This window comes from Stylophora pistillata, chromosome 5 (genome assembly GCF_964205215.1).
Source record: "Stylophora pistillata chromosome 5, jaStyPist1.2, whole genome shotgun sequence".
Taxonomy (NCBI): domain Eukaryota; kingdom Metazoa; phylum Cnidaria; class Anthozoa; order Scleractinia; family Pocilloporidae; genus Stylophora; species Stylophora pistillata.
Genome location: NC_142523.1, coordinates 35,700,512 through 35,771,895, shown reverse-complemented (window position 1 = coordinate 35,771,895; position 71,384 = coordinate 35,700,512). Strand labels below are relative to the sequence as shown.

The 71,384-nt window shown below is 39.8% G+C and overlaps 4 protein-coding genes, 1 long non-coding RNA gene and 1 pseudogene across 10 annotated transcripts in view; 4 read left to right on the top strand and 2 right to left on the bottom strand.

The window, feature by feature from the left end:
- The window catches only part of LOC111345582 (uncharacterized), a 9,873-nt gene extending 9,701 nt beyond the window's left edge, over positions 1-172 (top strand). Inside the window, exon 6 of the mRNA XM_022952866.2 lies at positions 1-172. This exon is cut by the window's left edge and continues 1,422 nt beyond it. The gene's annotated coding sequence lies outside the window, so the exon portion shown is untranslated.
- A 6,521-nt stretch (positions 173-6,693) lies between these two features.
- LOC148731681 (uncharacterized) lies at positions 6,694-26,746 on the bottom strand. 5 transcript variants are annotated; one of them, XM_088760188.1, is made up of 8 exons: positions 26,596-26,733; positions 25,834-26,000; positions 25,433-25,526; positions 20,268-20,610; positions 13,379-13,550; positions 11,167-12,175; positions 10,318-10,434; positions 6,694-8,299 (listed from the first exon to the last, which is right to left on the bottom strand). In XM_088760188.1, the coding sequence occupies exons 4-8, from the start codon at positions 20,560-20,562 to the stop codon at positions 7,961-7,963; spliced, it is 1,932 nt and encodes a 643-aa protein (XP_088616314.1). In that variant the 5' UTR covers positions 20,563-20,610; positions 25,433-25,526; positions 25,834-26,000; positions 26,596-26,733; the 3' UTR covers positions 6,694-7,960. The 5 variants fall into 5 exon arrangements, with proteins under 5 accessions (XP_088616314.1, XP_088616311.1, XP_088616313.1 ...); XM_088760185.1 differs by lacking the exons at positions 25,433-25,526; positions 25,834-26,000 and having other exon boundaries at positions 26,596-26,746; XM_088760187.1 differs by lacking the exons at positions 25,433-25,526; positions 25,834-26,000; positions 26,596-26,733 and adding an exon at positions 23,231-25,410.
- Positions 26,747-26,780: 34 nt separating this feature from the next.
- On the top strand, positions 26,781-28,981 carry LOC148731680 (uncharacterized). The gene is made up of 2 exons (XM_088760191.1): positions 26,781-26,954; positions 27,094-28,981. The coding sequence occupies exons 1-2, from the start codon at positions 26,781-26,783 to the stop codon at positions 28,171-28,173; spliced, it is 1,254 nt and encodes a 417-aa protein (XP_088616317.1). The 3' UTR covers positions 28,174-28,981.
- A 2,108-nt stretch (positions 28,982-31,089) lies between these two features.
- Positions 31,090-33,505, top strand: LOC148731679 (uncharacterized). Its single transcript, XR_016001271.1, has 3 exons — positions 31,090-31,260; positions 32,065-32,132; positions 32,814-33,505. It is a non-coding gene; the product is annotated as an uncharacterized LOC148731679 (long non-coding RNA).
- A 15,362-nt stretch (positions 33,506-48,867) lies between these two features.
- Positions 48,868-50,185, bottom strand: LOC148731678 (uncharacterized; annotated as a pseudogene). Its single transcript, XR_016001618.1, has 2 exons — positions 49,878-50,185; positions 48,868-49,154 (listed from the first exon to the last, which is right to left on the bottom strand). The product of XR_016001618.1 is annotated as an uncharacterized LOC148731678 (transcript).
- A 5,891-nt stretch (positions 50,186-56,076) lies between these two features.
- On the top strand, positions 56,077-65,734 carry LOC111345585 (uncharacterized). The gene is made up of 5 exons (XM_022952869.2): positions 56,077-57,057; positions 60,714-60,885; positions 61,570-62,536; positions 63,298-63,417; positions 64,397-65,734. The coding sequence occupies exons 1-5, from the start codon at positions 56,757-56,759 to the stop codon at positions 64,718-64,720; spliced, it is 1,884 nt and encodes a 627-aa protein (XP_022808604.2). The 5' UTR covers positions 56,077-56,756; the 3' UTR covers positions 64,721-65,734.
- The last annotated feature ends 5,650 nt before the right edge of the window (positions 65,735-71,384 follow it).

Sequence of the window (71,384 nt, the reverse complement as noted above, 5' to 3'; positions counted from 1 at the left end):
GAATACTCAAATAGAATAGGATAGATGACCACCAGTTAATCAGTTTCTAGTACTGTTATGTGTCACCCTCTATACAATATACAAGTTGCTACTTACTAACAAAATGCGTTAAATTTTAATGTTAAGTCTACGAGTGGTTATTTTACTCAATAAAAAAAGTTATTCAAACTAAGGGTTTTCAGGCAAATGTAAACCAAAAGCGCAGCAAACGCAGATTCCCTTTCCAAGCCCCCCTGCTTCGGAAACTGAAAATACCCCTTGTTGTCATAGTGATCTAGCCTACTAGCTGAACTGCTTCTGAGCATGAGCCTGATCTCCAAGACAAAAATGCGCTGAGAATACCTCTACCAAGAGCTCACGAAACCACATTTAGCTTAAAAACAAACCCTCCCTGACTGACCAGAGCCAGCAGTCCAGCAAAACAGCATATGAAAAAAGTTAAGTAAGGAAAGGCCTTTTTTTAAGAGGCCCCTAAAACCTTAAAGAAAACTCTGGTTGACCCATGGTTTCAAAACCTACAGTCCCCATACCTGAACTATTGAGAAACAGCCGCCTAGCCACAAACCTTCCGACGGGCCGGTCTCTGAACTACACTCAGGTGCTAAACTTAGTATTTGGCTCCTACATATTAGGCTCCTACATTTTAGGCTGCCAAAATTGGGTTTCTACTTGTGTTTCTTTGCTCGTCATCAAAATTATCAACTTCTTCGTTAGTCAGCTGTGTAAATGAAATTAAACTGAGAAATCTAATGAACCCTAATGAAAACAGATGCAGATGAAGCTGGTATTAAGCACTTGATTTGATTTATTACATGGCAACCTGCAAAGCTATGAAGTTTTTTCTTTTCTTAATCCTTTTTGGCAGGCAACAGAAAAGCGAGCCGAAGTTGAATGTGAGGAGAAAGAGAAATTGGCTCAACTTAGACCTGTCGTGATTTTCACCTGGCTACGAGGAACCAAAGCCAAGGTAATCACTGTGGAATACCTAATCACTAATCATAGGAAAGCGGAAAACATCATAGGCAGCCGATGAGAAGTCAAAGTTATTACATGTTAAGCAGCTATTGCAATGATAAAACAGGGGACCAATTCACAATTGGTTTCAAATAGCCTATCACTACTGGGTGTTTGAAAAGTTCGTTTCGATTTAGAAGTTGGTAATTTTTTAAACAAATCAATTGTTTGTCAGAACTATTTCAATAAACTGAGGTAGAGAATTTATCAAAATAGTTTGCGATAGCAATTTTAACTGCCTAATAGATCATCGCGCCCTTTGTTTCGATTTTCGCGCCAATTGTACCCGCGTGTGTTTTCCCGCCATTTATTCGCGTCCTTTTGTATATGTTGTTCTTCTCCCGATTTTTTTGTTTTGTTTTGTTTTGTAATATATATGATCTTCTCCCCCCTCATTGGCAATTAAGTGGCACTCAATTTTTTATAGTTCCCCCTTTATAATCTGTTAGCGACTACTGATCTCTCTTCCGTTCCACCTGAAAACCATACGATCCTCCCTTAGGGAGGGATCACACTTATAAATTTTACCATGTACAACCAAAGTTCTCCAACCATCCCCCAGGCGATAAATAATGACCATTCCTTAAGCTCTGTCTCAGAAGGCAACAACTTAATACTGAACGAGTTCTTCATTTGAGATCACATCCACTGCATCAGTAACAGCCACTTTGTGAGGTTCTGCACGCAGAAGTGCTGGGGTATACGGTGACGGACGATTGATACACGGAAGTCCTCCAATCGGTGTGTGGTATGATGCAAATCGTTCCCCTAACAGGAATATCTGCATGAACTGGAGGCTGATGTCTTCTGACGATGGAGATCGTGCTGGTGGGACTAGTGGTGGTTTAAATGCGATTGGGTTATTCGTTGCACCCTGTGCAGTTTTGGTCGATAATCTGCCCTCAGTTCAGGGAGAAATATGGGTAAAGAATGTTTCTGATTATACTTTGTATGGTGGTCCGAGTGTTGCGAACCCCATACTTTTTAGAGCTCTCTTTAATTGAGTGTCGAGAGTAATCCGGAAATGCATGGGTTTCGCTGCATTTCGCTCTGTGATTGGTCCAGAAAACTCGCGCCACTCCTCAACCAATCAGATACAAAACATACACCAATGACGAATTGGTTGCGCGCGTTTTCCCTTGCTATAGGCAGTTGCGGCTTTTACTTGAGTGTTCACTGAGTTTTCAGAGTATTTTCCTTCGGTTTTACGACAAGAAAAGCGCTCTATATGGGTTAATATTTCCTTGTGATTTCTGAGATGTATCGTTTACATAACGTGGATTTTGCCCGAAATGAATTGTAGAATTACTAGCGAGGCGCAGCGATATTTGAGTTGTTTCAAGATTTAATCACTTCATACATTGTAGATAATTGCCCTTTCGTTATCCAACCCAGGATATGGTAAAGACCTAGGCACTAGAAGCTTGTTAATTTAAGGTACTTATTTAATCTTAGCTAAATGCTCACTGGCTGTCTACCCAGTATATTGACTGGGCAGAGAAGTAGGCAGTCCCTTGCGTGTTCACGAGTCATCAATTTGCCATGCGATACGCAAATATGTAACTTAAAGTGTGCGCGACTTTTTTGCATAATTGGCGCTGGACTGTTGTGCGGGAGGTCGAGGGCTCGAGCCCCGGACGGACCAACACAAGGTCTTAAAATGATTGAGAAGAATTTGCTACCTTTCTATAAAATCAAGAAATGGTTAGATATTCTAGTCTTCTCGGATAGGGACGAATAAATGGAGGTCCCGTCTCCTGCAGGGTTGGGGTAGGAGACGTAAATTTCCCACACACGAGATTACTGCGTGATGGATGTCCTCCCCTGAGGTGGGATGGTGGGTTTGTTATGAAGGCCGCAAGTTAGATAACTCATTGGGTTAATTACGTCACCTTCGTTAAATAAAGATTATTGTATTGTATTATATTGTATTGATAGGACGGAAAACGCGTGCACTGTAAGTACCTCTCGTTGTCCCATACAAAGCCTTAGAAAACTTTGCTAAGGCTTAGTGTGGGACAATAGGAGGTACTTACAGTGCACGCGTTTTTCGTCCTGTCATGCACTGACTGGATTTGGACTTTTTCATGGAGGAGTAATATTCTACAGCGTAAGAGAAAACTAAATGCCAAGTCATACTCCTTGGTTGTCTGGCGCTGTTTTTAGATGGTACTCAACTCTTATTGGTCATTCTGCATAAATAGATTTTATCTACTAACATGGCGCCAAATAGTAAGATTTCTTTCACGCGGCAATTTGACCATATTTTTCTAATGCATGACGGTGTGACACATTGTGCGAAACATTTCGAATTTGGGCGTGTGTCACCAATACTCAACGCTGATTGGTCCATTTGCACCATGTGGTTAAAACAATTAAGCTTTTTGATTAGTCACGAGCTAGGGTGACCCCTAAACTACCCAGACACATGAGTGACTTCAGGTAGTTTGGCAGTTCAGGCAGTTCATCCAACACTCCGCAGCGTGTGAAAGGCAAGTGAAAGGTTAGGGTAAACTTCACACATTGCTGAAGCCGAAAGAAAATCTGAACACAAGTCATGTTGTTTAAATGTAACATTAAAACTAGATTTAAGTTGCAAGTCTATAACCAAGTATATTTGCTTGGAATCCGTGCTTGTTGGCCTTCATCCCGCCAATTACCGCCATTTTAGACGCTTTTAACTTTGATCTGGACAGTATTTCTTATTAATCATAAGACTATACTCTCCGCAATAACATTCTTAAAAGAGTAGCTCTAAGATTCTCGTAATATTGTTGAAAAAGAAACCTTATAGTAATAACAGCTTGTGAACGATATCCAGTTCACTGCAGACCAATTCTCCCAGTACTGTTACTTCATGTGCATCTGCTTCCGCGATCGTTGATCAACAATATCAACGTCGTCGCGTTTGCTCTTTTTGCTTCAGCACCATTCAGGAGCGTGGGGAAGAATGGAGGTACTAACAAGAATAATTTAAAAAAGGGGCTACAATACACTGAATCTTCAGAAAGGACGGAGTGGTCGTTCAGCTGTACCCTCGACCACAGATGGTTTTCCAGAGAAAAAGGAACACCACAAGTATATGGTAACTGTCCTCAACTGTAGTCGTAAGTGTTGCGTTGTCAGCCCGGAGAGAGAGAGAGAGAGAGAGAGAGAGAGAGAGAGAGAGAGAGAGAGAGAGAGAGAGGGGGGGAGGTTCTGATAAAGAGGTGCCGTAGGATGGGATAGTATTTCACGACTTGACTGCTACTGAGTTTGAGTTGCATTTTCAATTGAATTACTTGAATGGGGTTGCAGATTTACAGAAATTTTTTTTTTTTAGGGGGGGGGGGAGAGAAAATTATGGTAAGTAGGGATTTGAAAATAGTTAAAATATGGTACTATAATTGGTTGTTATAGTATCACCAGAAGTGATTAAGATGTGGTCTATAATTGGCTAAATAATAGACTAAAATGGAGAAGGGGCTCTGTGAGGCCGACGGAAATACCCCGGAAAAACTGACCCAAGTAGGCTCTCATCCCCCTCCTCTGGGTTGTCAGTCAGATCAGAAGAAAGGTTTCGCAGAAGAACAGGAAGACCTCAATACAATAAGTTGACCCCTCAGAAAGATCAGTGCAGCCATACATCGCGGAGATTCACAGTAACAGGTTATTTTCCAGAGACAAATCAAGGAACACCAAAAAAAAGATGAGGGTGTGGTCACCCTTAATATCCCTGATAATTGTGATGGAGTGAAATCTGCCTAAAGGAAATGAATATTTTTACGAACACCGCCGTCTTTTCGGTTGCTGCATCAGTGGTGTGTAGAGTCATCCTAATAGGAAATATTTTTACCCAGAAAAAGCAACGTTCGGGGCGCTTGATGGGGGTAAACTAGGAACCAGGAGAAAGTTTGCTGTATCAAGTTGATAAATTTTTAGAAGTATGGAGGTATCTTCCAGTGTATGTTTCCTCAGACAAATAATTGGACATCTGTCGGTTTTACCGACATCTATTGCGCTACTTCTCAAGTAGGAGAAGTAGCAACTGACGGGCAAGTTGAGTTGAATGCATAATGATGTTAAAGAAATCTCTAGTCGTATGATGAAACTTGATACCCACAGGTATCAACGAACGCTTTTCATTTCACTAATTTATTCGTGTTTTTCTCGTTGCCATGTTCCCACCAATCACGTAGCTCCTTTTTCTGCCTTTAAAAGCACACACAACCCACAATTCCCGTATTCGCTCCGACTAAGGGCTAACGCTCGAAACGTCAGCTTTTATAATCGTAACGGTGGCCAAATTACCATTTCAACTTTGTTGATATATTCAAATTGTATGATGAAACTTGAGTTTAACATCAGCTTCAACTTTGAAAATTACTTGGAAGAGGGTAGTTTGGAGAGCAGTGCTGGGCAAGCACATATGTGACTTGACTTCAGGCAGTTTGGCAGAATGCGCAAAAATTCTACTGTAACAAGTTCCTTGATCAAATCTGCAGCAGGCGCGCTCAACTTCTTTCAGCTGGGTGAACTACAACCTTTACACGCTTAGCTAAAGCCAAAATGACAAAAGTCGTAAACATGTAGTCACGTAGCCTTAATGTGACAACACTAACTTTTGTTGAAACAGTACGATCACCTTTATTTGCTTCCGTGCTAGCTAATCTAAATGTCGCCATCCTAGACGCTTCCCTCTTCCATTCAGAGATGATTAATTAATAAATCGTAAGAATATCACGTGATAAACTTTTGAAAAGAGAGCTCCCCGATTTTGCGGTATCGTTTAAAAAAAGAAAACCTGGTAGTCGCACAAGCATGTGAACGACATTCATTTCATGACAGACAGATTTTCGCTTTGTTCTTAAACGTGACATTAAAATGCATTTGCATCCGCGCTCACTGATCAACATTATCAATGTCAGGCTTGTGATCTTTGCTTCAGCACTATTCAGCAAGACGAGACAGTCCCCGTGGCTGAAACTTCATGATTAGAAGGGAAAATGTTTATCCGGTGAACACGCCTGTGAGATCAATTATTTTCTGTGAACCTCAATAAACAAAGAAGTAAGCAAGCTGTACTCCTGGCCATTGGGTAATCGGTCAACTAAAATAATGTTCTTTGAGAAAAATGGTAGGAAAAGGTCGAGAAAAGTATCTTAGTTACAATCGGTTAGAGGCATTAAGTTTAGAAAATAAAGATCTTTAGACACGATGAACACCATTTTACAATGACAACAAGAAGCAAGAGTTTTTAAAGAATTTAAATTTTTTTTTACAAAAAGGTCGTCGATGAATCATTTGAACACGGAAAAAAACTTAAGATTTGCGGTCACCTGCACGCATATCCCGTGAAACTAAACATATGAAATGTCATATTTTTGTGAAAGAAAAAGAACTCAAGGAGTTAAGCGATAATTTCGGGCCTGATCCATGGGAGCAAAGTTCATTCCCACAAAGGACAGGGTGAGATCGATCCTATTTTTAACGACAAGTATTTGCTTGAAACCTAGGAGGGGTGTAGCTCGGGGGAGTGATTTTGTTGATAATTACAAATCAGCTGATTTGAAATTACGAGCACGCGTGATTGATCCTCAGTGCCAAGTCACAAAGTTGAAAAATGCACAGTGTGTCAAGTTCCAACAATAATTTTCGACTTAAAATTAAAATCGGTAAGTTAACAATGCAAGACTTGCGTTCTAATGCCGCTATTTATTGTTCTTTCATACAAAACACTGTGGTTAAATAGACACTCCATAACAAATACAAACTAATAACCATGGTATGATTGGAACTTTTTCAGCTATCCTAACCAAATGCGAAGGAACATTAACTGTGTTCTTGTAAGCATATATTTATTAGTTGATGAAACCAAAAACATTTACAAACTAACCTTGTTCCCAAAAAAATGATTCGTCATGTTTAACCGTGAATTACTAAGCTTGTTCACTTTTTTTAAGGACAATTTTGTTTTGTCGTTCATCGTGTCGTTTTCTTGTTTCTAACTTCACAGACCTCACCATAACGTAGATGAAGATGACAGAATGTAAGCTGAAAAAAACGGTGGGTTTTCCCTTTTTTTGCCCAAGTTTAACGATTTATCTAGTCTTCCCTACTTTTGAATCAGTTTGTAGCCGTACGAGTTAATAAATCATCTCAATACTAGGGTGAATAGCTACGAAAACAAATGGGATCTTCTTTACGGCAAACAATCTGATGAAGAGACATCAGTCACCGGTTGACAAGCACTAGTTGATGCAAGTGATTCTGTGACGTCATAAGGTCCACCTACTGCCGCCTGGCCCAGAACTTTGTCCAATCATTGTTTTGGATTTGCCGATCGCGGACACTGTAACTGCATATCCTACTGGCTGCATAAAAAGACTTCGTTCGATCTAGTGTAGAGCCGATTTAGGAAATAACAAAATAATGATCTTCCAACTACGATGCTGTACTGAAAACCAAAATAGAATCCACACATGCCCTCTCTGATCTAAGATACTTCGACTTAACGTTTAATCAAATCCAAAAAAAAGTTCCTGAAAGTTCTGTTTTTAGGCTCGTCACGCAACGCTCCTCTCCTCCTTGTGGGGAGGAACGTTGCGTGACGAGCCTAAAAACGGCTGCGAAGGAGACTAATTGACGGAGAGTCGTAAAACCAAAACAACTACGTAAGTACAAAGGCCGATCAGAAGAAAGGAAAGTTCCTTGGAGAGCCAATGAAAACTCAAAGAAAAACCAAGCAACCCTCCTAAAGCGCGGGAAAACGTGGGATGACCAAGTCATAATTGGCGTAAGCTATGAATCTGATTGGTTGAGGGAGTGGCGGAGTTTTCTGGACCAATCACAGAGAAGAGTAAAGGAAAACTAATGCATTCTGGGACTATTTTCGACACTCATTTGAAAAGTGCTCTTAAACTAAACAGCTCACAACACTCAGACCTCACTGCGAAGTGTAACATGTTCAGAAACATTCACTGATCATATTTCGCCTCAAACTGAAGGCAGACCATCGACCAAACCTGTACAAGGGGCTTCGAGTACCCCATGCGCAACTAAACCACCACCCGTGCCACCCACAGGATCTCCGCTGGTAGAATACACCGGCCTTCAGTTCAAGGATCTTTAAATCAGCTGAGACGTCCAGGCAGGCATCCCTGTCGGAAGGACGACTTGCTTCATACGACACAGTGATTGGAAGCCTTCCACTTATCAGGCGCCCGTCACCATACACCCCGGCCCTTACAATCAATACTGATACAGATCCTTGCAAAGTGGCTGTTACTGATGCAGAAGGCGTTACCTGAAATGACAGTGTGTAAACTTGTAAAAGCTTATTTTTTACTAATTTAATTATCTATTTGTATGATTTCATGAACTCTTTAAAGTCCCTATGACACCTATTTTTTTATTATTTTACATCAAAATAGAATGACTCTAGCACGTGTTTTGGCAACATTAGCGGTATTTTACCGTTTTTTGAATTTCTTATCAAGCTCTATAATCTGTAGATAAAATGTCTGGCCGAGCAAAGGGGGACTGGGCGCCGTCACGTCACAGTAGTAACCATGTGTGCTTATCATGCAAACAAGTGGGCTTTGTGATTTGTAATTTCTCTGGCTATTTCGGTGATAGTTTCGTGTCATTATGTCCGATACTTCTTGTTGTTCTGACGAAAGTTTCTTGCTTCTTTGATAAACTTGGACTTACTACCATGACGTCACGAATATGTAGGTACCAGTACTCTTTAACGCGGCCAAAGAGATACGGAAAGCTTAAGTTCGCTACAATTTCGGACTTAAATCGCCTCGTAAACTAACAAAGACGCATCAGAATCAATCGCAAATCTTACCAGACACCCTCGACATGCTTCTATTTTTATAATTTAACGCTAAAAATAGGTGTCATGGGGACTTTAACTCTTTACCGTCTCGTACATCATCGTGGTTATTGCAGACAGAGACAGCGGTTTGTTATTCAAGTAATACTGAAGCCATTTCAATTTATTAGGACAACGGAACGGGCAAATTAGGCCACAATACTATACTAATATGTCAAAAATATGAACGGAAAGCAGAGGAAAACACGGCCGCAATGAACGATATATACTTCGATTTTTTCGGTTTTTTTTTAACTTGATTTTCTGAGCATTGATCTTTAAAAGACGTGGATCTTCTTTGTTGGTCATGAAGAGCACTTTTCGTTTGTGTTGTTTTCGTCTTTTGCTCACGACTTATTCAATCGGTACAGTGCTCAGAGTGTAGGATGAATGTCGAAAACCAAAACCCAAAATACTAGAAAATGAAATAATGTGAAATGATGAATCCCTTGTTCTATGGGTTAACATATATATTAGCATAATTGCTCTGATGATTATGGAGAAGCACGCGCTCTGATTGGTCCAGGAGGGCATCATCATATCTCGCTGGAATCACCTCGTGAAAGGTGATTCTAGCAGGAGCGCTAAAATCATAATGGCTACCTTGCGTTTTGTCAATGTTACTCCGGAAATGATGAATGTGATAAAGAAAATGCAAGAGCAAAAAGAGATGCTATTAAGTTTGGAACAACGCTTTTTAAAAGAATGATATGAAGTTTTTGCTGATTGAATTAAATAAACCTATCAAATTCTAGTGGAAACTGGCCCTTTATCCCGATACGAGTAATCAGAATAGTTCAAAACTTAAACGAATATTTACAACAGAATTCGAAAGCACCTAAGAAATATACTATCACAATTATTCAGGCTAAGTGAATATTGTTGAATAATCCCCTTGACTTCGTCTCGGAGATTATTTAGCAATATTCACTTCGCCTTAGGCGAATAATAGCTAAATATGAGCGGAAATTTTGCCCATCACTTGTATTGTTCCCGCCCCATCAGGGCTCGGAAATTCACTATGCAATTCGAAAAATTTCCGGACGAATTATGTTCCAAACCTTTTCTCAAGGTTTATATCTTAGGATAAGATGTGGAGAAGCTTAGAACACAAACACTTCTGCTCTCAGCTCAGAGATATGCTAAGTTCAGGAGGTGCTTCTCCATAATGGCAAACGAAAGCCATAATTTATCGTCGGAAGCTAATCCTTATAGTAAGAACGACACTCTTTTACCACTCCGTATTTTTTTGTTTTGCCAAGTCAGTAAAAAAAAGCCAGTGTCAGAACCAATGCGTTATACATCATGGTGTTTAAACGAGAAATACGACGTTGGAATAAAAAAAAAAAATCGTAATCGATGGTTTAACATGCAACACGTCCAGATATTTCAATAATTATTTACTTTATATGTTAACCATCGATTGAGATATATCTACTCACCTTTACGTTTAACGAGGAAGTTGAGAGTGAGCCTGGGTCCACCGAGATACTAACAGGTGTCGAAAGAATAAAATCCAGATCAAGACTGACGATCCCACGTATCGGAATACTGTAACCCTGAAAAAAGGAAACAAAATAGTAAATGGTATAAAATGTACATCAACTTTTTAAAACAATGAGGTTATTACTTGGGCTTTCTGCGGAAAAGCTCAAGTTTAAAACTCGGTCGCGGTCGTCGTCTATCTTCCAAAAAGGCACTTCCGGCGTTTCTGCGCACGCGTTGTTTATCAGGCTCCGACAGTTGCTCTGACGATCTAAACAACTTAACAGTCCTGTAACCGCCGATTTTTGGTAACTAGTTGTGTTAACAGGTAAAACCCAAATTGTTTTTTTTTCAAACTTATAGTCATTTCCCCTTAAAATGTGGTTTTTAATAGGACGGTATGAATATTTATCAAAAAATTTGCGTCTCAATTTTACTTTCTAATATTTGCGTTGTAAAGTGACGATCTTTGTTCTACAGAGTTTTCTCCTGGTTGCAATTGAAAACGAACCGCTTAGTCTTCAATCCTAAAACGATATTTAGTGACTGCAAGGTCTCACTTCGTGATATTGCTCCGAAAGCTCCCAAAGAGTCACCCGTTACTCGATTTTCTTGCTGCTCCGTTACTCGTTACTTATAGGGAAGCCCAAGTGAAGGCCACTGCAACCTCCTGTCTAAAATGGAATCCAATTTCAGTTTTAACCTTTGCTGTGATATTGATAACAGACAAATTATATATTGCTGTGAGTTAGCTCCTTAAGAAAACTTGCCGAAGTAACCTCAATATTTTAAATTCAAGCACTTACAGTTTCGATGATCCGTCCGTTTATCTTCTTCGTTTCTTTCTTAGTGGTGTCAATGGATTCTCGGAGAAGTGGTGTTGTTACACTGGCTCCCAACTGCAGGGTTAAATCCACTTCAGTCTTGTCAAGCTTCAGGTGGTATAACTTTTTAATTGATTCGATGCGAATAGTGGCTTTCACTTGTATATCTATGCCTATAACTTTTTTCTTAAAGAGTGTGAACGTTTTCTGTCGAGGAGCACTAAGCAATTCTTGAATAAGATTTTGTCTGCGACTTCGGTGTCTTGAGTTGTGCGACGCTGTCGTCAGGTTTATTTCTCGCTCATCTTTACCAGCAAAGGTGGTGTTCAGTGCGGTTAACTCAACCGAAGTCTCGTTCAGAGGAGCCTCTCTCTCGGAGGTTTGAAACCTAATTTTTTGGCTAGATTTTGGTGCAGTGAGTTTGATGAAATCACGAAAATCAACATAATATGCTAGTTCCTCGTCCTCAAGGTAGCTTCTCCGAGATTTCTCATCATTAAGAAGAGTAACCTTACTCCTGAAAGAAACGTTCATCATGTTGGCTGAGAATCCTTTCTTAAACTGAATTGGCTCTCCGAAATTTAATCGTTTAGTCAAGTGGACCTCACCTTTCGTTACTACGCCACTGCGCTTATTAAGAACGGACGAATCAGTATATGACATGTCCAAGTCAATGTCAGATGTCATATTGGTGACATCCGAACGATTGAATTTATTTTTAATCAAAAGTTCGTCATTTTCAGATGTGTCTGCTTCTCTGTGCATTTTCACAATACCGGGAAACATGGAATGATTTTCAGGTTTTGGCTCAGAATTTGGATCTGGTTTCTCTCCGTCTACAAGTTCGTAAAGGCTGCGCTCAACAGCTGGGAGAAGCTGAGTAAGTATGGCTCGGGCATAACCAGTTAGCTCTGCGTCGTACTTTTGGTTTCCGTATAGTTCAAAGGTCTCGTGTACTTTGGTGGATTTTGACGTCTCCTTCACCTCAGACCTATTGAAAACACATTTAGACCCAATGAAAGCACCTGAATGAGCAATTGGCATGATACTTTATAGAAGAAGTGACGAGCAGCAAAAGAAGTAGGAGGAAGGGACGGGTGAGTGGGGAACTTCACCGTAGAAAACAATATAGCTACTTATCCTGCTAACCCCAGACGACTTAAAAGCCAACTTTTGGTAGAAATGAGAAACCAAAAGGAGTTCTTGTGAAAATTTCGGCCACTGTTCTCTAATTGAGCAAAAACCTGACGTCTTTGCGTGTCAGTAAGATCTGATACCTGAATCCAAAGGGCGATGTATAAAAGATGTATCAAAGGCTTAAAGAAATGAGAATCAGAAAAAGAATACTAATGTTAGACAGCATTCAATATCGCAATACGACCTACCGAGTGTCAGTGAAGATTCTTGTCTAGGGAAATTGTGGTGAACGTTTTTATGAATATAACTTCACCGGTCATCTGATGACAATTCACGTTTCCTAACCATATATCTTCTTTGGATTATATGCACCCCAGGGTCAACAAGCTTTCCCGTCCCGAGCAGATCGACTGATCTAGCCCAATAGCAGTGGGCTAGATCAGTCACATATGACAAAGAGAAACGAAATTGTAATCTTATTTTAGAGGTATGCAAGAACGAAAAAAGAGTCTGAGAGTGAAAACAATCGAAAAATAAAATTGAAAGTTGGGTACCGTTTGTCAATGAAAGAAAAAATGATTTTGAAGAAGAGATTTTAAATTGCTCATAGGCATTTCTGGGTTTAACAGTAACTTTCACCGGTTTTCCGACTAAATTGTCTCCATCCCCCAGCCCCAACCCCCACCCCCTTACAATCGGTAAGAGAGCTAAATAGTCCTTGATATTTTTTCAAACTAAAATTTCGTGACTTATACAAACTGAATCACAATTATACATTATTACTCTTTAGCACTGGGTGGGTCTAGATGCCACCGTATTTCAAGACCATTCGGAAGTTGACACCACAAACCACCTGTCAGTAATTGTTCGTCTAGCTCTCCGGATTATGAAACTATTTTACTTGATGGCCCAGGCTAACCGAACGGTAAGTTGAATAGGTTTCTGGCTCATCTATGATATTTATGGGAAAAAAATCACTCTCAGGTAGATCTAATTGCTTTCTGGTAATCCCGACATGACTTAGCAGATATATTCTAAGGACTATCTTGTTGCCTACCTTGAAGTGTGCTCAACCTTCACCAAAAAATATAACGATCTTCCTTGGGTCACGTTACCAATTGTTTCCAAGTTTTCTCCTTCGGCAGTAATGCTGATGATCTTAAAAACGAACCAATACTCTTCTGAAGTCTTGTTTATCACGTGAAGTGCAACGATGGTTCTCAGTGTCCCTGCGGAAAAATGGTTGAACTAGTTTAAAATAGAGTAATTTGGCTGAAAAAAATCCTTGTTGAGCTTAATTCGACTCTGACTGCCTGTATTCCTGAGGGAGGAAGCAAGGCATCAAGCTTGGTGAATGTGGTGTATTGACTGCACGCTAGAATGTTCTTTGACGAAACGGTTTATTTGTTGAACTTCAAGTTTTTACAACCGTGCCGAGCTCCTCTCTCTCACTTACTCACTCGGAAAATTACATGATTGACAAGTAACAAAACGACAACCGGAAGTGGTCACTACATTCTTCCCACTTTGCATTATATATAAACTATACCGAAACTACAGCAAAACATAAAACCGACCCTGAGCATCTAGTGCAGGGTCAACAAACAGTAACATATGAAAACGTCCCTCATTGGGTCTCAAGAGGTATTAGACAAAGTCCTTGAGGTATGCAGGAGGTCGTCTGTGTCTCTGCGGGTTGCGACGAGGTCCACACCCAGCAGGTTTTGACAGAGAACTCTCCTTAGCTTCAGTAGGCAGAGCTGGGGGAGTTAGGCTGTCCTGCACAGGTCTACCAACTGTGACCTGGACGTCGGGCTCCAGCTTCTTGAAGAACGAAGAGTTTCGGGTGATGTTTTTTCCCCCGCCCTCGGCAGTGATCATCGTACCCTTGTGGTGAGTGATGACATACGGATGATAAGGTGTTCTGGAATTAATTCCGGAGGGGTCATACCTGACTAGAACTTTGTCTCCAGTCATGAGGTTGCTTGGCTTCACATATGCTTTCTGGTCAGCACAGCTCTTCATCTTCTCCTTAGCCAGCATTACTCGGTGTCGTATCGGTGCTGGGTCCTCCTCAGAACTGGGTCTGTCAGGAATCTTAACGCGCATGGGCCACCCGTGGCTGGTGGCTTGCCTATTGACGAGTGCGGTGTTGCTCTGTAGTTGCGAAGAATCTCGTGTAACTCTTCTTTTTAGGGACATTGCTTCACGTTTGCAGCTTCGATCGCCTTCTTAACCGTGCGCATAAATCGTTCAGCTTCTCCGTTGGCACGTGGCTATTTGGAGGTTATCTTTCGATGGTCGAATCTCATGTTCTTTCCAAAGGACTAGAACTCTCTTCCGTTGAACGGCGGGCCATTATCAGCGAGACGTGGTATGACGACTGGTGCAGATACTGACGGTATGACCTCTACAATAGGGTATCTGGAATAGTCGTCGTAGAAGGAAGAGTAAGTATCCTCCACCAGACAGTTCCCTAAAATCTGCACTAATCTGTTGCCATGGTCCCTCTGGCAGCGGTGACATGTTAAGGGGCTCGCATTTGGTTTCTGGGATCGATACTTGGCATGCAAGACAGGACTTCACTTTCTTCTCTATTGTGTCGTTGATACCTGGGAACCACACCTTCTCCCGAAGCAGTGACTTTGTTTTTGCAATGCTCTGATGACCCTCGTGTGCGAGATCAATTACTGTCTGTTGTAAGACTTTGGGGAAAATGATCCGTCTTCCTCTCAAGAGTACACTCGAGGAACTGCAAATGGTCAATTCTTCTTTTACCCGTTCAAGAGCTTTCTACGTGTTTTGGTTAATGTCGAGTCGCTTAGACGGCTCAAACCAGTTGCAGGTACGCACAGCATCAATGACAGCTAGAAGGATTGGGTCTTTCATAGTTGCCTGCGTAATGTCCTCTAGCTTGAGTGCGTTGGGCTTGGTAGCGCGTGTGATGTAGTCCACGAACTCTTCTGTCACGCGTTGCTGTCGACTGCTGGAAAGCGTTGACTTCTAAGGGTGTCGGGACATATAGTCAGCCGGGTTTCCTTCTCCTTGTTCGTACACGACTGTCACTTGGTATGGCTGTAAGCGCAGTGTCCACCTCTCGATGCGAGGTGGTGGTTTTGACCGGGGATTGTTGTATATCGTAAGTAACGGCTTATGATCTGTGATGACAGTTACCTGTCTGCCATAGACGTATAGGTGAAAATATTCACATCCCCATACGACAGCAAAGGCTTCACGCTCAGTCTGACTGTAGCGCTGTTCTACGGGAGTCAAGGATCTGCTTTCGTACGCAACCAAGTGCTTGTCGCTAATGATGGGCTCACTGGTTTGAGCCAGGATAGCCCCAAGCCCAACAAGGTTTGCATCGACGCTGACTTCGGTGTTCCTGCTGGGGTCGAAGTAAGCGGTTACAGGTGCTTCCATAAGGGCGGTCTTGAGCTGCTGAAGGGCGCGATCTTGCCTTTGGTTCCACTCCCAAGGCATGTTGTTTTGGGTTAGCTCACGGAAGGGCTGTGTTAGCGTTGCGTAAGCAGGAATGAATCTGGAGCAGTTATTGGCCATACCAAGAAGACCGCGCACTTCTGCGACGTTAGTTGGTGGTGGGAGATTGGTTATCGCCTGGACCTTCTTTATATCAGCAGAGATGTCTTTACTAGAGAACACATAACCAAAGAACTCGAGGCGATGCTGTGAAAACTCGCATTTGTCGCGGTTTAGGGTTAGGCCCTTCTCCCGGAGGCGCTGAAAGGTTTCTCGGTCGTGGTCTTCCTGTGTCTTTCCGTGCACTAAGATATCATCACTCAGGTTGAGCGCTCCTCGTATGTCGCTCAAGGTTTCGCGGATGGCATTTTGGAATATTTCGGCTGCACAGACGATTCCGAAGTTTAGGCGCGTATACCGCCTCATTCCGACGTGGGTGCTAAACGTTGTGATGAATCTAGATTCTGGGGCGAGTTCTAGTTGATTGTAGCCTTGATTCAAGTCAAGCTTACTGAAAACTGTGGCTCCCTTCAACTCAGCGATGATTTCTTTGATCGTTGGTTTGATGTGTCGTTCACGTTGGATCGCACTATTTGCCTGTCTCGTGTCAACGCACATTCTGATTTTTCCAGGCTGCTTGGGCTTGGGTGCTACAACAACGGGTGAAACCCATGGGGTCGGTCCATCCACGCGCTCCATAACGCCGTGCTGCTCGTCTCTTTCTAGCTGCTCTTCGAGTTGCTTCCGGCCATGAAGTACACGTCGGTGAGATTGTGCTGATGGCTGGACGCTGTCGTCGATCTGCAGATGTATTTGGTAATCTTTCAGCTTTCCAAGGCCTTTCAACAAATCGTCATACTCCTGAACCAGCTGATTGATCTCTGGTCTGGATTTAGACACCAGTGGACTTGTGATCGATATGAGCCCAAAGTTCTGCGAGGCTTGCCAGCTCAGAGGGGATCCTCCTGCTCCTTCGGCGACGTAAATAGTCTCCTGAGATATGGTCTCGTTTTCAGTTGTTACGGTTACTTTAAACTTCCCGAGCATACTCAGAGGCGTTTTGGACTTGTAGGGGTATACTCGAGTCGTGGTGTCGCTCAGGCGTGGTCGATCCTGAAGTGAACTGAGGTCCTTCTCGTCTAGGATGGTGATACCAGATCCTGAATCGGCCATCAGAGTCAGCCAGGTGCCAATGATCTTGACCTTGAACTACGGCTGCTTAATGTTCTTTCCGTTAACACTGTGGATGCTTAGATGAAGGTGTTTTCGTCATCGCTGTCACTGGATTCATCCAAGTACTCGTCGAGTGTGCTGACTGTTACCCGTGACTCTCGATTGTGAGATATTGCCTTTGGTTTGCTGCTACAGACTGATTCGAAATGTCCCAGCTTGCCGCAACTTCGGCACTCTTTCTGATAGGCCGAACAACATCGCATGCCGCCATCATGTGGGTAAGCGCCACCGCAGTATCGGCTTGTTGTTGTTCCTGAGTGTAATCGGGAAAATCCGTGTCCCGGGCGTTCCTTCTTGTCGCGGGGGGGTCTACTCTAAGACTTTCGCCGAGTTACTTCACGGTGTTTATCGTGTTTGTTTACTTCTGCTTTTGGGTTTTCCAATTATTTGACTTGTGTTTCGGCAAGCTCCAGGGTTTTGCCGTAATCGAGGAGTGCATGTAGGGTAATTCCAGGATCACTGAGAGCTTTTCGGCGCAGCTTGGACGATGAACACAGTTGAATAATCTGGCTTTTTATTTCTCGGTCGGCATCAGCGAATTCGCAGGTTTGTGATAGGTGTTTCAGCCTGGTTTAATAGATCATGAGGTCTTCTCCTGGGTCTTGTTTTGCCTGCATGAACTTGTATTTTTCATAGGCCACATTAGTCTTCGGCGTGAAGTGGTTTATGAGAGCCGTGATTGTTTTCTCGAGCGGGTCTTCGTACGTACATACATACATACATACATACGTACGTACGTACGTACGTACATACATACATACATACTTTAGTTGACCACTCCTCATGGGGGCTTTTCAGGGCCAATTCCCACCCCAGGGGAGGACATCCACGACACTTTAATCTCGTGCGTACGAAATTAACGTCTCCTACCCCTAACCCTGCAGGAGACGGGGCCTACGGTTTATTCATCCTTATCCGAGAAGACTAGAATGTCTATCCATTTCTTGATTATAGAAAGGTAGCAACGTCTGCTCCTGCAACGGCGTCGGGCAGCGTTTCAACAATATCGTTGACCTCTTCGCCTGCATAGTGTAACAGAAGAGCCTGCTGTCGCTTCTTGTTGGTCACATTCAACGCTACAATAAGGTTGCGGAACCGTGCGATGTACTTTTACCACCGAGTGGCAAGTGTTCCTTGATTTTGAGAAAGGTCGAATGAGGGAAACGGTGGTAGGGTGCTCATGGCTGTGTAAGCTGTCGGCTTGACTCGGGTTGCGTTGATTCTGTGTTCCTATCCACTAGAGTGGACTTTCGTTTTTATTACTCGTCGCCAGTGTAGTATATTGACTGCACGCTAAAATGTTATTCCACGAAGCGGTTTATTTGTTGTACTCCAAGTTTTTACAACGTGCCGAGCTCCTCTCTCTCTCACTTACTCACTCAGAAAATTACATGATTGACAGGTAACAAACGACAACCGGAGGTGGTCATTACAATAAATATGCAACTTTAATATCATAACAACAAGTTCATTCTTTGACAGCCGAATTCTGTGCCTCGATAGTACTGGGCCTTTTTCGCTGTCCCATTCTCGAGCCCAGTGCCTGTTTGGTCTCTCCAACATAGGTTTCCCTGCAGTTCTCATCACCACACTTTATCCCATGAACCACATATGCCTCTTAACTTTGTGGGCTTATCCTTTACCTTTACTAACTTTTGCCTTAGGGTGTTATATGGCTTGAACGTGGTGGTGAAACCGAAAGATTTAAAGACCGACTTCATAGCATCAGAAACATCGGTCACATAAGGGACAGTTATCTGAAAGTTCCACGATCCACTCGGTCCAGACAGACCTTTTATCATATTGTCAACTGGATGACTGATACAATTCATAGCCATAGTTTCAGTCATAGTGAAGGAAGTAAAATAAAGAGAAGTGTTATGATTCAAAACTTGAAATTTTACTTGAAATTTACTCGTTAAATAAAGCATTAACAATTGTCTTGTTGAAAGAAAAACTTTTCATGGATTACGAGGTACAAAATCGGAGGTTCTAGTGCCTTTGGTGGGAGTCTCGATTTAAAAGACACCAAAAGGCCATTCCAAATTTGCAGCCCAGTTCTAAGAGAACACGTCGAGATATCAGATGGCGAGAAGTGAACCCCTAGGACTCAATGAAAACCATGGATACCTTTCATAAACAACATCTACGGCACAGCTCTATGTTAAGAGTCAAGAATAAAACGATTTATTATGAGAAATAACATGAAATGGGAACATTAAATGCGAATTGTTAAGTTAAAGAGGAACCAACTGTCTTTATGTCACCGCCAGAAGTAGATAATAGAAATCAGACTAAACTGTGAATCAACCGGCTATAATGGAATAATAAACAACTTTTCACTGAGTTTGAGGTGGCTATTGGTGGAAATTTGAGTGCCTTTCAATCCTCCAAACTGTCTCACAGACTGTCATATCAAAAACTAGAAAGAGAAAAGTTACCTTCCCAAATCTCGACTAAGAAGAAATGGACAGTACTTTCCAAGAAACTTTGAAGCTAAATTGGGCAGCGTTACGAATGATCAGCTGGTGCTGAACAAATTAGATTTCTGACTGAAGTAACCTGACCATATGGCAGTATGAACAAAACTTACCGAAGTGGCTTGACCGTAAAATAATTCACCTCACAGCTAAACTGGATTATTATGCAAAAGGAGTGCACTTAGTCTGTTGAAGAGTCTGTTTCGTCAACAGTCGATAGTAAATTGATATGTCAAACGCCGAGGTGAATTCAGAATTCAGCTCAGCTATTGTACATGTGTACGGATATGCTGGATTTAGCGTGTTAACGATTGATTGGGTAAAAACAATTCGTCGAGGCCGCATTAGATACAACGCCTCGAGGGCGGGATAGACCACACACGGAAAAGAGACAGAAACAGAAGACTTAGAATGATCGCAAGACTATATAAATCCTGCATTCTTTATGTTTGCATGACCCGACTGATTTTTGCGCAAATTTGACTTCTTTACCAAAAATTTGATTTGTATCCGACAAGATTCCATTCATTTAAGAGCAGCTATGACATTTTTAAATGATTTTCATTTTAATTGCCTCCTTGTAATGTTTTATGAAAGTATTTCCACTAATCTAATCTTGTGAACGGCAAAATGTGTCTGAAACCTAACAAAATGCATACTTGCCTAATCTCAGCTCAAACATAACATTTTTTCGAAAAATGAATGGCAGTTCAAGAGAATACCTAATGTTTAATTAGTAGCGAGATCAAATACCTCTCTGAAGCTCTCCACTCCGTACTTCGAGGACTTGCTCGACTCGATACACCAGAGCTTCACCGGGTTCCAAGTTAACTTCCACTAAGCGCTCCGCAGTAAACTGCTTTTTTCGAGTCAACAAAGTTGCTGTTAGAATGGTGCCACAAACCACGAGAGAGATAACGGCAACGATAGCGGTGATCCGCCGAATGCTCCATTTTCTTGAAGCAGGTTTCACTCCTTCAGAACTATCTTTGACATGAACGTTGACTTCATCCTGATGGTCCTCCTTTTTCTCTGGTAAACCATCCATGATCTAGGAAGCTGTGGGACTACTGAAGGTTCAGTGTATTGCAAGGCCCTTGAAATTGAAGAGGAAATATCATGTTTTGTCGATAATCTCTACTAGCACTTTTTTCAAAAGTAAACTTAATTAAGCTCTTAGTTTGTTTGTCCAGTCCTAGGTCGCGCCTTTAGATAAACAAGCTGTTCGCGTCATACAAGAACGTAGGAAATCGCAGAATGCTCTATACTTACTTCATTGAGGATTTCGAAACTATTGAGAGCAGACGTCGATATTTAAGCCCGAAAAATGACGAAGTGCTTCTTTAAAGAGAATAAGACAAAGTGAAACCAATTAGTGATAACTTTTACGCTCACAACGTGTTCTCGAGGTTCAGTGATCTGGTGCCGAAATTACTGCGCGGGAACGAGGCTACGTCTACCACGACTATGTTCTTGTTTTTCTGTTCCTTGAGGTTTCTTTTGTAAGAATATGCAAATATATTTGCTTTCTTATCTTGGCTCATTTAACCGTAATCAGTCAAGGATTAAGTATTCTACATTGTTCGCTTGTTAATCTCTTCGTTTGAAACGAATTGTACCTGCTACACATAACTTTCATGTGAGTGAATTAAAGTTTACTTAACGTTGTCAAAGTTTTAAAAACCTTTTAGTGAGGTTGTAATACTTCATCTGCGATAAAGAATATGGGCTGCTTTCTGTAGTCAACAAACACTCGATGAATTGAAAAACGAAAGTTAATCTGGCTTTGTCGCAACGCAAATTAATTACGTCTCTAAATAACAGCACCCTGCGGGTACTATGCAAATTTTTGGACTGAAAACTATTAAATTGGCTTTGTTGTGATTTTTCGTCCATAATCTGGCGCTGCAAAATGACATTTTTGATGTACGTTGACCCATTAATCAAAATTATCTTTCTAACTTCTTTCGCTCTACATAAGTGTGAAAATCTCGTGGTTAACTTGAGAAGAGGCTTAAATATCGAAATTTACAAGCAAGGCACTTCCAGAGATTTTAAATAAAATGAGGCCGTAAGTACTTATAATGCGTTGATCAAATGTCATACCGACGGGTGGACGTTCTGATTGTTTTTGTTTTGCTGAAAAAGTAATGAAGACAGGTTTCTGGGTTACGTCAATTAAGAGAAAGTGATTTATTTTCTCTTGGTTACGTTTCGTTGCACTCATCCAAAATATTTGATCCTTGAAGAAAAGTCAACTCCAATGACAGGAAGACTTCAACTGAAAACAGAGATTGTAAAGACCTTTTTCAGCTTGAGCCAAGGAATCCATGTGAAATAATAAGCAACCTGCTTTGAAGTATTGATATTTATTGTCCTACTAAACATAGGTGTTCTTTCGAACAAAGGGGGTGTGTTTCTAAAGAAACTGTGGTGCTGCGTCGGTGGGGGCAATAGGGTATTTTGGTTATATCAGCTAATAAGTTGAAATTGTAAATTTGCCACCGTAAAGAGTTAAAAAGCTGACTTTTCGCTCGTAAGCCCTTCGTCAGAGCGAATGGAGAAATTGTAGGTTGCGTGTGGGTTTATATGCAGAAAGTGGAGCTACGCCATTGGTGGGAACATAGTGACGAGAAAAACACGAATAATTTAGCAGAATGAAAAGCATTTGTTGATAACTGTGGGGTTAAGAGTGCCGATTTGAAAGATAAACTTTTCTTCAAGAGTTTTGCGGCTTTCCGAGCCACCTAAATGTAAGGAAAGACTGCAGATTGTCATATGCTGCTTAGAATGATTAGGCAGATTTAAGTGTCTTGCGACTGGTTTTGATGCGTCCTTGTCATTCCTTTCTACGTCGCGAAGGCGTTCTCGGAGTCGGTCAAATAATCGTCTTCCTGTTTTGCGGATGTATATCTTTTTGCAATAGGTGCAAGTTATGTGATAGATGAAGTTCGGCGTTGTGAATGAAAGGACTAGTTTTGCATCGCGCGCGAGCGCATTTAAAATTGTCGAGTTGGTCACTAGTTTGGAACGAACTTCTAACAAGAAAATTGTCTATGTTTTTGTCGCGTTTAAATGAGATGAGTGGTGGTTGCGAAAAGATAGTACCAGTCTCTGGATCGTTTTGAAGTAATTAAAAGTTTTGAAGAATAATGGATTTAACTGCGTGGTTGTGGGGGTGAAATGTGAGAGTGAATAGAATGCGGTCAGAGTTTCCCTTCTGTGACGTTTGTAGTGTTGACTATCGATCAACAAGTTGGGCGCAGTGGTGACCCTCTTGAACGACAGAAAGAGGGTAACCACGTTTTTCAAAAAACTGGCACATTGACTCTGATTTGTAGAAAAAATCAGATTCATCACTACATAAACGACGAAGTTTAAGAAACTGTGAAAATAGAAAAGAATTCTTGACATGAGAAGACGAATACAACAATGAATGAAGATGAATACAAGGTGTTCTTTCGTTGAGTTGAGTTGATATACTCAGAATATCAAGTAAGGAAATTACATAGCGAATCAAAATAACATCTTTAACATTTTCATTGATTTTTTTATAGGGATTTGTGTTAAGGAAGATGGAAGAAATCACGGTATGATTTCATCTTGTTACGGTCTCGTGAAGCTCCTTCTCCTTCAATTCTAGGAAGTACTTCTCGTTGAAAAAGAGTTGTATCTGCTACTCATAACTTTCATGCAAGTGAAATTAAGTAAGATACCTACTGCTGCCAAGTTTTGGAAACTTTTCGCGTGGTAGTGATTTATCATCCGCGATAAAGAATACTGGCTGCTTTCTGTAGTGAACAAAACCCTCGATGAACTCGAAAGCGAACACTTATCAAAACTCAAACAGTGTCCTGTGGTGTGCCCGAAGGGTCAGTGCTTGGACCACTTTTATTCTTAATTTATGTAAATCATATTCATAATTGTTCAAAGCTTTTAGATTTCCATTTTTTTGCAGATGATGCAAATTTATTCTTTCAACATAGGGACATAAAGATACTTGAAAGCATGATTAATTCTGAACTTGAGAAAGTTTATACCTGGTTATGTGCAAATAAGCTTTCATTAAATATTGATAAGTCAAATTTTGTTATTTCCGTCCAATTCAAAGAAAATTTTCCCAAACAGGTAATGTTATCTATAAACAATAAGAAAACATGACTACTATGGTATCAGAGGTGTTGTTAAATTTTACCCAGGTAACTTCCATAAGATACCTTGGAGTTTACATAGATTATAATATTAGTTAGAAGACGCACATTACTAATACTTCTAAAAAAGTCAAGAGAAGTATAGGCATTCTGTCCAAGCTCCGTTATTTCTTAAGTACTAAAACACTACTTAGCCTGTACTATGCTTTAGTTGAGCCTTTTTTAAACTACTGCATATTTGTTTGGGGTAATACCTATCAGACAGCTTTGCAACCTTTCTTGATATTACAGAAGAGAGCCTTCAGAATAATTACTTTCTCTAGTTATAACGAACATTCAAGTCCTTTATACAAAGATCTAAATGTTGTGAAGCTGTTTGACATTATTACCTTTCAACTTGCAGTATTTATGTATAAGTTTCACAAGAAACTCTTACCTCCAGTATGACCCTTATTTCAATTCTGTTAGAGTGTTACATAATTATAATACCAGAGTATCTAGCAAAATGACTCATACTATTCCAAATGCCAGAACAAATTATGGAATCTTCAACATAAGATTTCAGGGTGCTAAAGTCCGGAATGGTACATGTGAAGACGTAAAGCTTCTTCCTCTGAAACGTTTTAAGAAAAGCTTTAAGCTAATTCTTCTTGATAAATATTAATAATTTTTCTGGCTTTCCATTTGTTTTCTACTCTGATTTTCCTTGCTTCCTTGACCTTGTTTTGTATGATGAATGAGTGTGTGTGTGTGTGTGCGTGTGTGTGTGTGTGTTGTGTGTGTTGTATCTGACCCAAATAATTACATTACATAAATCACCTAAGTATAGCTGCCCTTTTTTTCTAGCCCCTAAGGTTATTTGGGGCAGCTAGTACTCCTTTATATTCTTGTCAATTTATCATTATTTTTACCAGTATTTTTATGTTGGGTACAAATAAAGTTGTTGTTGTTGTTGTTGTCTGCATATATGGATAATAACAAAGCGCAAAACTGACACGATAACCGCGGATTAGATTAGCTTTATATCAGCGCGGATGAAAAATCTGAATAATATTGCAAAGGGACCGACACTAACTTGAAAAGCCCTAGCAAGTCACGTATCGTTGAAATATTTTTTTGCTACAGTTCTCTTCGTTAACTCAATAGGACTTGAAACAAACACGCTTGTGATCAGTCAAGGATTACAATTGAGGCGAATCATAAGCAGTTACAAAATTTGAAAAGGGAGTGGGGACGGGATTACAGTACAATACAATAACCTTTATTTAACGAAAGTGACGTAATTAACCCAGTGAGTTATCTAAACTTACGGCATTCGCAGCTGTACAAATTACATATATGAAATAATAATAATGACTAATCAGCAATACGATTTGATACTAGAGAAACTAAAACTAGACAATTGTATGCTTTAATTTCTTAAGATCAGTGTCAAGGTATTTAAAAAGGGTGTCAAGGTATTTAGGCAAATTTATGTGCGCTGTTCAGAATTAGACGGCGGGAAAGGAACTTGAAGATTCAAAGCGCAAGCTCTGGTGTGCAAACTAGTTGAACGAACAGAAGACAAGAAATTGACATTTTATGTTATTATTGGCAAAGAAAGTATAGTTTTCCCAGTCTATTCAAGCTCGTTTCAGAATTATTTTCCAAATAGCCATTAGAGTTCATTCGATAAGTTGATACACACAGCAAATCTTGTCATAAAACCGAAAATTTTCATGAAACAATATTTCAAATACGGGGCTAGAAAGCGTGGTGAAACTTCACCTTTGTTGCTGAACTGGTCGATCTTTCGTCTCTTTGAAACGGGAGATGACAAAACGCGGAGCCCTACTCCATGGAGTACCTGGATGGAGTAGCCCTAAAAATCATGTATTAGTCAAATGAAATACATTATGAACAAGGTGAATCGTTTAGATGTACATATCCTGATATATTTTGAGCTTGTCAGCTCTCCGATTGTTGCAGTTCGATGTAGTACACGAGTTGACCGCCATCTTGAAATTAACTTAAACTGCTGACCACTTCCAACGGAAAGCTTTAATGTTGCTAGCATCCATGAACGTTATCGTTAATAGGCCGCTACCACCTATTTTCATATGATCTTCAAGAGGCCAAAAGGAGGGACAACCTTCATTCTGAAACTGGTTTTACATCTTCCAAAATACCTGTTTATGTGTGGCGTCTGTAAGAAGTGTGGCGCTCCATCTAGTAACACATGGCCTCATGGGTTTCTTAAATGTGCGAAACGATGAGGATACAAGCTTACATTTGTAGGTTGAGACTTGAAATGGTAATCCCTATCTTTAAACTGAGCTTCTCCACACCCATCTATCTGTAGCGCAATAAAATTGAGGTGTGTAAACAAACCAAAAAAAACAGTGACGGGTCGGCGAATAAATCCGACTGGGGTTGTTGATCTTGCAAATGCAGTAAGCTTAAATATTTTACCTCGTGCAGAAATCGAAACAGTGGGTTTTGTTCATCACATGGAGTTGTTTGTCTTCTCGTCAAAGGACTCATTACACAGCGGTAAAACCAAAATGGAGGAACCAGTAAGACTGAGAGCCTTAGTCACTGTCCCCAAAAAACTGGATTGTATCGAACTGTGACATTCGGAGAGCTGGTAAGCTCAATATATTTTAGGATATGTACATCTAAACGATTCACCATGTTCATATAATATTTTATTTGACCAATACATGACATTTTGAGGTACTCCATTAAGGCACTCCATAAGGTACTCCATGGAGTATGGCTCCGCGTTTTGTCATCTCCCTTTTCAAACCGTCGGCTAATCTATCAAAGCGAGCGCCGCATTCATCTTAGAATGAAAAGTTCTCTGGCCTAATTTGAACTAATCTAAAACTCGCTTGAAAGGAGTTGTAGTTTTATTATCCCTAAGTGTAACTGAAATAAAGCAAACTTACCGTTGTTAAACTTTCAGACACCTCTTAGCAAGCCAGTGCCCTCCGTGATCAAAAAAGCGCTTGAGAAAAGCTCGAAAGCGAAAGCACACCTGGCTTCGACAGCAAACATGCATGTTTGCTGTCGAAGCACGTTGCCATGACAGCATTTTTTTCTGGTCTAAACAGTTTAAACTCATACTTCAAACATGGCGTCTTTATCGATATGCTCACTCGTTTCTTTCTTTTCTGGAGAGCGGAAATCGCTTGATCGCGGAGAAAACCACTTCAAATCCGACCATGTCCAAAGCTTTATTTATTCCAGGGGAGTCATCAAAGGTGAAGTCCAAGCAAGCATGAAAAATAAGGACTACAAAGTCACAGTAAGTTGCCAATTTGGGATCACAACACGTATGTTCAATTCGAAGAACTCCCAACCCCGATTTCACCTCCAATTTAATGTTTATATTGCGGAATATATATTGCAACTTACGTGTCTGTTTCGAATTATCTTTTTATCAGATTTATCTCGATGAAAACCTTGAAATAAAAAACACAGAATGCGAGTGTCCTCGCGGCGAGTTCAAGTGCAGTCACGCGGCAGCCATATTTATTTATGCAGGCATCCATAACCTTAGCAGGACGGACCTGGAATGCCAATGGAAACGAAAGCGAAAGGCAGAAAGCGTACAGTCTGCAAGCCAGATGTTTCCAGCGCCACCGAAGAAGAAGGATTACAGCCCTTTGACGCGCGATCCTAGCCGAGAAGATCGGATGTGGCTGTACAGCGAACTAAAGCGCTATGGCAAATTTACAGGGACCTGCTGGATCTTGAGTCCCGAACCACAACCTGCTACCCCTCTCCCGATCAAGACGATTGAGGATATCATTTACTCAGAAGGTTTCCTTATGGCATCTACGAAGGAAAAACAATTAGAGTACTTGATTGAGAATGCCAAAGTAGAGGAGAGAACCATAAATGTTGTGAGCACCCTCACGGCTGGCCAGCAAAACAGCCCTGCATGGCACCAAGCTCGTAGAGGCCGCCTGACTGCCAGTAATTTTGGCTCCGTCCTCCAGGCAAAAAGAGTTACACCGTCTCTTATCAAGCGACTACTTGGGGAATACAACTTGAGTGGAGTTAAAGCAATTGCATGGGGACAGGACAATGAGACTGAGGCCCTGAAATCCTTCACCAACATCACAAACTTTACACCTGTACAGACCGGCCTTTGGCTACACGAGTCGGGAGTTCTGGGTGCTTCCCCTGATGGACTTGTGGGAGACGACTCGGTGATTGAGTGTAAGTGCCCCTACACACATCGAAATGCGACAATCAAGGAAGCTTGTGGGCACAAAGACTTTTACTTGGAGGAGAAGGAAGGGAATTATACGCTGTCTACCACACATGTTTACTGGCATCAGTGTCAAGGCCAGATGTTCCTGACAAAGCGCAAATTCTGCTACTTTGTTGTATGGACCACAAAGGATAGTGTAGTTATCAAGATTGAACGAGATGAATCTTGGGAGCACAATATTACTATCTTGAGTGATTTTTACTTTCATCAACTATTCCCAAAGATTACCGAGGGAGAACTTTGAAAAGTGGTGCACAGATGCTGGACATAATCAGAGTGGGGGGGGGGGGGGGGAGTGGGAGCTAATGTAAATAGGCAGTAGCTAATGTTAAAAGGTATTTTTTTAAATTTCATACATTAATTTCTTAATATAACATTACATATTCTACACTCAGATAGAGACACAAGATAAAGAACCCACATTTTTCCATTTAGCATAGTAACTTAATAATAAATTACCTTCTTCCTGAAAGCAAGCTTAAACAATTTTTTTTTGCAACCAATGGCTACTGGTAGCTGGTAACACTTATCCTGGTTACTCAACAGGGCCCAGGTACATAAAACTTATGCCACACTTAAGTAGGCTTGCATAGCAATGCAAAGGGAAGGGGTGAGAGCCAAAACAAAATCCATGCAGCACAGGTTATTTTTTCTGACTACCTCTCACCATCCCTTAAGCTAATTGAAGTGTGGCTTTAGTTTTATACACCTGGACTCAGGCTCCCAGCTTCACAGACACAAAAGTAAAACCTTTAAGCCAGCACGACTTTCACACTTGGAACTACTGGACGAAAGAATTCCATACTGGTCACATGCCCCTGACCTGGATTTAGTTGAAATGACAATTTAAGAATGTCACTGGTTTTCATTATAATCTATTTTCACAGAACACATAGTAGTTTGTATTAATGAACATAAAGGAGATGAATATCAGAAAAATGTAAAACTGACCACATCATATTTTTGACCAAAGCTATGTCAATACCATTTGATCTGTTACAGTAGGGCTTCTAGTAATACAAAAATAATATTAAAAACTCATTGTACTATAATTTAGTTGAAAAAAAGTTCTATTCAGTCAAATTCAAAGTCGTTGCAGCCATCCTTGATCAATGGATACTGCAAATTAACAAGAGCTGAGCACAGTTGGCATAGCTTGTCAGCATGGCACCTCAAAAATGCTGGGATGAAGCCAAGGATGCGAAAACTCTTAAGTCTTGCATTTGCATGCTCTACATGGATGCGACATCGAGCTATTGATTTTGTCGCCCTTGCCTCACTCTCTGTAAACTTTCCATTGTTGAGAAATGGTGGTATGTTCACTGAAACACCTCTTGGAACTACATCGCTGATGAGAAAACCTTTGTCTGCCAGAACAAGATCACCAGCACTCAAATGTTTACAAAACCCAGACTCTTTAACCATGACCTTGTCACTGACTGAGCCAGGAAAAAGATCACTAACATAGGTTATAACTCCATTTGGGGCAACCCCTATAATGACTTTGAAAGAGTTCATTCCCCTGTAGCTGGAATATGTAGCATTCTGCTGGGACATGAGCTTAGGTGCAGCAATTTCAATGTCTGTACAATCAATCACAATGCGGCAACTGCTGTACTCAGTGAAAGAAGATGGCAAACACATCTTGTTCTTTTCTCTAGATGGCACAGTTGTCATGATGTCTTTGAACAGGAGAGAATGCAGAACATGGACAAAAGTTAGTACTATGTTAGCAACAGTTGCAACACTGCATGAAAACAACTGGGCTAAATGTAGATTGGTATAATTTTGTTTCAGTTTCATCAGAGTGATAAATATCTGGTCCTCAAGTGTGATCGCCTCAACCTTCCATCCAGCATAATAGTTTATTTCACCCTTGAATCTTGAAACATATCCCACAACAATATCAAAAACATCCTTAGTGGGTAGACCTGTCTCCATCCGTATCACCTCAGGGCTCAAGCTCTTAGCAGAGTAGTGTGCACTATAGTAACTTGACACTTCCTTGTGTTTAGCAAGTTCTGTTGAAGTCATATCAAGCTCTATTGACAGCAGAGCTTCTTTGGAACTTGTCTTTTCCTCTTGTGAGCATTCAGTGGAACATGGTTCAGAGTTCTCTTTAATCTCTTCAAGCACAGATGCTACAGTTGGTAATTTCGTGGGCTCGGCAGACACTTTCCGTTTTTTCTTGGGGGTAGGTGTACTGGGAGGTGTTGGTCCTGTACCTGGCAGCAAGTCCAAACTATCAAACAGCTTGTGCATGTTTCTGTCACTGATGGTTGGCATATTTTCTTTTCGCCCATCTTTAAAGTGACAACTGCAAAGTCGCGAATGTTTGCTGGGCTTTCTATCTCCTCTCCTATAACAGAAACAGACAGAAGCAGTTACTATACTTGCGCTTAAAAAACCCAAAGTTTAGTTGGTCACATGCTTAACCTTGAAGTCTAAGACGTGAATGCGAAGCGAGTATTTCTCTGAGCTTGTTACTTAAGACTAGTTAGTGTAAAAGCTTTGATACTCACAACTATCATATAGTTTTTTAGTAACTAAATAATCTTAGATCAAGACTGAAGACAAGGAAAGGCAAAGCCGCGAGAAAAGAAATAAGACAAGAAAGAGAAACAGCTAATCGTGAATCAGTTTGAGATAAAAAAAAAAAAAACAGCTATTTCTAATCGATGGTACAGCATCGAAATATATATTTTTCGAAAAATACTCACCTTACAAATGATATCCACTTATCATAGAGTGTTTTATGTTTTTTCTGGTCTGGAAACGAAAAGAATCGGCAGCAGTGGCTTTCAGATGTGTGATTGCAATCTGGATGAAAACACTGGCCCATCGCAAACTTCGTCTCCGTGGCGTTTTGACTCGAATTATTGCTCACCAGGTGCTTTTGTCCGCTTATTATACTCTTCAATAGTAAGGCCAAAGGTTATCTTGATTCTCTTTATCTTATTTCTATTATTGGAGGATAAAATGCGCTATTATAGCTCTTGAAGTGTTCGAGGTCAACGACAATGTGTCACGCTAGGGACGCCATATTGGTTTGTTTAGACCACAGAATTCCGGTGCTATGGAAACGTGACGTAAGCACTTTAGGACTCTATAGGAGCTTTCGCGCGCGCGCGCGCGCGAAAGCTCCTGGGTTTTATCTTGGTTTGAGACCCCCAGCAGAGTTTCAAGAAAAAAAGTGGCGGCCGTTACCGCATAGCGCGTTCGAAGTTTAGATCAGAGAGCCTTTACGCTTTTGGAAGGCGAACATGGATGTATCTACCGAAATTTTTTTAGAAGACGTTGTTTTCGTGCAGATGTGAGGTCTACAGCTGAGGTGAGTGGTATTTTTGTGTTTCATTCGGCAAATTAGCTCTAATTTGCCGGAACTTCCATAATGCTCTGAGGCGTAAATCCAAATAACGAGCGTTTTATTCAAGGAAAGCGCATTTTTTCGTTTACTAAATTATAGATTACAAATGTTTTGGTATGTTTCGGAAATTTTCCATTCTCGTCAGTGTAGGATGAGGTGGAAATTAATAAACCGCGGAGTGAAAACTTACCCGTAGCGTAAATTTTGTTGTTTACCAAATTTAAATGCCTCGGCTCAATCTCGAGCTAGAAATTTAACGGTGATTTATAGTACAACACTTTTGTGGGTAAATGTATTTATATGAGCTTCAACAAAGAGAGTTCATTACTCAATCTACAAGGTATGAAAATGAGAGAGAGCAAAAAGCTAAGTGTCAACAGTTGTGTTCTTATACATGTGTAGCGAAATTTAAAGTATACATATCTATGTTTTAGATTGAATCGATCCCAAGAGAGGTGACAAACTAAATTGGGATGTCGTCTTTAACCTTAGTTAACAATGACTGATTTGCCAGCCTGTGACGAATAACACAGACATTCTCAATCCAACATGAACATGGCAAATAGGAATCTGACCATTACCTTTTCTTAACTATGATTTTTACTTAAATTCTTATACAACTTCCACATTCATCAGGGTATGTTGTCCAACTTGTGAAATTGAAGCCATCTAAGTTATGGTAGAATTTTAAGCCAAGTAATGTAAACTGTTGCCTGAGACTTCTTTTCTAATTTCATGTTCACAGTGTATTTTTTTTTAAATCCATAGCGACAAGATAGCTCAACAGCACAGCTATTCTGAGGTCAAACATAATCTTTGACTCGCTTATGATGAAGGTGAGCAATTAGTAAATAAGTGTTAATTACCAGTAACAAATTTGCTCTCAATCTGAAGCTTTTGGTGGTAAAAATGATGGACAACAATCACTTTCAAGTGACTTATTACCTTTTTTAAATGACCTGACTAAATCATTTAAGGGAATAAAATTAGGTAAGAATGCTTGATCAAAATACTTTACAAATGTACTGTAATCATCTTCCAGGATTGTAGCAATTTCAGAGCAACTTTTTTCTTGTGAAGAGTACTTGTTACCTCATCTGATAACTCATAGTCATTAGCATTGGGAAGCCAGTTATTCTGCATTAAGAAGGTTGCATCCCATAATTTTGTATCAGACTGTAGTTGCCTAGTGGCCTTCAGGACAAGAACTTGTATTTTTGCCAGGTGGTTTTCATACCTGTTGGCACAATATCTGGGTTTGGGTTTGCGGTTTAGGTTGTTGTGTAATTTTTCAGGCTGTATGACTTCAGGTGTTCTGCTTTCGGGCATTTTTTACCCTCCTTTTTGCTTCATCAATGGTTTCAAAACATTCTACCATTCTTTGCCTTTTCCTGGTTGCAAAATATGTTCATTGAGCCAGGTGAAGGTTGACATAATTTTTTTTTTTTCAGGAATTTTCTATACTTTTTTTTTTTAATTTTCTCTCTTCTTTACGGATTTTTTTTTTGCCTCAACAGGTGAAACTTTGTTTGTCAACCCAGCCTCGGAAACCATGGACATGACTTCTGTAAAGGACTTTACCAGTTGCTCCTTACATTCAGAGTCGAATTCCTTATATATCACTGACCCTACGTTTTTCACTTCTTTTGGTGTTGCTTTGAAGATTTTTTTTCCTGAAAGCTCTTTGGCTTGACTTTTTACTTCTGTGAATGCCTCCCTTCTGCTTGCCACACAACCTGTGCTTTTTTTGAAGAGGCTACTCTCTGCTGGTGTTGTTAAGAGACAGCATTTGCATTCTATTTGGTGCAGAGATTTTTTACCCTGGGCAGTTTTCTGCCAGCTTTCTATAGAATATGCATTTAGATACTGTTGCTTTTTTTCTGGTGGTGACCACTGTGAAATTTGGTTATCAATGGCCTTATATTTCTTGAGAAAAAGACCTATTGATGTAACTATACTTTTTTGTAATTGTGCTTTATTTTTCTACCTGTAAGTATTTAGTGACCTTCAAAAGATTTATGGAAAGAAACACTTACTTTTGCTCACATGTAAATGGGGAAATTCTTTGAAATTTTCCATTTAGAGCTGATATCTCTCTTCAAATTGCTGGCTTTTATACGCCTTTTCTGATTCATTGTCCTTTGTTGAAAAATTTTTCTGGGCAAGGGACTTAGTATTCCTTAAATAAACATGAGCGAATCAATCCCTAGTCAATCTCCATGTCAATTTACATTTTGTTTCTATTTCATTTTTCACTCAATATTTTTTTTGCCTTCTTTTTTATTTTGTACGTCATGAAATTGGACAGATTCCTCCAACTGAGCTGGCAGGAAATTAGTGCAAAGTGCACATGCAAATTATCTCTCCATCAAGATGGGGTGGGAGGGGAGCATTTGAAGTTTGAATAACCTTGTTTTTCACCCTTTTCTTGCTGCCAGGCCAGTTGAAATCCCTGTTCATTTCTTACCAACAGATTTTCATAAGACCTAAGAGCAGGATTTTAATTTTTAAACACATGGAGCACTAATATTAGCAGTTATTTCTCCCTTCCACCTCCCACCTCCTGCGGCTCAATTTTGGTCCATGTTGTGGGTTGATTTTGCTGTCATGTGAAGAGAAGAATTAAAGCTGTTGTATATATGACTTCATGGGAAACAACAACCCATGCAGTGAGTCCCACAGTACATCTCTTAATTTATTTTAGCATCTTTTATTTTCTTTCGGTCACGGACGTGGAAATTGCGAAAAAAGCAACAAACAAGTTGAAGTAATATTATTGAAGCATTTCAGTATCTTACAATTACAGGAGATGAAAACATACAATACTAGAGCAGTAAAAAATAATTCGTTCGTTTTTTGGCTTGCTAAGCCAGCAGTTTTACTTTCCCATCAGATATTTGTCCGGTGATCGACCTGACAACTATAACCACCATACTTGATTTGTGCTTTCTTGGTCAGCGGTATAATGTGGTAGTCAAGTCATGTTCATGTATTATGTTCGAAAAGAGACAAAATGGCTACTTCTTTCGTAGTTTAAAAAGGGGTAGTCAGAATGCTATCGCCGGTGCCGAATTTTTCATTTCAAGCAGTTATTTTTAGCGAAATGGAAGAAGGTGTTGATAAACTTTATCTTCTCGTTTGGAATGAAGTTCCAAATAGAGCTGATAACAATCTAAAGACCATTAAGTTGAGAAAAGTTCCTTCTCAACTCCTAAAAATCTCTAATCTCTTTTTTAAGGAACGAAGGAAATTCATTCCAAACGTAGATGGCTAGCATTTTTTATTGAGTATTTTTCTCATTCATTGATCAGTAACGAGTGTGTGTAAATCTTACCAATTCCGATAAAAACCGATTGAGTAGCGTTTTGATCACGTGACCCGACAAGTGACCGTCGTTGTCGGCATTGTTGCCATAAGGTAAAAGTTCGTATGGATATCTATCGTCCCTGAAAGTTTCAGCGAAATCGGCTGGATATTTATGGAGATATGGCTGTTTATTTTATTAAGGCAATTTAATCTCCTGACCCAGGCCTTAAACTACTTTAAATCACGTCTCCAACTGGCTTCACCCTCCAGGCTATATATCGATTGTTCTATTGACAGCTATTAAATGAATTCACTTCATTTGTTATGATGTTTGGTCCATCAACATTTCAGAGAAAAAATTACGCTTAAATGTGCTTTGAACCGTTAATCTATATTATTTTTTAAACTTCATTCGCTTGACATAGATGTGAAATTCGAGGCTGATGGCGACAAAAATTGTGAACATCATTGAATTTTCTAAAATCTCGTCAAATTGATATATAAGGTACTTCACTGTCGGTAGCAACAGATTATTTCCCTGTATACAAGAGTGCTATGCGCGACACAAAGAAGATGCAACAAAAACCAAGGAAAAGAATGACTAAGACCCATGGAAATATTTTCAATCTTGTCTAATACATTTGGCGCAGCGTTTTGAGCTAAAAAGAGAAAAGAAATTAAAAACCCAGACTGGAGACGGGATTTGTCAACTATACCGTCCCTTTGAAATCATGATGGGGACTAGAAACCATTCGTTGAATGAGAGCGCATGACTGGGTCATTCTCTCAACGGAAGGTAAAAATTGAGCCTCTATCAAAGTTGACGTAAAGATGGAAAGGGGGAAGGTGCTGAAAATCTCGGAAACTTCATCAAATCTTCACAGTTTCAGTTAGTATACGTAGATTCAGAAGACAGCTGATTAAATGAATAGAGGAATTTATGTGATCATATTTTTATTTTAGTCATTTTGCATCGGGTGGTTGGTTCTTGATAATGATAGCTTCCTGTTGATTGAAGTGCATCATCGTGTTAAAAGAAAGAAGAAATTCTTCAGTTGGTACATCCCGTCTAATTGGTGTCTCCCTTCTTAGGAATCCCCCCTCCCCCCCTCGCTAGAGGGTCTCATGATAAAAAAAAAAAACATAAAAATGCTGCCCATTAAAACCTAAACTAAAAATGAGTGACCCGTGTCATGTTCATTGGGGGAACAACAGTAAATATAACAAGAACTGAAACCCTTTAAAAACTTCACACTGTACACCTGTTTTAAAATATTGTAAACGCAGTACTTACGGCGGCAAAAATTTGTGAACGGAACTTGAAGCATTAGCCTGCTTCATACGTCCAATCAGTAAAAGGCAGGCTTCGTTTTACTTATAAGGTTTATTGTGTTTACCTCCATCGAAGCAGTTAGGTCGTCCGCAGTTTTTGCAAAAATCACCTATTTCTTAAACTTTAGACGCTCTGTAATGTTGGGAAAATAATGGCGCAGCTCATCCGCCTGTTGAGTAATATCAAAAAGATCTTGTCCGTCGATATTGTCGTTTTCTTGAAGGTAACAAAAGAAGCCAAACAATTGAATAGGTTTACCTTCCACGTGAGGTTGTGCCGAGAAATCAGACCGTTTGCTGAGCTTACCTATCCTATCGTAAGTCTCGAGAGAAAATCCATGGCTCCGAAGCCAAGGCACAACCTCCTCTGCGGTGAAGTCACGAGTGAAATCTATCTTGAAGTTTCGTCGCAGAACTCTTTTGGAAAGATGCGCGGGCAATAGAGGACGAATTTTGGAGGGAAATCTTTTTTTAGATATAGCTCTTTGGCATACAAAGCTTTGCTTTCATGTCCAAATTGAGCACTCTATCTAGGATGAGTCATTGCCGTTGCAATTGCGCATGCTCGCTGGTTTACTCTAGTTTGAGCACTCTGGCATGGCTTAGACGATACCACAAAGGTTGGGTCGTTTGGGGTGACCGTCTCGGTTCTCCCCCATCCTAGCATTAGCACTGCACTGATGATGGGACCCGTTACCCAACAGCAGTCCTTGCACACCCCGACTGTTCAGGTGCCCCGTTAGGCGGGGAGCGCTTCCGGGGGGCCAGGTTCGATTCCTGGGCGATTTTGGCGTACTGGTGTACCCTCCTTCAGGCGTTACTCGGCGGAACCATTGCACTCCGGTTCCGTTAAGTATATATGTCGTCCGGCCGTTGCAGCACTGACCATTGCACTATAGGGTCCGTGGCCGGGGGCGCCTGAAAAACAAAAAAAAAACTGCACTGATGAGGCCCAGAAGGCCGAAACAGTACTGTCTGCAGTTAGATATAGCTCTTTGGCATACAAAGCTTTGCTTTCATGTCCAAATTGAGCACTCTATCTAGGATGAGTCATTGCCGTTGCAATTGCGCATGCTCGCTGGTTTACTCTAGTTTGAGCACTCTGGCATGGCTTAGACGATACCACAAAGGTTGGGTCGTTTGGGGTGACCGTCTCGGTTCTCCCCCATCCTAGCATTAGCACTGCACTGATGAGGCCCAGAAGGCCGAAACAGTACTGTCTGCAGTTAGTTATATATATATATATAACTAACTGCAGACAGTACTGTTTCGGCCTTCTGGGCCTCATCAGTGCAGTGCTAATGCTAGGATGGAGGAGAACCAATATGGTCACCCCAAACGATCCAACCTTTGTGGTATCGTCTAAGCCATGCCAGAGTGCTCAAACTAGAGTACACTAGCGAGCATGCGCAATTGCAGAGCAATGACTCATCCTAGTTAGAGTGCTCAATTTGGACATGAAAGCAAAGCTTTGTATGCCAAAGAGCTATATCTAACTGCAGACAGTACTGTTTCGGCCTTCTGGGCCTCATCAGTGCAGTGCTAATGCTAGGATGGAGGAGAACCAATATGGTCACCCCAAACGATCCAACCTTTGTGGTATCGTCTAAGCCATGCCAGAGTGCTCAAACTTGGGTATATATATATATACCCAAAATTGTATATATATATTGTATATATATTGTATATATATACCCAAATTGTAATCATTAACGAGAGGTTTACGTTTCATATTGTCTAAGCCCAATGAAAACTCACCCACGTTATTAATGAGTTACTGCGTTAATGAGGGGGCAAATTTTTCCGAACAGCCCCCTCCTAAAATCTAAATTAAATAACGTTACACGGATTTGACAGTAAACCCAAGACAGCTCGAACGCACTACCTATCATCTGAGATTACTACCAGTAATAGAATGTATTGGCCTCTCATGGGGCCAAATCTGCCTCACTTTATTTGGACCTTAGAGGGGCCGAATTGAGAGGAAGGGCCAAAAGGGTCATTAGTGAGGCCATTTCAGAAATAAGAGGGGCAGAATCGGCACCATCTCGAACTGATTTGGCTCTTTTTATCCAAAACGGCCCAACATGGGTCAAATTGGCCCTCAAAAAATTGGGGCCGATTTGGCTTTTGGCGTCGACTCGGCTCTTTCCATTTTACAGTGCCGTTTACGTCAATTGACAGAGATTTTACGATACCCATTTGCGTCAATTTACAGAGATTTTACGGTAGCCGTTTGCGTCAATTGACAGAGATTTTACGATACCCATTTGCGTCAATTTACAGAGATTTTACGGTAGCCGTTTGCGTCAATTTACAGAGATTTTACGATACCCGTTTGCGTCAATTTACAGAGATTTTACTCTACCCCATTTGCGTCAATTTACAGAGATTGCGTCAATTTACGGTACTCGTTTGCGTCAATTTACAGAGATTTTACGATACCCGTTTGCGTCAATTTACAGAGATTTTAAGGTACTCCGTTTGCGTCAATGTGCAGAGTTTATTATGCTCAGTTTGTGTTCATTTACAGCAGCGTAATTCACAGACATCTTATGTCGGACGTCTAATTTCGGTAAAATCTTTGTAAATAGTAGATTGACAAACATTTTTGGTACATTTTATAAAGTCTGTAAATTGCAAGTATTTCTTCTCATCACTACACTTATAATTTGTTTACATTTTACAAACTTTTTATAAAGACCTAAAACCGGAAACTCCTTAAAAACTCTATAAGATGTCTGTAAAATAAATTTAAAGAGATTTTGTTTTAAACAAGTAAAATTATCAAGTCTGTAAATTATTGATCTATAGACATTTCATGAATTCTGTAAATGGTCCAACTGAATTTTCCAGTGTTTAGACGCTTTTAATTTTGATTCAGGAATGATCACAAATTAATCGTAAGACTACTAAAAGAAAAGCTCTAAAATTCTCCTGATATTGTTGAAAAAGAAACCTGGTAGTACAAAAGCTGTTTAGCTTATGAAAGATTTCTAGTTCACTACAGACTATGGGCGGCCGTCACCACCAAAAATACAAGGATGTCAAATAGATCAGTAAATACAAAGATGGTTTAAGGATCAGCTGCAGGATAGCATAGCTAAAAAAAAAACCTTTAACTGTTTCCGGTCCAGGCTTATAATCTACGTTTAATGGAGAAAATAAAAATAGAATTTCCTTTTACTATCACTGCACCCAGGAAAAAAATATATACAAAAAAGTAATATAATGTACACCTCTTTAAAAATAATAAATGTAAGCAGTCTTACCTTAATACTCTAATCGTACGGAAAACCAATTAAAGCCTACCGATATCACTTTCTTTGAAAAATGTCTAAACAAATCAAGGCTATCAGCTGGCATTCGACATTTCTCGCACGTCGTAACATTACTTAACACTTCAAACATTCAGGTACACCAATGCGTGCAAACTGTGGGAAACCGGGAGGCCGGCAAACCTTGGTAGAATCAAGTCTTGTTGCCAATTTAATTAAAACAAATAAAAGCAATATCGACTGCAGAAAAAAGGCTCTGCTTTACGGCAAGGCGAAGTGAAGGCTCTTCAACACAGCGACTACAATATGTGATCGATGGTTTCGCGCCATTCTTCACACTCAATGACGTCATGCCCCCCAGCAGATCACTGTTCCATTTGCGGTTTGTATTTTTGGTGGTTTTGGTGGTAATGTGGTAATGTACAGGCGGTCGTCACCACCAAAAATACAAGGATGTCAAATAAATCAGTAGATACAAAGATGGTTTAAGGATCAGCTGCAGGATAGCATAGCTAATAAAAGAATGGCATGGCCAAATTATAGACATGCAGTCTAGGTTTCCTTCATGAAACAGAACAGCCTAAACATAAATAGTTTAGTCAAATGATAAACGGTCTAGTTGCCCCATGTCGAGTTGGAACATGAAATTGTGAAATGGACCAGCTAAATTGCGAATATATCTAGCGCTCATTTGCAATACAGTACACAAACAGTGTAGCGTTGCTTCAAATGACTCAGGGTAATACGGAGTAGCACAGCGTTCGCACAAACGGTGTAGCTTTGGGTGAAATGGCTCAGCATAATGTCGAATGGTACAGCGTACATACAAACAATGTAGCTTTGCGTGAAAAGGCTCAGCGTAATGTGGAATGGTAAAGTGTACACACAATTGGTGTAGCGTTGTGCGAAATGGCTCAGCGTAATGTCAAATGGTACGGCGTAATGTCAAATGGTACAGCGTACATACAAACGGCGTATCGTTGCGTGAAATAGCTCAGCGTTATGTCAAATGATACAGCGTACAGACAAATGGTTTAGCGTTGCGTGAAATAGCTCAGCCTTCACGTCACGCCACAAGCAAGCTTGACGATTTGCCACAACATCGAAATATTTCATGTAATTTTGAGCAATTTAATGTTCAGCGGGAGCGTCTGATGTTCTGCAAAGCTATTCGACGTAACGCTACACCATTCGTGTGTACGCTGTACCATGCGACATCACGCTGAGCCATTTCACGCAACGCTACACTGTTTGTATGTACGCTGTACCATTCTACATTACGCTATCTCGCCGAAACCACCAAAAATACAAACCGCAAATGGAAGAGCGATCTGCTAGGGGGGGCATGATGTCATCGAGTATGAAGAATGGCGCGAAACCATCGATGACATAGTGTAGTCGCTGTGTTGAACAGCTTCTACTTCGCCTTGCCGTAAAGTAGAGCCAATTCGGTAAGTTTCTCCTCTTTTTCCCCCAACCGATATTGCTTTTATTCGTTTTCCTTCATGAAAGCTTTCAATGCGAAATGGGGTTGACAGGCCTACAAGACTCCCCAGCGCATGTTAAGACGAACCAACGAATCTTGCCTTTGTTACACAATACCAACCATTAGTGCTAAACCTAAAGCAAATCTTCATGAAAAACTGGCATTTAATAGAAACACAACCACAACTGAGCGAACTTTACATTGAAAATCCGCCGCTTGTATCTTACAAAAGAGGGCGGTCGCTCAAAGACATACTCGTGAGGGCCAAACTTAGTATGTACACTGAAATGTCTCAGTTTGTTTAAAATGAGTACGCACATCAAAGATTGCGTCCTTTTCGAATCGTTCGCCTTTGAAGATGTAGGTGTCCAGGAATGTTGTTTCCTTATCGGAAATTTCAGCCGTAAATTTTATTGTTGGATGATGATTGTTTGCTTTTTCAATGAAACGTTCTATTGTTGCTTTGTTTGTACTCCATAACGAGATGTCGTGTATGCAACCTTTCCAAACAAGCAGTTTGAAAAGGCTTTTGTCAAGGATTTCTTTCTCTACCTTGTTCATGAAAATATTAGAAAAGGCGACTACCATTTTCGTGCCCATGACCGTAGCATATGTTTGAAGGTAGTGTTTTCCATTAAAATGGAAAGAATTTTCTTGGAGAATTAGCCTAAGCGCTTGTTTTAGTGGTTGTGTAGGGATAGGAGTTCCGTTTCTGTAGAATATTTCGTATGCTTTACATCCAGTGCCTATCACGAAGCGCGCGCCAGTGACATCAATGGAAAGTTAATATTCTCGTTGTTTTTGCTATTTTTCAAATCAAAGCTACTGAAACATAAAAAACAAGGGCCTAAATTTGCTGTACAACAGTCACCCGCCACGCCCCGCCCGACGAGCTTTATACGACTTTGAATTTCTTGACCCCTACCGATTTTGCGCTATTGAATAGCGCAAAGTCAGGAGGGGGTCTACTTTTTCTTCACGTAGCATCTCTACGGGGCAAAATTTAATGAAGGATTTTCACAAGAAAGGTGTTGAGAAGTGAGGTTCGGCACATGGCTATCTATCAACAGATTTAATTTGACACGTCAGTCTAGACAACATTACGAGGTAAGTATCGAGTGCGCTCTGCGCATCACAATATGTAGAAAATGCATCTTCTCAACGTAAACAAAAATTATGAAACTGACGCCCGTATCGAAGTGTGCGTCGTTTCCTTAATGTTGAGCCAAGCAGGAGCACTTGGAGTAAAGAAATCTTTGAGAAAAAGTAAGAATTATAAGTACGAACCTATGAGAGAATTATTAGCTAGTACGAACATAGGAGTTCTCAAAGCCATTAATCAATCGAGCGATGCCGATATAGCGCGCGATCGTTGCTGTTCTTATCAGAGTAGGAAAACAGTAACTCTGACACTTAGCAGAGCGTTTTATTTCGTTGTTCCTGCTTCTACATTCAACAGTTACCTATAGCCAGCTGAAAGATGCTACAAATTAACATGCGAGAGGGTCAACGTGGCGAAAAAAAAGTTAATTTGAGATTTTTTCACCCAGTAAAAAGGTTCAGCTATTCCTAAACTGGAAAAAAAATTTTTTGTTTTAAACTGGCCTCTTGGCTGGATTGAGGTGCACTGCATTCTGAAGTATTAAGGATAAGGCTTCCATCTCTTATTTTTGTAAATATTATTCGCCATAACTCCCAGACTAAAAATGTCACCAGCGACACTTAGTCCATGTTGTCCCCCTCTCAACGAGTTCTCCTTCATCGACGTGCTTCTGCATCTGTATTTATTCGCCTGCTGCGATCTGCGATCCTAGCTTATCTCTTCTCTTTCTATCTTTTCGTCTTTGCTTTTGTTTCTTTATTCGCTCTTTGTGAATTAGCCTCTCCTGCTCGTCGCTTTGGTCTTCTTAAAAAAATCGACAACGCACAAATAACTGGAAGTCGGACGCAACGCAAAGTCGCTAAACACTCGAAAACTGACTCCTCTTTATTCAGGTATTTCATTAAGTCAACTTAACTGGAGAAAAATGCTGCTTTTGTGCTCTTTTTAAAGAGCACGTTATAACCTGAGAGATCGCTAAACTGCTGTGGAAACTTGACTGCGCAAGAGAATCACTAATTAGATCTGGGAAGTGACCTGGAAATAATGGTAAACCTCATAACCTACCGCCGGCTTGAATACACATATCCCTTGACGTAGCTTTCATAGAATGAATCTCCGGTTTGAAACACACGCGTGTGAAACTCATGCCGAAATAGTTGGATCTTCCGCTTCAAGTACGCGAATGGCTGGTCGCAAAAACGGTGCTCACTAACTATGGCAGAAATCTACGTTACAAATTGCCAATTATGCGCGAAACACATGACAACAAGAAGGGCGTTCGAAAAGCATTACAACCAAAAGCATCCTTGTTGTGATACTCCACAGAGTATCGTCTTTCTAACTTGGGAAGGAGTGAGACTAAAAACGGCTGCGAGGGAGACTAGTAAAGAAGCCGCAACTTTTAACTGGAATGGGCATACTTGAAGCGGCTGGCAGAATTCATGGAGCGTTTAAACTCTTCACGTAACCCTAGAGTTCCTCGGTAAGTACTAAAAAAAAAAAAACAAACAAACTTGGATCAAACACTTCAGACTATTCGTAATCGTACAAATTATCTTTCTCCAAAGGGTTTTTTTTTTTCTGCCCAGTTCCACGTGTTATACGAGCTTAATTATTTCGTTGGGTCTTTGATCAATATTACTTCAGACAGCCGCTTTTTATCAGTGTAGCAAAGCAAGCAATGTTACAAGTTCGAAGGCTTCGCTCGGACATAGCGCATCAGCGTCTGGAAAGTCATATGTCCCCTTAGTGGTTTTTTAACACAGTTTCAAGGCCGGGCTGTATCGACAACGGCTCATATGCTCGCGCCAAGTATTGAAAATTACAACAAAAAATGGCCAGTTGTCTTGATCCTCTATTCCGCATATTTTTTCAAACTATAAGTGAACTAGAACCACGAAACCAGTTATTTGCAATGGTTATAAGAGTAAGACTTGTGGCCCTCACAACGAACAACACCAGTGTATGTTTTGACACCGAAAGAAGATCAAATAGCGTAATTCAAATGGCGACTGAGGTTATATACGCCCAGGAATTACAAGTCAGGGTTACAAGTCGTCCTGAGGCCATCTTGAAGCACTTGACTGAGACGAGCGTTAACAAATGGTAAACACCACAGCGTACACTGTTGAGTTATGGATGCACTTGGGAGGTTTACTAAGCACTCAAGAAGAGTCGCTCTCGGCTATCGCCTCGCGCGACTCTTACGCTTCTTTCGTGTACGCTGTGGTATTTACCATTTGTTTTATAACATAACATTGATACATTGTAGCTAAAGAGTTCCCTTTTAATTAACAAATCTTACGTGACCAGAAAAAACAAGCGCACGCGGAAAAATAGTCTTTGCATTTGCTCTCGTCAGCAGCGTACACCTATGGGAAAATGGGGACGCTAAATTGACCAATCAGAGCGCGCACTTTACTTTGGTTATGTTATAATTACTTTTAGTGTTTCTTAAAAATATTTTAATCATAATATCATGAAATTTTATTTATTTTGTACGGCTCTGTGGACTTGACTAAGCACTTTAAAATTCTGTCGCAGCAAAATGATGCCAATTCTCCTTTACAAATGTAAGACTTGACTTTTTTTAGTCATTTACCCAGCAAAGAAGGAAGTGCTACACGCAGTGGAGCTAAAGAGTGCGAACTTCTGAAGCCACCCATATGGAAGGGCAAAACTCTTCGTATGTCCTTTAAAACTTACAACCTTGGTGACGTGGAGCAAGCTCTGTCTGAGCAAGTTAAGGTAAAGTTGTGCTTGACAAAATCCCTCATTGGCTCCACAGAAATAACAAACAGTGTTCTTAATCTGTCGGGGCGTGCTGCGCTAGAAGCTGCAAAGAAAATGCAAATTCCAAGAGAGCCTCTCTGCAGTCACAACTAGTCATAGATGTTGAAGAAGAAAGAACTACTGGATAATGTGAATTCATATGGTATCCAATTTTTGAGAATTCGACAAATAGAATTGTGAGTTGGATAATAATGCTGGTTAAAACGATAATAAGCTTTTTATTTCTCTTTTAGTTATGGGTCTTTTTAACATGCATAAAATATTTGTCACCATTTTAATTATGAAATGAAAAGTGGTTTGCTGGTCTGCATCAGATCACAAGAAAAAGTTTTTAAGATTGTAAAGTACTTTTTCAGCTAAGAATGTAAAATCAAATAAATTATACAAATGTCTGGTGAAAAATGGTTGCTCTTTACTGAAGTGAGTAGCAGCTCAATCCTTGGTTCTGTGGGTGGTTTGATGCCCTGTGGTGAAATGCATGGCTACTCGTTAACGTATTACAGCCAAACATCAGCATGCATATTCTCCATACTGGTTTCTATACATTTCCTATGGTCCTGATAAAGGGAATTTGTTTAACAATAAATAACTTCTTGAAGTAACAATTATTTCCTAAATTCTTATGACCAAAATTTTCGATTCAGCTGTGATATTCTAAGGAGAAAACTGGCAATCATCACTGTTTTGGGTAGAAGATTTAGTCAAAGTACTTTCCTAGAAATAAATGCAATTAGTGGTGCAGTTGATACGGACTGATACTCATGGTCTTAAAATAAGTGAGGAGAATTTGCTACCTTTCTATAATCAAAAAATGGATAGATATTCTAGTCTTCTCAGATAAGGACGAATAAACCGTAGGCCCTGTCTCCTGCAGGGTTAGGGGTAGGAGACGTTAATTTCCCACGCACTAGATTATTGTGTGGTGGATGTCCTCCCCTGGGGTGGGATGGGTGGGAATTGGCCCTGAAAAGTTCCTATGGGGAGTGGTCAAGTAACATATGTATGTAACATATGTATGTATGTATGTATGTATGTATGTATGTATGTATGTATGTATGTATGTATGTATGTACACAGCCTGCAACTTCTGTGAGGTGGGCTAGAGCAAGAATGAAAATTGAAGCTCTTTGGTTAATTGTCTACCCTTGAAACTGTAACATCAGTATATACATTCTCTGCAGGGGCATAGCCAGGATTTTTCAAAGGGGGGGGGGGGTCACAGAGGCTACTCACCAGATTGTCATGTCGACCTCCACGCAGTGCAAGTTTTACTTAATGTTACAGTTTTGGAATGAGCAGTGAGAGTAAAGTGGGCAGGCCAAGATATTGTCATGGCGTTTTCACCACCTGAATATTGTAGGTTGTTTGCTCAAAAGAAGGCTGACCAAGGGGGGGTCATGGGCACCCCAGGACCCCCCTGGCTACGTCCTTGCTCTGTACTGTTTTCTATACATTTCCTAAGGTGCTGATGAGAAAAATTTGTTCAACAATCAAGAGCTTCTTTAGTTGGTGATCATTTCCTTTATTCTCCTGACCTTAATGTGTGATTCAGGGGTGATATTGTAAGGAGAAATTAGATGCCATCACTCTCAGTGATAAAAGGGTTTATCGATCATACATAGTGATTTGGTATTACTGCATTTTACTTGGTGCACTTTGAGTTCAGTGCACCCAACTGATTTTTAGGGGTGGTTAGTAATGTAAATGGACACATTGTTATCCAATTCTTGACACTACCACCTGATAATAAAAACAAATAAATAATTTATTTACTGTCAATAATGTAGGAAGTGGTTGCCTGATCTTCTGAGCTGGTGGCTCATGTTAAAAACACTCTCCTCCAGATTGAATTGGAATTTTGAATTGAATTTAATTGAATTGAATTGGTTTTTGTGGAGAGAGGAAAACCGGAGACCCAAGGACCCAGAGAAAAACCCTCAAAACAAGGACAAGAACCAATAACAAATTCAACCCACATGTGACGCCAGGTCTGGGAATTGAACCCAGGTCACGGTGGAGGGAGGCAGCATTCTCACCACTGCGCCATCCCTGCTCCCCTGATGCAGTTTACTTATGGTGTTGGAAAATGTTTAAGTCTTTTGGGTGATAATTCTGAATCCAGCATCTGCATACTTCAACCACCTTACAGTACAAGCCATGGGTTTTATAGAAAAATTCATTAGTTTATGAGAGAATTTCACATCAAATTGCATGCATAAACTGATATCGCACAAGTTGTGAAGCGATGAGTGCAATATTGGTTTTCAAGTGAAATTTAACACAGAATTCATTCGTCAAGTAAGGGATTTTCCTTGAATCGCATAATTGAATAAAAACGAGAAAAAAAAAGAAAAAGGTATTGCTTATAGTTGTTATTTTTACATATATGCAAAACAATATCACAGCCTTGTTTTCAACTTGCAATTCCAAACCAAATTCCTTGCTTCATTAACAAATTAGAATGTGAGATTTTATTCAATGATGCAATTCTAGATAATATATTATTACTTTTCACCTTGTGCAAAAACAAAACATTTTCGAGGGCATTTCACAAAATTATTACACGACTCGGGCAGTCAGAGGCTCAATAACTAAAATTAACCAATCAAAATGCTCTATTGCCGGTCAATATTCTCTCAGTATTGGACCGGGCACTGCCCCGAATGGTCCCAAATGATACCACACTTGTGTCCCTTTGAACTTCAGTCGTATAATAAATCTCTTATGTATATAAGAACGATCCTTCGCAGTAAAGCACTATTTGAGCAATAGTGGAAATCAGACCTGAAAAAAATTTCAGGCCTGTACGGGATTCGAACCACTGACCTCTGCGATACTAGTGCAGCGCTCTACCAATTGAGCTAACAAGCCAACTGGGAGCAGGCCATCAAATTATTATTATTATGCTCAAATAGTGCTTTACTGCGAAGGATCGTTCTTATATACGTCTCATAACCGCAGTTCACTCATATGTTTCATATGTTTGTTGTTGTTCGATTTATCATCTACGGGTTTATATCGAATTAATTTGATGGCCTGCTCCCAGTTGGCTTGTTAGCTCAATTGGTAGAGCGCTGCACTAGTATCGCAGAGGTCAGTGGTTCGAATCCCGTACAGGCCTGAAATTTTTTTCAGGTCTGATTTCCACTATTGCTCAAATAGTGCTTTACTGCGAAGGATCGTTCTTATATACGTCTCATAACCGCAGTTCACTCATATGTTTCATATGTTTGTTGTTGTTCGATTTATCATCTACGGGTTTATATCGAATTAATTTGATGGCCTGCTCCCAGTTGGCTTGTTAGCTCAATTGGTAGAGCGCTGCACTAGTATCGCAGAGGTCAGTGGTTCGAATCCCGTACAGGCCTGAAATTTTTTTCAGGTCTGATTTCCACTATTGCTCAAATAGTGCTTTACTGCGAAGGATCGTTCTTATATACGTCTCATAACCGCAGTTCACTCATATGTTTCATATGTTTGTTGTTGTTCGATTTATCATCTACGGGTTTATATCGAATTAATTTGATGGCCTGCTCCCAGTTGGCTTGTTAGCTCAATTGGTAGAGCGCTGCACTAGTATCGCAGAGGTCAGTGGTTCGAATCCCGTACAGGCCTGAAATTTTTTTCAGGTCTGATTTCCACTATTGCTCAAATAGTGCTTTACTGCAAAGGATCGTTCTTATATACGTCTCATAACCGCAGTTCACTCATATGTTTCATATGTTTGTTATTGTTCAATAAATCTCTTATTAACAAAGCTTGCTCGGGACCGTACTGGAAGAATATCAACCTTTGGTCTTTTCTGTAAGGACCTCGCTGCGCACGGTCCATACCGTCAAGACCTCGGGCCAATATTCTCCCAGTACAGCCCTCACGCTTGGTCAATAAGATATATGTATTATGCAATTATTAACCCTTGACACCTGTAACTACCAGAAGTGATTGACCTGAAACTTCTCCCTACCCAGGACAACAGGTTGTGAAAATACTCAAACTTGCAGGTAAAAGTGTTGATCTTGATCTAACACTAAATTCTCATAACTAATTTTCAAGGAAATGTGTTGCAGCTAGAGAAGAGAATTAACAATCAGATCTATCAAGTTTAAGGGTACAGGGGCCATTCTAGAACATGCAGTGGCCTTGAGTAACAAAGCAAATAAAGACTGCATCAAAGATGGGGCTTCATACATGTATGCCTCAAAAGTTGCTCTCAATATAGTGTGGCTGCTGCACATAGCAGTGAGCATCAAGTGTACAATAAAGTTAAAAAGAAATTTCTACAATTGCAAATTCTTTATTATTGACTAACTTGCACATAATCAGGCCGTCAAAAGGCATCAGACCAACAAGCGACAGTCAAGACTTCTACTAAATGGTAGTTTCTTTACAACATTCTGATCAACTGTGACATTCTGTCAAAGAACTATTTGTTTGCAACTGTGTTTGTTTATTACAAAGCTCCTGCTCTCTCTAACATTGGCTTCAGTTCTCCTTTGTTTTGAAGCCTTTGAACATCATCTCCTCCACCAACAAAGTTACCTCCAACGAACACTCTTGGAACCTGAAAAATACAGTAGAAGTTTAATACTTTTAACATCCTGCATATGGCTTCATCATGTTAAAGAGCACAGGTAAATGTGTTCTATTACTTCAGTAAGAACGGTATGGAGAATATGACTGTAAACTGATATAAGTATGGATAAGAACACGATTATGAGTGCTATCTGTACTCTTGTTAAAACTTAGCGATTGTATCACATGAAAAATGCATATCATTAAGACGTGAAGCCTTGGATTTCTTCTACGTTGTGAATTGGGACCAAAGAGAATCTTGCTTCGCTAAAAAACTCAAACCTTTTTTTTTATATCAACAAAAAATGAAAAAGTCTGTGGATCTTCATGAGTCTCTCTGAATTGAGACCCTCGCGTTCTAAATGACGCAAGACTCGTGACTGCTCGACTGCGGACAGAAAACGTCGTCAGTACTGAAAATAAAATTACTGTAGAAAGCACACAAATATCTTTGAGTTTGAGGGACCGGAAAAGAAATCCTACACCCTTTCTTAGATGTTTTGGTCACCGATTCACCCTGGTGATGGGTTAAGTGTATTTCAAAGGTGTTCGTGTGTTAAATTATATGCAAATTAATTCGATTAGTTCGCAATTTCGGTCGACGATAAAAACAGTTTCGCTCTGAAGAGAAGCGATTGCCATTAGATTTTCACCATGTAGTTCTTAGACTTGTAACACTTCAGTGAGAAAAAAGCAATGTTTTGAAGCATACCGATCTGGCTCCTGTGATTTTTTGGAGGGCGTCTTGGAAATCATCTCCGTCATCATGTTCGTCCAACTCAAATTATCAAGAGATAGTTGCTCAAACCAGCGGCCTTCAGCGAGCCTTTTGCCTTTTTACAGAAAGGGCAGTAGGTCTTGGAGTACATTACGACCTTGTTGTCTCTCACTTGTGCCTTAATGAACTCTAATTTCCCCGACATAATGTACTATTCTTCACCAATCCTTCTTCACAACTGTATTACTCTTCACGACTGTATTACTCTCCACGACTGCGACTCCTGTGACTCAAGTTTTAATGAAGATATTCGAGAGCCCGCACTACCTATTTACAGCTGACAACAAATTTAGAAATTGATGAATCATGTTTGCTTGTCATTTGTGATTATTCAGACAAGTCACGCAATCTTTAAGCGTTTGGAGTTTTGAGTGGGTTTTCTCCTCTAAAACCGCGGACGTCATGATTAGAAGGGAAAATGTTTATCCAGTGAATACGCCTGGTCATTGGGTAATTGGTCAACTAAAAATATGTTCTTTGAGAAAAATGGCAGGAAAAAGTCGAGAAAAGTATCTTAGTTACAATCGGTTAGAGGCATTAAGTTTTGAAAATAAAGATCTTCAGATACGATGTACACCGTTCTACCATGACAACAAGAAACAAGAGTTTTTAAAGAATTAAATTTTTTTCCAAAAAGGTCGTCGATGAATCATTTGAACACGGAAAAATTCTTAAGATTTGCGGTCACTTGCACGCACATCCCGTGAAACTAAACTTGTTGCCAGAATGAGATTGCCGTGAAACCTGGGCTAACTTGAAAAGGTCCATGGCGATGAATTGTCATATTTTCGTAAAAGAAATAGAACTCAAGGGGTTAAGTGATAATTTTGGGCCTGATCTATGAGAGCAAAGTTCATTCTCAGAAAGGACAGGGTGAGATCGATCCTATTTTTAACGAAAAGTATTTGCTTCAAAACTAGGAGGGGTGTAACTCAGGGAGTGATTTTGCGGGTAATAACAAATCAACCGATTTGAAATTACGAGCACGCGTGATTATTCCTAAGTGCCAGGTCACAAAGTCGAAAAATGCACTCTGTGTCAAGTTCCCACAAAAATTTTCGGTTTAAAAATCGGTAAGTTAACAAGGCTTGCGTTCTGATACAGTTTTTTAATGTTCTTGTATACAAAACCCTCTGGTTATATAGACACTTCATGACAAATACACACTAGTTATCCTGGTATGATTGGAACTTTTACAGCTACCCTAACCAAACGAGAAGGAACATAAACAATGTTCCCGTGATTTTTGTAAGATCTGTTTCTACACGTGATCAATGCCAGTTAATTTTTTTTTTTTTTATGCATGATGCAGCATGGTGTGAGATCAGCATATACAAGCACTTTAAGGTGTTCCTTTAAAGTTGACGTAAATATTATGAGGTGTTTCGGCTGCAAAATCTCATAAGTATGTTGAACTTCCTACAAGACCTCATTAAGTTACACCACCTGACTGAGTGATCCCACGTGATGCCCACGTGACATATTGTTCGTCTTTTATTTTGCATGCATGTATTTAAACTACAAATTAAAGATTCCCTCTTTCTTAATCAGAGTAGTTATTCAGGTTCATCATATCATGGAGTGAGAATGGTTTAATCACGAATTGTTTAGTCCCCCGTTTACATAACCCTTAAAAAACATCGTTCATGCATAACAAATACACTTTCAAGGGAGGGAAGAGGTTTTTTTTTGGTCTCAAAAACAGGACTCGCGCCTTTACAATGCTTTTAGACCATGTTTCGTGTCATACCACTTTTTTAAGTCTTTCAAAGTTACCTGTAATTAAATTTGACATGTCTGTAACATAGTTGATATATAAAATTGCCAACATGTTGGCCTGACTTTGACAGAAAACAAACGTTTTATATGGCATTGGGGGCAAGTTTCTAAAGAAGCTGTGGTGCTACGTCGGTGGAGGGCATTAAAAGATAATTTGGCTTTATCAAATGAATTCATAACGTGCCAGTGGCCACTAGAGAGAGATTATAGAGCTGACATCTCAAGCGTTTCCACTTGAGGACTAATGTTTTAGAATCTTCCTGAGGTGGCCAGCTCACATCATTAACTCAAACGAGACGCGCTAGCAAATATATATTGCCTCAATGCAGGACAGAAAGATTGCGTCGCAGTTTTTACCCAAGTACTAGAACAGAACAGAGCAGAACAGATTTATTTTGCACTATCTCAAGAGAGATAGTGCTTGTATGATAAGGGGGCTCCTTATATAAGTGATTTTTTCATTTTAGAAATGTACCGTATAGTTTACGCGGGCTCAGTACAAGGCTAGATTTACCTCCTTTTAATCTTGAGTTTTTACATCGGTCTTTTTCATTTTTAGCTAGTAAACTTTGGAATGCGCTACCCCCTAGACTCAGAGAATTTCAAGATATTGTTTCATTCCAGCGTTCTCTTAAAGCCCACATGGCTTAGTGGTAGTGATTGTAAATATCTTTATTGTTAATATTGTTAATATTGTAACTTTTAATTGATAGCTCTTGTCCATGATCTTCGATCCTGTTTTTAGTTATTTAATAGATCTACTTATTATTTGTATTCTTACAGAAATTATGTTTTATTTCCAATTGTACATACACGTACACGTTTTAACGAGAACTTCTGTACTCCTAGGTGTCACGTGTTTAAATAAAGGATAAAAGGAAAAAAAAAAAAAGGATTACAGCAAAGATTACTATAGATTACAAAAGTAAAAATAAACAAGAAACAATAAATTACATAAATAGTCAAAAATAAACTGTGCGCAGTGACCAAAGCAGCTTAAGCTTTCGAGTTGGTCACTGTTACGTGTAACTAACTGGCGTACTTTACATTTATATAAAATTGCCAGTAATGAGTAGCGGACAAAGTAAAATTATAGCTGCATACATTCGTACTTACTATTTCATGTGTTAACATTAATAGCATAATAATAGAAATAGAAATGATTGCTAATAGTGGCGGCAGTAAATTTAAATAATACTCATTGGGTATTTAGAAGATACTGTTTGTACTGCTCATAGAAATTATTGTAAGAGAGAGATTTTAATTTAGAGGGCATTTTTTCCCAAACTTTAGATCCAGCAAAGGCAAAAGTGGCAGCTCCATAACTATTGTTTCTCTTTGGCGGATAAAAATTATGTTTGGATACAAATCTGGTGTTGTAGCTGTGAACCTCGAGGGCTTGAGTAAGGGTTCCTTTGAATATGGCAGAGACATGATTTGATGTTTCATTAGTTGACCATACAATTCTTATGTCTAAATTATTTGAATATGGTATCCGCGGTATCGCTTATGAATGGTTTAGCTCATACCTAGATAATCGCCATCAACAATGTTTTGTAAATGGTTCGCTCTCAATTAGTCAAGTTCTCACTTGTGGAATTCCGCAAGGAACAATTCTAGGACCTTTGCTTTTTGTTCTATACATAAATGATCTTCCTAATTGCTTGTCTAATTCAGTTGCACGTATGTATGCCGACGATACTCACCTGACCTTTGCCAGTAACAACATAGAAATGATCAATGATGTTATGAATCACGACCTATCCAATGTTAACACATGGCTCACTGCAAACAAATTGACTCTAAATTCATCTAAAACTGAATTCATGTTAATTGGATCGCGGCAAAGGATAGGTACCTACGATACTTCCCCTAAACTAATCATAGGTGGTGACATAATTAAACAAGTTAGCTCAGTCAAATCTCTGGGTGTACATATTGACGAAAACCTTTCATGGAATATGCACATTGAAAAAATAGCCAAGAAAATCGCATCGGGCATTGGAGCAATTAAACGTTGTAGGCCTTTTGTTAATCGAACCACGCTTGAGTCCGTTTTCAATGTCTTAGTTCAACCGTACTTTAATTACTGCAGCGAGGTCTGGGGGCATTGTAACAAGGGTCTTTCGAATAAGCTTCAAAAGTTGCAAAACCGGGCTGCCCGTATTCTGACCTTCTCCAGTTATGACACAAGCGCTGATCCTCTTTTTGTGCAACTTAACTGGAGACGGTTAGATACTCAGCGACAAATACAAGTGGCCACCATGGTCTATAAATCTATACATGGTCTTGCGCCCGACTATCTTGGTTCTCTTTTCACTAAATATGATCCTCCATATAATCTAAGGAACTCTGAAAACAAACTAGCTGTTCCATTGCCTCGCACCAATTTCCTGAAAAATAGCTTTAGCTATAACGGTGCGGTTATATGGAATAGCTTGTCCCCTGAATTGCGGCAAGCGAAATCACTTCAATCCTTCCGAAATGGTTGTCGCAATTTCTTCCTCTGAATCGACAAAACACACACGGCATCTATGTAAAGCAGAATTTCTTTATTTTTTTCTATTTTACTTTTAAATTTTAGATCATGTTTATATAGATTAAAATAGATTGTAACTGTAATAATAGATTGTAATAATATTATTATTTTATCTGATAGATTTACCGTGTCTAAATAAAAATAAAGTTCAAGTTCAAGTTCAAGTTATTTTATGTGTGAAAATGACTACTTTTGAATTTGTAAATGTTTTCAAGAGTTAGGAGTTCTAAAAGTCTGAAGTAAGGCATAGCATTGTCTCTGCTATTAGCAAAGAAAATGCTACGAACACATTTATTCATTCTAGTTTTAATTTTATGTAACCTGGTCTTGCAAGCACTGCCCCAGCTTGCAATACCATAGGTTATATATGGATAAATGAAAGAGAAATACAACTGCCTTAAAGTATGAAGGTCAACATAATATCGTAATTTATTAATGATGCCCACATTCTTCATTAGTTTGTTGTCAATATGTTGAATCTGGGGTCCCCAATGTAAGTTTTGGTCAAGATAGACACCTAGATATTTTATTTGACTTTTACATTCAATATTACGTATCAAGTTGATACATCCATTAGATCTTGAAGAGGAAATTAACACATAGTTTGTCTTAGCAAGATTTATGGATAATTTATTTATGATGCAATATTTGAAAAGTAATTCCAATACCTCATTCATAACTGTTTCAAGATGTTGTAGCTTATCACTTGTGTAAAACACATTTGTGTCATCGGCAAAAACTCGAAATGATAGTTTCTTGGAACAATTTGGCAGGTCATTAATATAAAGTAAAAATAAGAGTGGACCCAGCGTTAAACCTTGCGGTATACCACAAACAAAAGTTTCGTAGTTGGATTTAGTATTATCAATCTTAACAAACTGGGAGCGATTGTATAAAATGTTTTTAAACCAGTCAAGAGTAGTTCCACGTACTCCAAAGCCTAGCCTAGCTTTTAATAATTATTAGACTTTTAGACTATATATACGCCCATTCAACTTGTATAAGCATAAACTTATTTGTAACTTTATTATAAAACCCATTGTAAACCAGTCTCTCTTTAATCAACTTTTGTAATTTTTATGGTTGCACGATTGTAACTACATTGTAATTCAGATTAGCTGCGACATAGTTAGTAGAGGAGACTAACTATGGCTGCCATGATGGTGGAATTAAACTTTCTTTTCTTTCTTTTTTTCTTTCTTAACTCATTTGATAAAACTAAATTATCTTGTTATACCCTCACCGACGCAGAACCACAGTTTCTTTAGAAACTTGCCCTCTATAAACTTTTAAAAGATAATTATTCAAACGTCATTCAACTGTGAACCTTGAAACGTGCGAAGATTGATCTAAAATAATTCAAAATTTCTGAAGGAAATTCAGCGCACAATAATTAGCGTTGGTAAACTGTTCAATCGGAATCATGCTCGATTCTGAAAGCTCGGCGTTTATAAAAGAACTCGACTACCACTTTGAAACTTCAGGTGCAAGATTCGAGCGGCTACCGAATGAAAGGAATTCAAGGAACTTGGCATTTCTTTAAAGTGTTCATCGTAGTCTGTTCTTGTGACCTCATCGTGGTTGTTCTGGGTGGATCCATGAGGAAATTGAAGGACTTCAAATCCGAGTGTGAAAGCAAACATTGGTTTTTCTTTTACGCTGCAAACGATGGGCCGCCTGTCGTCTTTGGTATGGGGCAAATTCATCGCCATCAGAGCGAGAGCAGCCACAGTTGTCGTAATTTCTGAGGTAGAGGAGGAATGATGGTGCCGTGTAGGTACGCACGGGACATGACTTCTGGCAGTTTGGCAGAATGCGGAAACATTTTACGAGTTCCTCCAACACTCTGCATGCAAGTTTCCTCAGCTACTGTCAGCAGGTTATACGTAAGGATAGACAACACGCTTTGCTGAAGCCAAAACAAAATCTTGGACATGCAGTCACGTAGCTTATAGGAAACATAAAAACTAAATTTCAGTTGTACATGAATGATCGTGTATATTTGCTTCCGTGCCTGCTGATCTTCATCAGTGCAGCCACTTTACCGCCATTTTAGACGCTTTCAGCTGTGATTTACGTATGGTAAAACTAATTAATTGTGCGACTACCCTACAAATTTCTGAGACGGCAATCAGTGTAAAAGAGAGCTCCACGATTTTCGTGATATCGTTGAAAATGAAATCTGGCTGTTAAAAAAGTTTGTGAACGGCTTTCAGTTCACTTTAGACTACTTCTCCTGGTGCTGAAGCGGAAGTTACATTTCCTTCCATGATCGCTGATTAACAATATCAACGTCAGGCTTGATACCCCTGCTTCAACGCCATTTAGGAAGAGAATACAGCTTCATTGCTGAGACTAGAAACATCCTGCTTCAGTTATGGCGAAAAAACAAAAGATTCAGCTATTGCGGATGAACGAGAATACTTGAAAAGGGGCCTTGCGATACACTGAACCTTCAGACAGAACGGAGTTGTCGTACAGCTTCAACCTCGATCATGGATGGTTTTCCAGAGAAAAAGGAAGCGCATTACGAAAAGGAAACTCCAGTTAACGATTATGTCGAAGATGGTCTTAAAGGAGGGAAACCTGCCTCAAGAAAATGGACCATTATGCGGACCACCGCTATCTTTGCAGTTATCTCTCTCGTAGTTTGTGGAATCATTCTCACAGCAACCTTGTTGACTCGAAAAAAGCAATTTACTGAGCGCTTAGTGGAGGTCAACTTAGAACCAGGTGAAACTCTGGTGTATCAAGTCGAACAAGCTCTGGAAGTAAAGAGCGGAGAGCTTCAAAAAGGTATTTGACTTCGTTACTGATAAAGCGTTAGGTGTCCGTTAAGATGCCCTTCATCACTAAGTAAACAAAACAACGATAACGCTTTAACATTGCCTTCATGGTCTTTAGGCCTTTTTTTGGAATAGAAATTCTCTTTTTAAGATGACATCAGGCCAGTGTGCAATACGTTCGCATTCAGTAAGAGAATGTAAACTTCATATTCTCTTGGTTTTTTAGATAAATTCTGCAATTTACAAGATAAGAACAGTGAAAAGTTTTCAGTCAAGAAACATCGAAGGCAGGCAATTAAAATGAAAATAGTTTGAAGATTTCAAAGCCGCACGAAAATAAATCAATTTGCACAATTATCAATATATTAGGCCGTACAAAATAAAGAATGCGGTCACCTCAGGTCTTCCGTTACAGTCCCTTCATCGTGCATGTTTTCTTTTATCTTTGAAGCGTCGGATTTGTTAGCGCGGTTATTCACGTTCACTCAATTACATTGGAATTATCTTGATATATTTTCAGTCATTTACATATGAATGGCTCAGCGATTTGTTTTGGTATTTAGGCGCCTCCATCGTTCAAATATTTGGATTCAATAAGTTGTTTTTAATGAATCAACCGTTAGAATGCTACACCCAGTAAACCTTGAAAATTAACCCGGTTCTGAATTCATGTCGGCATTTTGCACTTTTAATCAACTTTGACTGTTGACTTGACATAACAGAATTTGAACATAGAAGCTAATAAGTTTCTATTAAAGAAACCGTGGTGTCGCATCGGTGGGGGGTATGGCGAGATGATTAGGTTTTATCAAGTGAGTCGATAGTGTAAATTGGCTACAGTAGAGAGTTTCTAAAGTTGTGAAATGTTCAGAAAGCAAACGTAGACGATAGCCATCGAAAAAGCTTATCGCCATCGAGAAAGTGTTTTCCAAGAGAGACTCGATCCGCAAGGCCGGAGAAGCTTTTTTAATTTCAAGAGGCAATACTATTATTTTATCCCGACGGCCTTAACGCTCGCGAAGAAATGTATTAGTGTTTTTCCCTCTACTATTCTTACTTCTAGTTATCTAATTTATTCAATTTACCCTACTTTACTTCTATTTTTATTTACTATTTCTATTTTCAATTGTTATCTCATTGTCAATCAAATTAGTTTTACGTATTTCCGCTATCACATTACACAGCTATCTAAGTACCACCTTAATTCTATATCAATTCCCACTGCACCTGCAGAAGGTTGGTTTGGCCAGCCGAAATATAGTGTTCCGTCTTAAAACTTATCTACGTTGTATCGGTCTTGCCTCTATATTTATTTTCTAAAGTTGAACCTTCCAGAGTTAGCCCTTTGTAAAAGCAACGCTAAAGACGTCAGCTTTACAATCTGACTCTTAAGGGTGCCCAATCCACATTATCAACTCAGTTGGTAAAATAAAATTAAGACCTTTGAACAGGCTAGGTGCACAGTTTTCGCATAGTTGTCCATAATTAGGCTCGGTTACCAGCCGCTGCTCAAGAACCAGAGCCCGCGCTCCTTCCCGAAGCTCTCTTTTCGGGGAGGAACGAAAAGATCGGACCTGAGAGAGCGGCGGAAATCGAGCCTATTCATATATTTGCTTTATGATGAATATATTTTGTCTTGTCGATACTGTACTGCCATACAAAAAGGTTACATCCGAAATGTAATATACTTAGCTCCAGCAGTTTCGGGATCAGTTCAGTTGATCATTTTTAACGGTAACTTGAAATCTGATAGGAAAGCAACCTCCACGGAGGTTAAGGTTGCCGTCGATCAAATCAAATTAATTTTTAAAAATCTTCTTTTTAATTTCTGTGACGTTAGGGAAACCACTTGAGTTTAATTTGACGAAAACAAATGACAAAGAACGCGAGATACAACCGAAAAGGTGTTTTAGGGGAACTAGAACCGAATAATGTCAGGTGTAGGAATCAAAATAATGTCATAATTCTACAAGCCTCCAGCAGAGTGTTCGTGGGCTTTTGTCTGGGATCTCGATCTGCTTACATTAATTTGTTTACATCGCGTTTTCTATCGCACAAAAGAAATAAATATCTGTCACATTTCCCAAAACGTTGAGATAATTCTGAGAAGGCCCGTTCCCATTAGCGTTTTTCTTTTCACCTTGCCTGCTTTGCCCACCTTTCTTTCTATTTGTTTTTAGCAATGAATCTGTTTGGATTTCGTTTTATCCACTGTAAAATGGGACTGATGTGCGTGAGGTCGAGGGTTCGAGCCCCGGCCGGACCAACACTCAAGGTCTTAAAATAATTGAGAAGAATATGCTGCCTTTCTATAACATCAAGAAATGGTTTAGATATTCTAGTCTTCTCGGATAGGGACGAATAAATGGAGGTCTCGTCTCCTGCAGGGTTAGGGGTAGGGGACGTTAATTTCCCACACACGAGATTACTGTGTGATGGATGTCCTCCCCTGGAGTGGGATGGGTGGGTTGTTGTCTTGGGTTTCATACATTAGCCTCTGGCTCGGGCAATATGGGTAACCATGCCCCACGTTAAGACATTAAACTTTGATTACTATTACTATAACTATTATGAGATTGTTAAATTCCAGTGGAATTCTTTGTACCGACAAGGCTCGATGTTGCGTTATGTTGGTCAGCGCCATGACCACATCGATCCTCTATGAAAAGTGCGAATTTTGTGTCTACTTCACTTGCGCAGGGAGACATTATGGGAGCGGTCATTTGTCACCGGCGGGGAAATGGGGACGGGTTGAGGGACTTTTTTGCGTCACGAGAAATTTTACTTAAACCCGCCCCCTCCCCCCCCCTCCACAAGGCTCTCTAATATTCTTAAGATTACACCCCTCCTCTGGAGTTAGTTAAAAATTAAAGTCCGCCCTTCATAATCTGTCTGGAGCCCATTACTTGGTTTTAACTTTGTCAGTGACTGAGCCCTCTCTTTTCCCCCTGAATACCATGTGACTCCCCCCGAAATCCTCCATGATCCCCCCCAGACAAAAATTATGACTGATCCCTAAGATACGCAGCAAAAAGTGTTTGTTCGAGGTGCTTGTTATTTAATAACGTTTTCGATGCCAAAACAATAGAGGACTATACAAGAATCATCTTGAACTAATGTTAATAAGATCTTGTGGTCTATGAAGAAACGAAGTTCTGGACACTATTTAACCTTAATAATAGACACATGCACGCTTTACGTGCCTATATTTAGTAGTCGTAGAGGCTGGTTTCACTTTATTTTGTCAGAAAACTCCAAATCTGATTATAATTCATATCGATTTAAGAATAAAACCTTACAAAAATTAGTATAAATTTCAAATCAATGAAAGAATTTTTTACCATCGACAAAATCGAAAAAAATATTCTTGAACCGGCAAAGCTGTAAAAGACACTCAATTTACTATCAGTATTTAAAGGTTTTACATCCGGTTTATGCGGTTGTCTCCTTTGCAAAACCGGTATCTTTCGATGAATGAGGAGATTTGGTATTATGTATGTTGAAGTTGCATATTCACCCTAGTTTGATGCCTTCCTTCCTTCAATATGTCTGGCAGAAAAACAATCATATCATTGCTGAATTTAACTTCTTGAGCTCAAGTGATCTACTTTAAGTTTGTCTATTAAATTTCAGTATTTTGTTCAAGGACATTTAACTATTTTTCAGGAACCTTAAGAACCATCGTTGCACTTCAAGTGAAAAACAAGACTTCAGAAGAGTATTGGTTCATTTTAAAGATCATCAGCATTACTGCTGAAGGAGAAAACTTGGAAAGAATCGTTAACGTAGACCCAGGAAGACCGGTATATTTTTTGGTGAGGGTTGAGCGCACTTCAAGGTAATAAAAAATGTATTCCTGAAAATTTCAAATTCCAGAAGTTATCCACGACTGTCGTCTGGTAGGGATTAACAGAAAGTGATAGGTCCGCTTGATAGTGATTTTTTTTCCATAAACGTTATATGGGAAGCAAAAAAAAAAAAAAAAACCATTCAACCTATGTTAGCCTGGGCCATAAAGTCAAATAGTGTGATAATCTAAAGAGCTAGTGGCTAACAAAAAAAAACTTGTTTTTACATTTTTATCTGTAATAAACCACACACAACCCAGGCATATTACACACACACTCACGTAAACAAAGTATTGTTGGAAAGAAATTGCAACAACAGGATAATTATCTACATATCGTCGGAAATTCAGTTAAAGCTTCGATTGAAAAGTATAGGAATCCTTGCTATTTTCATCAAAGATAACAAGGTGGTTGCGGTGTCATTTTCTTGATGGTCTTGAATTAGTAACACCCTGATCCATCTGGCACTCAAAAGTAACGATATATAATTGTGATTCAGTAATTCATTCCTTCCTCCAGCTTCCTTTTGCGGCTCAGTGATACTCACCACAGTTTTAATTCTTATAAAAAGCGATGAGGAGCTCGAAATGTTGATTCTTCACTGACAAATTGTCATGCTTGTTCTTACTTGACATGTTTTTAACTGTCTGCCTTTTTATCTTTTTTCATAATAGGTCTGATGCGTCTAACTCCACTGAGGGAGACGAATCATTTGAATTATACGGAAACCAAAGGTCCGACGCAGAGTTCACTCGTTATGTCCGAGCCATACTTACTCAGCTTCTCCCAACTGTTGAACGTAATCTTTACGAACGTGTAGATGGAGAGAAACCAGAACCAAATTCTGAGCCAAAACCTGAAAAATCTTCCATGTTTCCCGGTATTGTGAAGATGCATAGGGAGGCAAACACATCGGAACATGACGGAATTTTGATCAAGAATCATTTCAATCGTTCAGATGTCACCAATATGACATCTGACATTGACTTGGAGATGTCATATGCTGAATCGTCAGTTCTTAAGAAGAGCAACGGTATGGTAGCTAAGAGTCAGGTTGATTTGACTGAACAATTGAATTTTGGAGAGCCAATTCGACTCAAGAATGGTTCTACAGCCGACATGATGAACATTACATTCACGAGTAAGGTAACACTTCTTGATGACGAAAAGTCTCGCAGAAGTTATCTTAAAGACGACGAGTTAGCGGATATCAGCGTCCGTGGCTTCGTAAAGCTTCATGCTCCAAAATCTGACGTAAAGTTAGCGGTAAAGGGGTCCAAGCGAAAGGCTGTGAAAGAACCTACTGGTGAGTCAAGAGCATCACATGCCACCTTTGCCAACACAGATGAATCAGAAAAAAACTCGACCGCAGACTCGTATGTCTCAAGAAACCGAACCCGCAGACAAGCCATTACCATTCTTAGGTCAGCCGAGAAGGAGGAGAGTGTAACACTGATGGATAAAAAGATATTTGGTGTCAACGCAAAAGTAGAGGAAACATTTCGCATCAAGTTACAGACTGAAGTAAAAAACGAAATGACCGTTACTCTCCGTTTAGGCTCCGACTCGACGAGGCTATTAGACGAATCCTTCAGCGCCCATCGAAGTAAGACCAATAGTTGGTCCTTCTCGGTTTCAGTGGTAAGTTTGATGAGCTGTTAAGATCTGATGAATCCCACATAGATCAATGCCAGTATTAACAGAAAACTTAGCCACACAGTTAGTGTGTTGTTGACGTTTTAAGATTGTTTCATTTTGAAATGATAGATCAGTTTCATAACTAGCACGTCCCTACAGACACCTTTTTAAATCAAGCAACCATAAAACAGATGCATTCCTAATTGAGGCCTCTATGAAAGTTGGATTCCAGTCTTACTGACTGTAGGCAAAGTGAGGCACTCATCGATTGAAAGTCGTAAAGCCAAAATGAAAGTGGTTACTTATTAAAGGAAAATACAGTAAGAAAACTGCTTGAGGGGTGGGAATAGGAAAGAGATCAAGTCTGGATTTGTTTTGTTTTGAAAGTGATTCGTCGAAAGAGTGGCGCAACTTCTGAACTGAGGATTCAAAAACAAAACTACTGCAATCATAAATTACTTCTGAAGCTCAATTGAAAATTGGTCAAGGATGGATTAAACTGCAAAAAAGTGTATTCCTTGGTCCACTTTATATTTTGTATTCATTTACATTTTCTACTTTAAATTTTGTACGATCCAGATCCAAAGAGAATACCTAGCGAGATGAACGATTGTATACTTTATATACAAAGTCCACACTCATTAACCTTCAGAAAACCTTTTAAGCAATGCTATGTTATTTTAAAGTTTAATTCAAGCGACTCACTGATTAATTTTGGTTTTATTTATGGATTTACTGATTACTGTTGGTTTAATTAATGACAGGGTATACATGTTCCAGTATTTATCATCTCCCTTGGTGTGAAATTCAAACTAGGGATAGGTGGTAGCCTCACAGTTAGCGAGGGCTACAACATACAGTCATCTCTGGCCTATTACGCAACGGTTAGTTACCTGTCTTGTTCTTTTTTTATTAGTTTATTCATCAGCGTTTGGGTTTCTCGGCACCTGACTTTGCTGTATAAAAGCTTCATTAGAACTTACCACAACAGCGATAACAAAACCTTTATTTTCTTTAACTCTTACTTGAGACAACCGAAAGTCTCATTTGGTAAAATAGATTTTCTCTCTAGAAGATTACCCTTTGCCACTTTGCAACTCTGCACGCTTTGATTTGTTCCCTATACATTTGACGTCAAGTGTGATTGGACGATTTTTATTCTCAAGAATCGTGATTTGAATTTTTTTAATTCATGAATTGTTATTAAAGATTATAAGTTCTTTTCATGGCTACGTGAACGAATGTTATTATTTAAGCGAGACCCGTAAATCAAGAGCTGGAATAAACATGATTCGTGATACATTTTGTTTTGCGTGATGAATTTCCGGCTTTTTCATTGCTTTGGACTTGAAATGTACGTATTGTTCTCGAACGGCTGTGGTTTTGACAGTGGTTTTTCGATTTTTTTTTTGTGGTTTTTCGATTTTTTTTGTGGTTTTTCGATTTTTTTTTGTGGTTTTTCGATACAAGTCATCAAACAGACCTCTAATAGTTCTTAGACAAATAAAGTAAGACATTGCGTTATCTTTTGTCGCGTAGGACTTGTCAAGAATAGAAAAAAAAAATTTTAATTTCACGAGATTGTCTTGAGTTCTGAACGTTACCGGTGATGCGTGATGAGACCAAATATTTTTACGTGACTGAGTTTTGCAAAGGGGTTTAGGGGACCCTGTAATATCTCTTCAGATCTCTTCCTGGAAGAGCTTTTAAGTGAATCAGATCTTTCGTAATTTGGGTTCAAATTCTCCTCGCGCACCATGACGTTTTCAATGGACAATTTCAGTATGCCAGTGCATCATGATGCAAACGATGTTGTCGCTATAAATTGACCTGCTGCTGAATTGACTGTTTGGATCGTTTTAGGTTAGGCCATCATTAGCAGTGTCAGCTTCTCTCCATGGCTATGTATCAGTGCTCAACCTTCGGGCTGGTGTTCGTGGCGACGGTAACTTAATCCGCGGAAGTCTTCCTCTCACAGTTTCATTCAACGAAAATCGCGCATGCGTGGTTGCTTCTGCCGATGTTAACATTCTCGAACTGGAGGCTAGTATTTATTATCAGTGGTTAAAATGCCGCCTGGAATGGTTCAGAATCAAATGCTCTTGGGGCACTCGCCGTAATCTGCTCTCGATCGGCAGAATGTCCGCTATCGGACTGAGGCTTAAGCTGCTTGAATTCTGCTGCTGATTGGAAGCTTGTAAAAGATCTTCAATACGTATAGCTATGTTTCCTAAAACGTGATTCGTTGATGTACATTGGCGCTGACTGGGGCCACTTAGCATTTACTTCAACTTTCGTCCACGAGAGAAGTTTTCAATAATAGGTATCATGATATTAATTGGAATCACGAGAACTTAAAAGTGAAGAAGTCATTTGCTCTTTCTCTGTTCTTTTTATTGTTGTGGTAGCTTTAGTATTTACTGATCTTGATTGATTTGAGATAGACCTTGTCATACTTTCAAAGAGCCAGCTGGCTAATTTTTTTGTAAGCACCGAACAAACTGCTCAGTTAAATTAATGTCTAAATTAAAGTAAATTTGTTTTTCGTTATACTTCCATGGTTAACATGATACATGCGTAAAATTACCGTAGGCCGTGAAAATGGAACTAACCAACAGTACTCTTTTTGAAGAGGGTGATTGGATTAAGTGTTATTTGATTTTTTTTTTCAAATGTTAAGGGTCGTAGTGCAAGCTAATATTGATGTGTTTTGGAGATACCATATGTCCTCATTATATAACCCAGCTACTTCCAGGAAATTCAAATTTGTACAGCAGAGCCAATTGTCATACGAACTACAACTTAATGTGCCTCAGTGCTACAGAGAAACGGAAGGGGTAGGACTTTTCATATTCGTGGGGCAAAGGAAATTCCTTTAGATATACGCAAAAAGGACACCGTTAGGTCTTTAAAAGATCTGCCATCCAAAAGTTCTTTTAGCATAGTGTTAAGGTGGAACTTATATGTATCAGATATAAGTATAGGTTTTTTGCATGATTTTAGATTATTCAAATAGAATAGGGCAGAAAGCCACCAGTTAATCAGTTTATAGTAATTTTATATGTTACCCTTTATACAATATATAAGTTGTTACTTAATAACATAATGTTTAAAAGTTTAATGTTTGGTATTACAAAAAACATATTGTTAAGTCTACTAGCGGTTAGTTTACTCAATAAAAAAAAGTTTTTCAAACTAAGGGTTTTGAGGCAAATGTAAATCAAACGCGAAACAAACTCAGATTTCCTATCCAGGCCCCCTGCTTCGGAAGCTGAAAATACCCGTTGTCATAGTGATCTAGCCCACTGGCTGAACTGCTTCTGAGCATGAGCCTGATCTCCAAGACAAAAATGCGCTGAGAATACCTCTCCCAAGGACTCACGAAACCACATTTAGCTTAAAAACAAACCCTCCCTGACTGACCAGAGCCAGCAGTCCAGCAAAACAGCCTATGAAAAAAGTTAAGTAAGGAAAGGCCTTTTTTTAAGAGGCCCCTAAAACCTTAAAGAAATCTCTGGTTGACCGATGGTTTCAAAACCTACAGTCCCCATACCTGAACTATTGACAAACAGCCGCCTAGCCACAAACCTTCCGACAGGCCGTTCTCTGAACTACGCTCAGGTGCTAAACTTAGTATTTGGCTCCCGCATATTAGGCTGCCAAAATTGGGTTTCTACTTGGGTTTCTTTGCTCGTCATCAAAAATATCAACTTCTTCGTTAGTCAGCTGTGTAAATGAAATTAAACTGAGAAATCTAATGAACCCTAATGAAAACAGATGCAGATGCAGTTGATTTATTACATGGCAACCTGCAAAGCTATGAAGTTTTTTCTTTTCTTAATCCTGTTTGGCAGGCAACAGAAAAGCGAGCCGAAGTTGCATGTGAGGAGAAAGAGAAATTGGCTCGACTTAGACCTGTCGTGATTTTCACCTGGCTACGAGGAAACAAAGCCAAGGTAATCGCTATGGAATACCTAATCACTAATCAGAGGAAAGCGGGAAACATCATAGGCAGCCGATGAATAATCAAATTTATTACATGTTAAGCAGCTAATGCAATGATAAAATAGGGGACCAATTCACAATTGGTTTCAAATGGCATATCACTACTGGGTGTTTGAAAAGTTCGTTTTGATTTAGAAGTTGCTAATTTTTTAAACAAATCAATTGTTTGTCAGAACTATTTCAATAAACTGAGGTAGAGAATTTATCAAAATAGTTTGCGATAGCAATTTTAATTGCCTAATATATCATCGCGCCCTTTGTTTCGATTTTTGCGCCGAATGTACCCGCGTGTGTTTTCCCGCCATTTATTCGCATCCTTTTGTGTATGTTGTTCCTTTTTCGAATTTTTTGTTTTGTTTTGTAATATATATATGATCTTCTCCCGGCCCTCATTGGCAATTAACTGGCACTCAATTTTCTATAGTCCCCCGTTTATAATCTGTTAGCGACGACTGATCTCCCTTCCGTTCCACCTGAAAACCATACGATCCTCCCTTAGGGAGGGATCACACTTATAAATTGTATCATGGTACAACCAAAGTTCTCCAACCATCCCCCAGGCGATAAATAATGACCATTCCTTAAACTCTGTCTCAGAAGGCAACAGCCTAATACTGAACGAGGTCTTTATTTGAGATCACGCCCACTGCGTCAGTAACAGCCACTTTGTGAAGTTCTGCACGTAGAAGTGCTGGGGTGTACGGTGACTGACGATTGATACACGGAAGTCTTCCAATCAGTGTGTGGTATGATGCAAATCGTTCCCCCAACAGGAATATCTGCATGAACTGGAGGCTGATGTCTTCTGACGATGGAGATCGTGCTGGTGGGACTAGTGGTGGTTTAAATGCGATTGGGTTATTCGTTGCACCCTGTGCAGTTTTGGTCGATAATCTGCCCTCAGTTCAGGGAGAAATATGGGTAAAGAATGTTTCTGATTATACTTTGTATGGTGGTCCGAGTGTTGCGAACCCCATACTTTTTAGAGCTCTCTTTATTTGAGTGTCGAGAGTAATCCGGAAATGCATGGGTTTCGCTGCATTTCGCTCTGTGATTGGTCCAGAAAACTCGCGCCACTCCTCAACCAATCAGATACAAAACATACACCAATGACGAATTGGTTGCGCGCGTTTTCCCTTGCTATAGGCAGTTGCGGCTTTTACTTGAGTGTTCACTGAGTTTTCAGAGTATTTTCCTTCGGTTTTACGACAAGAAAAGCGCTCTATATGGGTTAATATTTCCTTGTGATTTCTGAGATGTATCGTTTACATAACGTGGATTTTGCCCGAAATGAATTGTATAATTACTAGCGAGGCGCAGCGATATTTGAGTTGTTTCAAGATTTAATCACTTCATACATTGTAGATAATTGCCCTTTCGTTATCCAACCCAGGATATGGTAAAGACCTAGGCTCTAGAAGCTTGTTAATTTAAGGTACTTATTTAATCTTAGCTAAATGCTCACTGGCTGTCTACCCAGTATATTGACTGGGCAGAGAAGTAGGCAGTCCCTTGCGTGTTCACGAGTCATCAATTTGCCATGCGATACGCAAATATGTAACTTAAAGTGTGCGCGACTTTTTTGCATAATTGGCGCTGGACTGTTGTGCGGGAGGTCGAGGGTTCGAGCCCCGGACGGACCAACACAAGGTCTTAAAATGATTGAGAAGAATTTGCTACCTTTCTATAAAATCAAGAAATGGTTAGATATTCTAGTCTTCTCGGATAGGGACGAATAAATGGAGGTCCCGTCTCCTGCAGGGTTGGGGTAGGAGACGTAAATTTCCCACACACGAGATTACTGCGTGATGGATGTCCTCCCCTGAAGTGGGATGGTGGGTTTGTTATGAAGGCCGCAAGTTAGATAACTCATTGGGTTAATTACGTCACCTTCGTTAAATAAAGATTATTGTATTGTATTATATTGTATTGATAGGACGGAAAACGCGTGCACTGTAAGTACCTCTCGTTGTCCCATACAAAGCCTTAGAAAACTTTGCTAAGGCTTAGTGTGGGACAATAGGAGGTACTTACAGTGCACGCGTTTTTCGTCCTGTCATGCACTGACTGGATTTGGACTTTTTCATGGAGGAGTAATATTCTACAGCGTAAGAGAAAACTAAATGCCAAGTCATACTCCTTGGTTGTCTGGCGCTGTTTTTAGATGGTACTCAACTCTTATTGGTCATTCTGCATAAATAGATTTTATCTACTAACATGGCGCCAAATAGTAAGATTTCTTTCACGCGGCAATTTGACCATATTTTTCTAATGCATGACGGTGTCACACATTGTGCGAAACATTTCGAATTTGGGCGTGTGTCACCAATACTCAACGCTGATTGGTCCATTTGCACCATGTGGTTAAAACAATTAAGCTTTTTGATTAGTCACGAGCTAGGGTGACCCCTAAACTACCCAGACACATGAGTGACTTCAGGTAGTTTGGCAGTTCAGGCAGTTCATCCAACACTCCGCAGCGTGTGAAAGGCAAGTGAAAGGTTAGGGTAAACTTCACACATTGCTGAAGCCGAAAGAAAATCTGAACACAAGTCATGTTGTTTAAATGTAACATTAAAACTAGATTTAAGTTGCAAGTCTATAACCAAGTATATTTGCTTGGAATCCGTGCTTGTTGGCCTTCATTCCGCCAATTACCGCCATTTTAGACGCTTTTAACTTTGATCTGGACAGTATTTCTTATTAATCATAAGACTATACTCTCCGCAATAACATTCTTAAAAGAGTAGCTCTAAGATTCTCGTAATATTGTTGAAAAAGAAACCTTATAGTAATAACAGCTTGTGAACGATATCCAGTTCACTGCAGACCAATTCTCCCAGTACTGTTACTTCATGTGCATCTGCTTCCGCGATCGTTGATCAACAATATCAACGTCGTCGCGTTTGCTCTTTTTGCTTCAGCACCATTCAGGAGCGTGGGGAAGAATGGAGATACTAACAAGAATAATTTAAAAAAGGGGCTACAATACACTGAATCTTCAGAAAGGACGGAGTGGTCGTTCAGCTGTACCCTCGACCACAGATGGTTTTCCAGAGAAAAAGGAACACCACAAGTATATGGTAACTGTCCTCAACTGTAGTCGTAAGTGTTGCGTTGTCAGCCCGGAGAGAGAGAGAGAGAGAGAGAGAGAGAGAGAGAGAGAGAGAGAGAGAGAGAGAGAGAGGGGGGGAGGTTCTGATAAAGAGGTGCCGTAGGATGGGATAGTATTTCACGACTTGACTGCTACTGAGTTTGAGTTGCATTTTCAATTGAATTACTTGAATGGGGTTGCAGATTTACAGAAATTTTTTTTTTTTAGGGGGGGGGGGGAGAGAAAATTATGGTAAGTAGGGATTTGAAAATAGTTAAAATATGGTACTATAATTGGTTGTTATAGTATCACCAGAAGTGATTAAGATGTGGTCTATAATTGGCTAAATAATAGACTAAAATGGAGAAGGGGCTCTGTGAGGCCGACGGAAATACCCCGGAAAAACTGACCCAAGTAGGCTCTCATCCCCCTCCTCTGGGTTGTCAGTCAGATCAGAAGAAAGGTTTCGCAGAAGAACAGGAAGACCTCAATACAATAAGTTGACCCCTCAGAAAGATCAGTGCAGCCATACATCGCGGAGATTCACAGTAACAGGTTATTTTCCAGAGACAAATCAAGGAACACCAAAAAAAAGATGAGGGTGTGGTCACCCTTAATATCCCTGATAATTGTGATGGAGTAAAATCTGCCTAAAGGAAATGAATATTTTTACGAACACCGCCGTCTTTTCGGTTGCTGCATCAGTGGTGTGTAGAGTCATCCTAATAGGAAATATTTTTACCCAGAAAAAGCAACGTTCGGGGCGCTTGATGGGGGTAAACTAGGAACCAGGAGAAAGTTTGCTGTATCAAGTTGATAAATTTTTAGAAGTATGGAGGTATCTTCCAGTGTATGTTTCCTCAGACAAATAATTGGACATCTGTCGGTTTTACCGACATCTATTGCGCTACTTCTCAAGTAGGAGAAGTAGCAACTGACGGGCAAGTTGAGTTGAATGCATAATGATGTTAAAGAAATCTCTAGTCGTATGATGAAACTTGATACCCACAGGTATCAACGAACGCTTTTCATTTCACTAATTTATTCGTGTTTTTCTCGTTGCCATGTTCCCACCAATCACGTAGCTGCTTTTTCTGCCTTTAAAAGCACACACAACCCACAATTCCCGTATTCGCTCCGACTAAGGGCTAACGCTCGAAACGTCAGCTTTTATAATCGTAACGGTGGCCAAATTACCATTTCAACTTTGTTGATATATTCAAATTGTATGATGAAACTTGAGTTTAACATCAGCTTCAACTTTGAAAATTACTTGGAAGAGGGTAGTTTGGAGAGCAGTGCTGGGCAAGCACATATGTGACTTGACTTCAGGCAGTTTGGCAGAATGCGCAAAAATTCTACTGTAACAAGTTCCTTGATCAAATCTGCAGCAGGCGCGCTCAACTTCTTTCAGCTGGGTGAACTACAACCTTTACACGCTTAGCTAAAGCCAAAATGACAAAAGTCGTAAACATGTAGTCACGTAGCCTTAATGTGACAACACTAACTTTTGTTGAAACAGTACGATCAGGTTTATTTGCTTCCGTGCTAGCTAATCTAAATGTCGCCATCCTAGACGCTTCCCTCTTCCATTCAGAGATGATTAATTAATAAATCGTAAGAATATCACGTGATAAACTTTTGAAAAGAGAGCTCCCCGATTTTGCGGTATCGTTTAAAAAGAAAACCTGGTAGTCGCACAAGCATGTGAACGACATTCATTTCATGACAGACAGATTTTCGCTTTGTTCT

Coding starts and splice junctions, on each gene's coding strand:
- LOC111345585 (XM_022952869.2), top strand. CDS start 56,757: ATGGATGGTTTTCCAGAGAAAAAGGAAGCGCATTACGAAAAGGAAACT. Junction 60,886..61,569: donor AGGGTTGAGCGCACTTCAAG/GTAATAAAAAAT, acceptor TTTTCATAATAG/GTCTGATGCGTCTAACTCCA. Junction 62,537..63,297: donor GGTCCTTCTCGGTTTCAGTG/GTAAGTTTGATG, acceptor AATTAATGACAG/GGTATACATGTTCCAGTATT.
- LOC148731680 (XM_088760191.1), top strand. CDS start 26,781: ATGGCGTCTTTATCGATATGCTCACTCGTTTCTTTCTTTTCTGGAGAG. Junction 26,955..27,093: donor ATAAGGACTACAAAGTCACA/GTAAGTTGCCAA, acceptor TCTTTTTATCAG/ATTTATCTCGATGAAAACCT.
- LOC148731681 (XM_088760185.1), bottom strand. CDS start 20,562: ATGGATGGTTTACCAGAGAAAAAGGAGGACCATCAGGATGAAGTCAAC. Junction 13,551..20,267: donor GAGTGGAGAGCTTCAGAGAG/GTATTTGATCTC, acceptor ATTTTTCCGCAG/GGACACTGAGAACCATCGTT. Junction 10,435..11,166: donor ACGGACGGATCATCGAAACT/GTAAGTGCTTGA, acceptor TCCTTTTTTCAG/GGTTACAGTATTCCGATACG.